The sequence below is a fragment of the Zootoca vivipara genome, chromosome 11 (genome assembly GCF_963506605.1).
Source record: "Zootoca vivipara chromosome 11, rZooViv1.1, whole genome shotgun sequence".
In the NCBI taxonomy this organism is placed as follows: Eukaryota; Metazoa; Chordata; class Lepidosauria; order Squamata; family Lacertidae; genus Zootoca; species Zootoca vivipara.
The window spans coordinates 41596446-41658205 of NC_083286.1; the positions used below are offsets into that span (position 1 = coordinate 41596446).

General features: G+C 42.1%; 2 protein-coding genes across 16 annotated transcripts in view; both read right to left on the reverse strand.

The window, feature by feature from the left end:
• The window catches only part of IL31RA (interleukin 31 receptor A), a 23924-nt gene extending 11485 nt beyond the window's left edge, over positions 1 to 12439 (reverse strand). The window contains exons 1-9 of one of the 8 annotated variants that reach the window (XM_035100788.2): positions 11635 to 12439; positions 11399 to 11473; positions 8054 to 9615; positions 6899 to 7189; positions 6552 to 6669; positions 5518 to 5729; positions 3708 to 3865; positions 2144 to 2297; positions 1170 to 1249 (exon numbers count right to left, since the gene is read on the reverse strand). In XM_035100788.2, the coding sequence (XP_034956679.2) occupies positions 1170 to 1249; positions 2144 to 2297; positions 3708 to 3865; positions 5518 to 5729; positions 6552 to 6669; positions 6899 to 7189; positions 8054 to 8123 (1083 nt within the window). In that variant the 5' untranslated portion in view covers positions 8124 to 9615; positions 11399 to 11473; positions 11635 to 12439. Of the gene's footprint in view, positions 1 to 1169; positions 1250 to 2143; positions 2298 to 3707; positions 3866 to 5517; positions 5730 to 6551; positions 6670 to 6898; positions 7190 to 8053 lie in introns of all 8 variants that reach the window. The other 7 variants (XM_035100790.2, XM_060280296.1, XM_060280295.1 and 4 more) reach the window with 7 other exon arrangements.
• Positions 12440 to 32337: 19898 nt separating this feature from the next.
• Positions 32338 to 60601, reverse strand: DDX4 (DEAD-box helicase 4). Of its 8 annotated transcripts, none has more exons than XM_035100460.2 (22): positions 59969 to 60250; positions 59314 to 59465; positions 56009 to 56067; positions 54461 to 54508; positions 52367 to 52441; positions 51282 to 51332; positions 50470 to 50529; positions 50274 to 50339; positions 49423 to 49503; positions 49166 to 49198; positions 48879 to 48926; positions 47518 to 47562; positions 46533 to 46675; positions 44849 to 45001; positions 43737 to 43891; positions 42108 to 42237; positions 41036 to 41202; positions 40222 to 40367; positions 38443 to 38542; positions 35762 to 36032; positions 35564 to 35671; positions 32338 to 33218 (listed from the first exon to the last, which is right to left on the reverse strand). In XM_035100460.2, the coding sequence occupies exons 1-22, from the start codon at positions 60137 to 60139 to the stop codon at positions 33129 to 33131; spliced, it is 2352 nt and encodes a 783-aa protein (XP_034956351.2). In that variant the 5' UTR covers positions 60140 to 60250; the 3' UTR covers positions 32338 to 33128. The 8 variants fall into 8 exon arrangements, with proteins under 8 accessions (XP_034956351.2, XP_034956354.2, XP_060136282.1 ...); XM_035100463.2 differs by lacking the exon at positions 59969 to 60250 and adding an exon at positions 60267 to 60601 and having other exon boundaries at positions 32679 to 33218; XM_060280299.1 differs by having other exon boundaries at positions 32679 to 33218; positions 59961 to 59979.
• Between the last annotated feature and the right edge of the window lie 1159 nt (positions 60602 to 61760).

Below are 61760 nucleotides of genomic sequence, written 5' to 3' on the forward strand. Positions count from 1 at the left end.
CACCTTTCCCAACTTCAAAGCTAGGGACACTTGGAGCAGCGCAATGGCCTCACACAGATTTCCTGCTTTGTACAATCTTTCTGGGGCTTCAATCTGCAGAGTTGCAACACTGCTATAACATGTGTGCATGTTATACTACTACTACTGTAGGAAGTTGCAGAGTGTATAAGACCATCTGATTTTGAATCCTCACCACCATCCTGCCACTTGCTTCTGCTTTTGGCAATTTTTCTCCCAAACATTTATGCAACCATAAAAAACAGCCAGGATTCTTAAGACCTCTGTATGATATTGCAAGCTACACTGAAGAATCTCATGAACCAAAGCATGGACCATATTTTTCCAACACCTGGTTTAAAAATGTTTATACACACACATACATTTCCCATGCCAGTCTCTCCTGAATAGTATCCTGGTAAACTAATATGGACACCACCTTAGATAATCCACCTTTATTCATGAAAACAAATAATTCCTTCACAGAATTCAGCAAAACAGTTGTTGTTTTTCTCAGAGAGATGTTTACTGCTAAAAACAAAGCTTCACTGGGAAAGTCTATTCAGAAATCAGAGTAATCAAAATGGCAGAGGTGTTTGCCAGTGTAATGGTATGTATTTGCATGAGTTAGAGCAGGGTTCCCCAAACTAAGGCCCACTGGCTGAATGTGGCCCGCGAGGCTCTTTTATGTGGCCCCTGGCGACCCCCGCCGCTGCCCGCTCTTATCGGCGCGGCACAGCTGCCCACTTCCAGGTGGCTGGAGCATCAGAAACAGCTTGTGCGCATGCGCACGCGTCATTTCCGGCACACTTCCAGGTCAGAGGAGGCCCAAGCGCATGCACACAAGCTACTTCCAGTGCTCCTCCAACCCGGAAGTGCACCTGAAATAGCGTGTGCACACACGTATGGGCGCGCGCTCCCCCTCCCTCTGGCCCACCACGCGATCGGCATGGCGGACACCGGTCCAAAGCTGGGTAAGTTTGGGGACCCCTGAGTTAGAGTGATACAAAGTACGTAGTGACTCATCTCAAACATGAAAAATACCAATTAACATAGTATATAGGCTACTGAGTTGTATCAGAAATAATGTCAGTCGAACCTGACAGCACATTCACCATTCAAATACTAAACCAAAAAAACCCCAGAATCTCAAAGTGTCAAAACAAAGTTACCTTCCACAAAAGGTGCACAGTTCTTCTTCCAGTGGGCTGATGCAACTCAAGTACTCGCCACAAGTCTACTTTCAAGGGAGCTATCAAAATTAATACATCATAATTTAAAATATAGAAATGAAAGGCATTAACAGACAACTCCTATAGCCCACCAAGATAGCCACTTCTATGCTGCTAAAAAGCTAGTTAGTATCATATTCTCATCCTGCAGCAAGTGGATATTCAAGAATAGCACAAGAATAGAACACATAACAACTAGTTCTTTCTTGTTCTCCAAAACTGGGGAGGCTGTCTATGAACAACTCCCCTAGCAACTGTGTGCTGGAACATCATGACAAGCTGGCAACACTAAACTCATACACTTTCCCTCTAGACCAGTGGTTCCCAACCTTTTTTTTTTTTTTTTGGCCATGTCCCATCTAAGCATCTCTAAAATCCTGGTGCCCCCCCCCCCCGGTGACATATAATGCTTATTATTCAAAAACTGAACTCCTATTCATGTGGAGGAAACCTAAAAGGCCATTCATTCCCCCCCCCCGTGGGGCGTGTGCCCCATGTTGGGAAGCACAGCTCTAACCATATTCAAGAGTAAATGACTGGAAACAGCAACGATATCCAATAGTAATACTGTATTATTATTATTATTATTATTATTATTAATTAATTAATTAATTATTCCCCGCCTATCTGACTGCGTTCCCCCACCCACCCTGGGCAGCTCCCAACAGAATACCAACAACAACAATGAATGATATAACCAATATAGCAGTGTGAGATAGCCCTGCCTGACAGATACCCCTTCACTGCCAATCCTATTTAACATATACTGTATAAACATAATAATAATAATAATAATAATAATAATAATAATAATAAACAAAATTCAAACTGAATTAATATAAACTGATTTTTTAAAAGATCTGTAAATTTAAAACTTAACAACAGCATCAAACCGTATCAGCATTTTTGCTTACCTTGTTCTTCAGTTGTTCCCATTTTTTCTGCACTCCACTCACTCCAAAACTTCGAGTCATTATGAGCGCACCGAATGTCAACAGTATAGTTTGTACAATCCCACAGATTAGTGAGATCAATTGTTGCTCTGTCTTCCTCCATGAAGTAATCTTTCTAGAAATTGGGCAGAATAACAGTTTTCCTTCAAAGAACACAGCAAAAATCATAGGTGGCAAAATATAAATAGCATGGTCTCCCTTGTTATCACTTGCATCCGTATTCTCACATTCCTCACCCCCCACTCCAGGTGTGGCTCAGATGGAAATTCTACTTGCCAAAAACTGGCATTCATTCTTTGCTAAAATAACTGCTTACCAAAACAAAGCAAGCACGTACGTGTGTGTGTGTGTGTGTGTGTGTGTGTGTGTGTGTGTGTGTGTGTGTGAATGACTGAATGACAAGTACATGGAGGATGGATAATGTGCAGTTGGAAAAGGTTCAGAAAAGGGCAACCAAATTGATTAAGCGGATGGGGAAACTCTCATTTGAGGAAAAGCTAAAGCATTTGGCACTTTATAGTTTAGAGAAAAAGGCAAGAAAGAAAAGACGTGATGAAAGTGCATAAAATAATGCTAGGAGGAGCAGACTGAGAAGATGAGGCCAACCAGGACCGTCTTAAGGGTACCCAGCGCCCTGGTGCAAAAAAACCCTTTTTGCCCCCCCTTCCCTTCGGCCTGCACGGCTCCCGGCTCTGAGTCACTCACCTCTGGTGGCTCCGAATGCTCTCCTCAGCGACGCTCAGCTCCAGGCGCACGGGCCGGCCCAGCTCACCCAGCTGCGCTTCCCTGCCCAGCGGAGGCCTGTTGTACACAGGACTGCGGAGGAGCTGCCAGGCGAGCTCGGGAGGCTGCTGCAAGGGGAGCGCGACTCCGCCGGCCTCGCCGAGCTCCAAGTCCGGCAGGCCCCGTTGCCAGCCCAGCACCCCGCCGCTGCCACCAGCAGGGCCACCGCCAAAGCCAGAGGCCCTCCCACTCGGGACACCCGCGACCGCCAGCCCCGCCGCATCTCTGCTGCGCCGCTTGAGCACGGGGCAGGACCCGAGGAGGAAGGGCCACCCCGCCACCGCCGGGCCTGGAGCAAGGAAGCGGCCTTCTTTGCAGGAGCAGCCGAGGTGCCTCAGAGGCCGCGCGGCTCCTGGCCTCGGAGGTTTGACAGCCTTCCCGCCAACCCTGGCGCTGCGTTTCATTGGTAGAGCTGCTGCCATGTGGCGTCACCTCTACCAATGAAACGCAGCGACGGGGTGAGGGATGACCCTGCAGAGCGAAGCAGGGTCCTAGTGCCCCTGCTCCGCTCGCTTACCTCCCTGCTCTCCCCTGAGCGGCGCGGCTGGCGGAGGGAAAAGGGAGGCCGCCGCGCAGCTCCCCCACTTGCTGGGGCGCCCCTCAGCGCCCCCTGAGCACCCAGGTGCCCTGGCACCCCGCGCCACCGGGGGTCTACCTAGAGCAGGCCCTGAGGCCAACATGGGCTACATGCCTGTAGTCATATGAGCTGGAAAAATTGCTACTCACTTACAATTCAACCTACCGTGCCATTTCCCATTATGGATTTGTGTCGAATTTGGCACCTTGTATTGTTCTCGGCACTTACAGGCATATACCGAGGTTTTTTCCAATGAACTCTTAGCATTTGCTTCATCCCTGGAACTGTTTCTATTTCAGTTATCTGAGGGGGATCAGTCTTCACTGGAATTGAGAAAAAAAGCTCTCATGCTTTCAATGCTAATGCTTTTACACTCAATCCTACCGGCAGCAGCAAGAGAAATTCTCTTGGAATGGAGAGTGGGGTAGGCTGCACATTTGAACCCCATTGCAGAATTTATATTTCATTTCTAAGCATAGCTATAAAAAGATAATTAAATTACTTCTGTTCAGTGGAGCGGGACTGATGAACCAGATCAATGTGATGCTACACCACTGCCATACTTGGAATTAAACCCAGCTAGGTTGGAGGTAGAGGCAGATTGTTGTTGTTGTTGTTGTTGTTGTTGTTGTTGTTGTTGTTGTTACAGTGGACCCCCTGGATACAGATTTAATTCATTCCGGGGGTACATGCACACCCCGAAAAATCCGTAACCAGAGGCGCTGCTTCTGCACATGCAGTGAAACCCAGAAAAATACTTCCGGGTTTGCTGCTTTCACAACCCGAAGATTATGTATCCAGAGAGGTACATAACCCGAGGGTCCGCTGTATTTCAATTTATAAACCACCTTTATCTTCCAAGGATCTCAGGTGATGTACATGGTTCTCCTCCTCCCCATTTCATCCTCACAACAACCCTTTGAGGTAGGTTAGACTAAGAGATGGTGACTAGCCCCAGGTCACTCAGTGAGCTTCATGGCTGAGTGGGGGTCCAAATCCTGCTCTCCCAGGTCCTAGTCCAACACACGAACCATTACGCTACACTGGCTTTCAGATGGTGATAGCAAGAGCTGGCAGGTAGGAGGGACAGGACCTTCTTAAAGGTGCAACTGTTATTATGGAACTTCCCTCTTCAAGATATACAACCCTTTGGTGTTATTTAGGCAGGCACTGTTTTCATTGAACATTTTAACGCATATTGCTTCCGAAGAGGTTCAACTGATTAGCTGTAATATATTGAAATAAATAAAATGAAGCAGGGGGGTTGGAAGTGTTTTTACCTTTGCTATTAAGGTTACAGTGTTCTCTATTTGTTGTGGTTTTAAGCAGTTTTGGATGTTGTAAACACTGAACTGTGGCTAATATAGGCAACACCTCATTTATGTGGGGTTTACGTTCTGGGCGTCTGCGTCCATCAGCAAAATGCACATGAATGGAGAGTCCTAGTGGCTTGAAAGGAGACTCTCCCCAGAGCGCAAAGAGGATGTCCTCTTCTGGCTTTGGGGAGGGTTTACTTGCAAGCCAGAAGGACTATCCAGAGTGCTCCCCACTTCTGGGTTCCTGGCACCATGTGTGTGTGAGGTCACAGAAAGATAGATCACACACAAATGGGGCACTGCTTGTACATCTAATACAAATATTGCCTCTCTAGGGTCCAAGAGCCCTTTTTCCATCTTCCCTAAGGCAGCAGGGTTCCAGTATCCTGTCAGAGGCCTGGCAACTCCTTCCCAAAGCCCAGGAAGCTTCTTCCCAGCTTAAGCAGGGAGGCACGATGTTCATGCGCATGACGTTACCCCACCCCAATCACTCTTGGAAGCTGGCGCCTCTGGCCCTAAATGTTATCCTACGAAAATGTTCACTGAACACAACTGGAATTTTTTTATCTCTGCAGTAGCAAAAAATGTATTGCAACCACAACTGGTTGCTCCGAGCACAAAAATAAGTTTCTCATATTTTAAATTGTTTATAAACTTACTAATTTTTGTAGAAATTATGCAAACAGGCTGAGATGTTGCTTCCCCCAAGCTATTTCTTGCCGTCACCTGGACACGATATTCCCGAGCAGAAAGTGGTTGATTGAATAATGTACATGAAGCACTTTTGGTTGAGCAGCTTGGTATCTCATCGCCTACTAATGTTGAAACTCCTTTCGTTGAGCAGTTTTCTTCCTCATTTGGTTCTAACATCCTGTTTGTGAAAAATGCAGGCGGTGGGAAGAAGAAAATTAGTAATTCTTTTTGGTGGAAGAAGTGGTTAAGATGCTAACATTTAGATTCAAATCCAGGACTGAAATAGGTTGAGCACAGTTTATAAAAGAACAGTAAAAGGTGAATTATGCTTTTAATAATGACAACCAAAAGTTGAGAACATTCAAGTGTCACAGATTTCAACAGAAGAAATTTAAAGCATGCATTTCTCCCTCCCATAGAAATTAATAGGATGAAAATGTGCTGCAGCCAACCTAGATGCAATACGAGATTCTTGATTAAGATCTTACATGGGAATTTTTAAATTTTTAAAAAAGATCTTTGTATGCATTGTTAACCACACACAGCTGCTTTGAAGATTTTTTTTAAAAAAGTTCTGGGACATTTTGCGTTCTGCTACACACCCCATGCCAGGCCAGCCATTTGTACTATGCCACACCACACTCAAGGCAACCACTTCATGACTGATGGATTTCAGAATTCCAGGTGTGCCCATGGACCCCAAAATCTTGGCAACCACATGTATCATTGAAAGATGAGCGGCTGAACGAACCCTGGAGGTTGTGGTTGAGGCCATGGAGCAGCGCTGCCCAAGCAGATATAGAGACAGAGTTGGCCTCTGAGTTTGCCACTGTGTTTGCATCTCGTTGGATGCCCTGTTTGTGATGAATAGCTATTTAAGATTACTGGGATAATCCAAAAGCAGTTGAACTAAACATTTGATTAAAGGGAGGAAATGCAATTCTAACCCACGTGCTACACCCCTTTGCATAACATCAGCAGCCAACCACTTAGCACTTACTGTTTAGTGAGAGTATAGACTGTTTCAGTGTTCCTTTCATATGTCCATGTGCAATTAAGAGCTGAGCCACTTTTGTAATAAAAGACACAGAAAATAATTTCAGGAGCCCTTGGAGGAACTGCAACCAAGAAAGGAAAAACAATAGATTTCTCAGGCATTTGAATGACCACTTCATTTGGTAAAAAGACTTTAAACTACTTGGCATCAGTAAAATCTTACAATTCACATATTTTAAAATATTACACCCACCAGGATCCCATTCTACATAAATATTGTCAAAGGTTTTTAAGTATTGTTAAACTGCTTAAATCACCCATTTTCAGTTCAAGACTTTTAAGCTTACTTACACCCTGATCTAACTTCAGAGTGAGCCAGGTGTTGCTTTTCAACCGGAGAATCAACAAAACATTTAACGTGAGCTCTTCCATAAGTGAAATTATGAATAACTACTCCAGAGACAGAATCATTGATAATTTGGTAGTTTTCTTCTGCAATCACAACATCATTCAGTGTCCAGATGATATGACTTGCATTTTTATAAGGAAAGAGTTTTTTTCCCAGTCTACAAAAAACTTTCAAGGTAGAACCACTTTCAATTAAAGGGGATGAAGGAAAGATGTGAGCCACAGCATCTCCATCTATTTTTAAAGAAAAATCACTTAGATCAGTTATACTAAAGCAAAACACAAAACAACACAGCAGTGACAGAAAAATGAACAAAGAAGGTACGTACTCATGTATATACAGTTCTACCTCATCCCTTTAACAGACTCAACTGTTCAATACTATCCCTCATGCTTGGGATACATATGTTTTAATTCCCCATGTAGTTTTTCATAGTAGGCCATATTGGACTTTTCGCCATCATACAAAGACTTAGGAGTCAATTTAGACTTCACACATTTGCCAATTTTCTTTCTGTCATTCAGGGCCAAACTAGACACAGCATAAACAAGTACTGTAATATCAGTGTGTGTTTGCTTTTTGAATCGCAGATATGGTATGGGACTGCAGCACACAAGGTAAGTGGGTTTTCCTCCCCCACTCCGCTATTAACAATTGACCATCACCACCTTAACTGGGATTTAGTCCAGTTAATTTAGAAGCTTTAAAATGTTTATACAATCAAACCTCGGCTCCCGAACGCCTCTGTTTTGGAACATTTTGGTTCCCGAACACCGAAAACCCAAAAGTAAATGCTCCGGTTTTCGAACGTTTTTCGGACGCCGGATGTCCGATGCGGCTTCCGCTGAGTGCAGGAAGCTCCTGCAACCAATCGAAAGCCGCACCTTGGTTGTTGAACATTTCGGAAGCCAAACAGGCTTCTGGAACAGATTATGTTCGACAACCAAGGTTTGACTGTATTATATGGATCACCCGCCTTCATTCAAGAAAGCAGCAGATTTCCTTACTGCCTGCCCATCCTAACTAAATGCTTAATTGAAAATTTTTTCTAAGCTAGTTTGCACTCCAACAATAAGTACAGAAAAAGTTCAACTTACCCACTAAACAGAAGCTGCAATGTATGGTTAAGATCCCAAGCATAGTATATAAGATTTTATTTAGAATCATTGTGCATAGGCAGGAAACACTGTAACAAAATTAAGATTTTTTTTTCTCCAACAAAGTCAGTATAGTTTATAATGAAAATAAAATTGTTTTACATATCTTCCCTCAGCTAAATTTCCAAAGGAACCAGAAATCATCATTTTACTATTACCTCACACATTTCAGAGTTGAAGCCTGAAAATAGGTTCCAGATCTGAACTTTTGACTCTTTGCTTTTGACAATGTTATTGCAATAGCACAAAGCTTTTGAAATGGACTACCAATTTTTTTAGGTCAAACAATTTAGAAAAACCTGCAAACCACAAAGCAGTATTGCCACCATTGGAGTTATGTTGCATTTTGGGCTCCCCCTGCCCACAGTGCTCATGGGTAGTTTTTCAACAGTAATGCATGTATATATAGCAATTATTTAAAAAAACTAACAAGCGCTCATCAGATGCTCTCCTGTCCCCAAGAATATGTGCTTATTCTTCTACACACTCCTGAAAATAGATCTAACTCATTTAGAACTCCTGAAATTAGATTTAACTCATTTAGAACTCCTGAAAATAGATCTATCTCATTATCAGCAGCACTGGTTCCCACAGTCCCTGGGATCTTAGCGGTTATAATGGTTGTCCCCTCACCTGTTGCTATTTAGCTGCCACATCCCACTGGCCCCTCCTACCTATGTTAGACAATGTTAGTAGGATCTACTATGAAACTTGTAGTTCTTGAGAAAGAATGCCACCCACATAGTGCGACACACTTCTTTCTGACTCTCAGACTACAAGCGACACAGTTCCAGTTTGCAGATAACATTATAGTTTAAAATAGGCACTGTGGGTTGGACTAGATAACCCTTGGGTCCCTTCCAACTTTACAATTCTAAGATTTAATAAAAAGCCCTTACAACATAATGCAGTTTAGTCCCATATGATTAAGCAATTATAAATAAATGAGTTTCCCCACCCTGAGAATAATGCACTCAGATAAACTGGTTTGTGCAGATCTTTTTTGGGTAAGATACTTTGGTCATAATAACAGGCTACATCCAGCTAAATCCTACTTAGGTCAGACCCTTTGAAATTAATGTTTGGATTTTTAATTCATTTCAGTGAGTCTACTCTGAGTAGGACTAGCATCCGAGGCAACCTGAGTGTGAAAGGGGGGGGGAGATATATGTAAATTTACATAGGAGGAGGAGGACAAATGAGGGCTGACAAGAAATGTAAAAAAGGTTGGGACAGCTGCATATTCCTGCATTGCAGAGGGTTGGACTAGATGATCCTCAACAGTGTCCCTTCCAACTCTACAATACTATAATTCTAGAAGTAGGAGCTATAACTCTCTCTCCCACAGTGGGTCTAGGCACTACTATTATAGACAGATCCTACCTGTTGAAGGCTTTGTTTTAAAGGGACCGGAAATCGTGTTCTACCTGAGCTATACATATATCACGTTTCTGTAGGGATGTTTAGCATTTGTTGAAGGATGGAAGCCACCTTGAGTAAACCTTTTGAGAAAGAATGTAGTGTATCAATGATAAAAAAAGAAACAAAAATTGGGTCAAGCTAGATATGACATTAATTGTGTGAACGTGATTAACTTAGAATCTTTATTTTGTTATGTTTCCCCTAGGATTTTGCCCTATAGGCTGGTCTTACGTTTCCCCAAACCTGTCTATGCGCCATTGATCTTACATTGTTTAAGATGCTGTACTTAAAAGGATGGAAAGTACTCTATTAATTGACATCTTCTTCTTCTAGTGTAATGTTAATAAACTGACAGTGCAATGTCAAGCATGTCTACTCAGAAGTAAGCCCCGCTGTGCTCAACGGGGCTTTACTCCCTTTACTCCCAAGTAAAGGTAAAGGTAAAGGGACCCCTGACCATTAGGTCCAGTCGTGACCGACTCTGGGGTTGCGCGCTCATCTCGCATTATTGGCCGAGGGAGCCGGCGTACAGCTTCCAGGTCATGTGGCCAGCATGACAAAGCCACTTCTGGCAAACCAGAGCAGCACATGGAAACGCCATTTACCTTCCCGCTGTAGCGGTTCCTATTTATCTACTTGCATTTTGACGTGCTTTCGAACTGCAACGGGAGCTCACCCCGTCACAGGGATTCGAACCGCCGACCTTCTGATCAGCAAGCCCTAGGCTCAGTGGTTTAACCACAGCGCCACCTGGGTCCCCTTACTCCCAAGTAAGCAGGTAATCAGGTGTAAAATTGCAGCCTCTCGTGCTGCCTCTCCTGCATTCTCCCTCTTCCTTCTCCTCACTTTCCTCAAAATGTGAAATCCTTGCGTCCAATAGAAAAAATATCTACTGACAGGGCTGAGCAAAGCTGAGTATATGGTGTACAGCCAAAGTAACATGGGAGCCAGGGTAGAAAAGGCGAGGCGAAAAACAGCAGTGTGTGTGCCAAAGCTTAGGCTTCCTGATAATTATGCAATGATCTCTTTTAATAATAAAGGATACCCTGAATCTGGTAACAAAACATCCCACCAAACATCAGTGCCGTCTCTGGTTGCAGAATCCTCGGTGATGGAAACATGCTATTGTGATGCATCCATGAGTTGGCAAGATACATGTTTGGTCCGGGGCTCGGGAGGGACGGAGGGACCATGAAACTAAGGAATGGGGGCTCCAGATTTGATGGGGAGCCATAGGCACGTGGGGGAACTTTGCCTGCACCCTGTTTCTCCTAAGAATCGCGCCTCCCCTTCCTTGCTGCTTAGCCAACCAGCCCCTCCCCAGCCTCAGTTTCCCCACCGGAGCCTGTCCCCATTCCTTTCACAGACATCAGGGCTGCGACTGGAGAGCTGGTGTTGCTGAGAAGCACCTCTCTCTCTTCCCCACCCACCCCACACACACTCGATAGGATATGATACAATACAATAGTCTTTATTGTCATTGTCCCATTCAGAACAACAAAATTGAAAATAAACATCAAACTTACAACAACCATCACCCTACTATCCAAAAATGCAGGTCATAGCTGCCAAGTTTTCGCTTTTCTCGCGAGGAAGCCTATTCAGCATAAGGGAAAATCCCTGTAAAAAACGGAAAACTTGGCAGCTATGATGCAGATCGACTTGCTACCCATCCCGCCTATACATAATTAACCCCTAAAAAAACTCTGATACCCCTCCTGATTTGCCCCCTAAAACTCTGATACCCTACAATTGAATACAGATCCACCCCTTTCGCTTTCTTTCTCCTTCTCCCAGCGTCTCTGTCTGTCTGTCTGTCTGTCTGTCTCTCTGTCTCTCTCTCTCTCTCTCGGACTTGCCTACATTAAAATGGATCGTGGTGGTGGAAGGTGTCCTTTAGTTGCTGTTGTTCAGGAGTCAGAAATGCTTCAGCTACTACTGCAATAAATAAAAACGGGGGTAAATTACAGTGCCCAAAATTCTAAGAGGAGGAGTATGTGCTTCAAATGTACTTTAAAGGCATTGCACATGGAGCTGAGAGGCATTTAAGGACGAACAACATGCACCGTGGCCCAGAATAAAGCCCTTTAAAGTCTTACCTGTCCAAAAGCCCTTAAAGAGAATTTACGTCCTTAGTTTGAGGGTCCAGGAACCCAGCGCTTGCAAGCGGCAGCCGACAGCAGCATTAAAGCCGCTTCGGAGTTACCAGGAATGCGAAGTTGCGAAGGACGAAGCGAAGCAAAACTCGACGTCGTTCTCTACCCGGCGGATCTTTCAAGGACTCGAATAAACGCCTCGATTGTAGCCATTGAAAACAACAATACAAAAAAACCGAAAGAAAAAACCCCCACTGAGTTTGGACATTGTGTGAAAAACAGCTTTTTAAAAATAGTAATAATTCTGGGAAGCGAGGAAGGAGGGCGGGGTGGGTAAGAAGCGTATACCGATGACGGGGGACGGGAGAATGAAAAGTAAAAATGTGGTGCTCGAAGCCAAATGACTGTCGAGTGAATAGCTGAGTAAGAAACTGCCTTTGCGCAAGAAAGACGAAGGAAAGGAAACCGGGGAAAGAAAGGGAAGCAAGACGAGTGGCTTTTCGGTTGAAACTGCCAGGAAGCAAAGCGGGGAGGGCGGGGAGGACCAAGCGAACCAGGGAAAGGAGGCCGCTTAGCGAGGCGGGGAGAAAGAAGCGTGGCGTGAGAGAAAACCTCGGGGTTCAGCCCACAACAGCCTCGCCGTTCCTGGGCCTCCTCCGTGCCTCCTCAAGGTAGAGTTGCCTCCCTCCCGGCCGACGAGGCCTCGCCTTCCCCGGCCCTCCGCCCATGGCGCCGCCCACCATGTCCCTGTCCCGCGCGGCTAAACTATTTGGGAGAACCCGTGAAGAAACCCGGCGGTTACGGGCAGGGCTGGGCCCGAGGCCAAGGTTATATTGCGACTAAAAGTGAAGCTACTTAAGGGAGAGAGGAAGGAACACCACATGCCCAGACCTATGTGGCATCATTTTAGTTACAAATGTCCCTCAGACCTTGTGGGGGGGGCGGACTATATTTTTTGGGGGGAAATGAACAAATTTCTATCCCCCACAAATAACCCAGAGATGCATTTTAAATAAAAGGACACATTCCAATCATGTAAAAACACGCTGATTCCTGGACCGTCCGCGGGCCAGATTTAGAAGGCGATTGGGCCGATCCGGCCCCGGGCCTTAGTTGCCTACCCATCATAGCTGCCAAGTTACCCTTTTTTAAAGGGATTTTCCATTATGCTGAATAGGCTTCCTCGCGAGAAAAGGGAAAACTTGGCAGCTATGCTACCCATGTTTTAATCAATTTCTCTGTTTATTGCTGTCTTTCCTTGGGGGCAGGGAAAAACAGAATGAACTCAAGGGCTTCTATATGTATCTTTTATTCATATGAACACTCATATCTTAGCTTGCAGAGTTTCCTGTATGAATCTTGGATGATAAAAATGTGTTTCCCCAAGATATCAAGTAAACTGCATAATTTCAGGGAAAGGTCCTAGACATGATTGTATGCAACCAAGCAGAATTCTAGAGTTCGCTTAAAAACAACTACACTATAGGAAAGACCAGGGGACGGGGTGGGAGTCATCTTTATCAATGGCTTGAGGGCATCCTGAGCAAGTTTGCAAATGACACCAAATTGGGAGGGGTGGCTAATACCCCAGAGCAGTGTTTCCCAACCTTAGGTCTTCAGCTGTTTTTGGACTACAACTCCCATCATTCCTAGCTGGCAAGACCAGTGGTAAGGGATGATGGGAATCGTAGTCCAAAAACAGCTGGAGACCCAAGGTTGGGAAACACTGCCCCAGAGGACAGGATCACACTTCAAAATGACCTTAACAGATTAGACAACTGGGACAAAGCAAACAAGATGAATTTTAACAGGGAGAAATGTAAAGTACTACACTTGGGCAAAAAAAATGAAAGGCGCAAATACAGAATGGGAGACAACTGGCTTGAGAGCAGTACATGTGAAAAGGATCTAGGAGTCCTGGTAGACCACAAACTTGACATGAGTCAACAGTGTGATGCAGCAGCTAAAAAAGCCAATGCAATTCTGGGCTGCATCAATAGGAGTGTAGCATCTAGATCAAGGTAAGTAATAGTACCTCTGTACTGGTCAGACCTCACCTGGAATACTGTGTCCAGTTCTGGGCACCACAGTTCAAAAAGTATATTGACAAGCTGGAACGTGTCCAGAGGAGGGCAACCAAGATGGTCAGAGGCCTGGAAACAATGCCTTATGAGGAACGGCTTAGGGAGCTGGGTATGTTTAGCCCGGAGAAGAGAAGGTTAAGGGGTGATATGATAGCCATGTTCAAATATATAAAAGGATGTCATATAGAAGAGGGTGAAAGGTTGTTTTCTGCTGCTCCAGAGAAGCGGACACGGAGCAATGGATTCAAGCTACAAGAAAGAAGATTCCACCTAAACATTAGGAAGAACTTCCTGACAGTAAGAGCTGTTCGACAGTGGAATTTGCTGCCAAGGAGTGTGGTGGAGTCTCCTTCTTTGGAGGTCTTTAAGAGGAGGCTTGACAGCCATCTGTCAGGAATGCTTTGATGGTGTTTCCTGCTTGGCAGGGGGTTGGACTGGATGACCCTTGTGGTCTCTTCACTCTATGATTCTATGAGTGTTTGGTGCTGCTCTCTGAAGGCACTTGAACAGCACCTGCTCCCCTCAACCCAGCCTTTGCTTTAGAGCCCCAACCATCCAACATGTACAGAGACAGAAAAGCCAAATAATTTTAAATTAAAGTGGGAAAATGTTTTCAGCCAAGAAATGCCAACAGCCACCCAGAGATGGAGGTGGTTAAGCGTACCACAAAATACTGTGAGCATTATTCTTAAGAAAAACTGTTATTTAAGTGGTATTTTACTTTTATTCAACTGCTACAAGCTGGTGGGTATACCTGTACCAGTTCTGTTTGGGATATATGCCAAACAGTTGGAATTATCATTGCTAGCAAAATGAGATCATTTAATGGTAAAGGGTTAACCAGGATCGAACTTCAGTTTTCTGTGCAGCATTTGGAAGCATACATGATTAGGGCAATGAAAGGGTAGTTGAAAGTACTTCAGGAAAGTATATATGGAGTCTTGGATAAATGGTGTGATGAGCCAGATATGCATTTCTACTAAATAGATTTCCATTTAAAAATGAGCACTTATATCCATTTACATTGATTTTGGTCTGTTCCATTATCCTAATTACAAAGCAGGGAACAAAATATAATATCCCTTTGTCCAAGCTTTAAAATTATATTCTAAATAAGAGCAAATATTTGAAGTCATTCCACTCACTGCTTCTGCATGGGCATAATGCAACACGGATATATGAATAAATGAGATTAATAAAGAATTTGCTAAAAATGCAGGTTAAAGTATCTCGTGCCATGGTCTCAATTTCATTTTTTTTAAAAAATAATTTTTATTAATTTTAGAAAAAGGAAACACATACAAAGTATACAACATAAGCTCTGTCCCTTCATTTTCCCTCCACCCACAAGCCCACCTCTGCCACCAGTGAGACCCATGGGTATTGGGGAACAAAGGGGTCCGTTTTAAGCTGGGTTTGACCTCCCCCCTCCTTCCTCCCCCCTCATCCCCCCCCTGCCACTGAGAGGACAGGGGTGGAGGATCTCTGGGGATTGGCTTATCCCCCAGCTATCTCTTCACTATGCTAGAAAAAAGAAAAACAAGGAAAAAAAGGAGAAAAAAAAAGCAAAAATATAAAAAGGGGGAAAAAAGGAAAATGAAAAATATTAGTGGCTTCCACGACTCTCCTCCTCCTGGATTTCCCAACCTCTTTACATAGTTATGGCGGGTTTTCTAATCCAATTCAAAATCTTATTCTTATAATATTAACACAATCCTCCTCCTTCTTCATGCTGTCCCCCTCTGAGCCCCCCCCCCTGCCACTGGGGTAGCCCGAGGAGTCCAGCAGTCAAAAGGTTCCATTTTTGTGTCTGGGTTTCCCTCCACCCTTCCCTCTCCCCTCAAGGCACCCCCTGCCACTGGGTACCAAGAGTAAGAAGGGGGAGACAGGCAGTTTTCCACCCAAACACCTCCTGCTCACCAAAATTATTCAAAAACAAACTCTAAGCATATTTCCTCAGCCATTCTTTTTACTCCCTCCAGAAAACTCTTAACCTTAAACTATAAAAATCTCTCCTTCCCCCCCCCCCAATGTCCCTCCTCCCAATTGGATCAGCATATCCTTTAGCAGGCCAAGATTCCGACACCGTTGTTCATAAACCAAAAAAAGTACCTTAAACTAAAAATTTTACCCCACACCAATTCTTTCCCACATCCACTTCCAGACCCCTGCTCCTCCCTCTTTCTGCCTTTCCCTCCCTTCACTAACACCATTCAACATTTCAGTCTCTCCAGGATTTTCACTTCCATCAATCTTCTCTTCACTTTGCTTTTCCTTGTCGGCCTCATCTCTTTGTTCTGATCTTTGTTTTTCATCATCCAACACATATTTTTTATGGTCTGAATCAGCCTCCAAATTGTCCTCAAATTGTTGCTTCTCACACACAATCTCATAATCAAAATTGTCCTCTAAATCTTGCTCTTGCACCTCATTCTCCTTTTCTGTTGGATTGAAGCATTGCCTTTCCTTGTAGATGTCTTCCCATGTTTGTAGATAGCCCAGCACAGCCTCCTGGAAAGCTCGAGAGAATTTTGTTTTCATAGTTCACTTGACCACAGGCAGACCAGAGATAAGGGCAGAAGGGTACTGGAAAATTCCTCTCTACCACGTTGTCGGCTCCATCTTGGCTGTTCTTATCCTTTGTCTTTAACCTCATCAGATTTCAAATTTACAGTCCACTTAAATCCTTTTAAAACCTTTTGAACCAATTTTTCCAATTCACAGGAATAAAATTGTCTTTCTTAGTCCTTTAACAATTTGACAGCTTTTGACAGCTGTCAAAGCGTCCTCCCCCTTGTTGCTGCTGAACCTCAAGGGGCAACGACACGCATGTCCGGACATGCGTAGAAGCGACTTCCGGTGCTGCATTACCCATGTATGGGCACCGGAAATCAGGCAGCGCCAGGACCCAAAATGGAGCCTCCCTGGCAGGTAGGAAATCTGGGGGATTTACGGGATTTTTTCCAATCCGGGCTGCCAGCGGGAAACGGTTTAAAATACGGTTTCCCGCGAAAAACGGGAGACTTGCCAGCTATGCTCCTACCTTTTTCCCTCAGCAGTGGCGCAGCAAGGTTGGGGCTTCCCTCTTTTTTCTCCTTCCTCTTTCTCTCTCTTCCTTCTCCTCCTTCTCTCCTCCTTCTCCCTGCGTCGGCTCCAAGTTTTCCTGGTCCCGGAGCACCACTGGGCAGTCGGCTAGCTTGATTTGGGTCACTGGGGGGGTCACCCAGTTGACGCACCGGGCGTCCCCGGTTCTCCCTAGGTAGTGGCAGCGGCGGCAGCAGACTCAACAGCCTGGAGCCAGCCTGTTAGTGCAATTGGCTCTGGCTGGCTTCAGGAGCTGCTCGCTGCCGTGGCGCCCGCCATTTTACCTCGTCGGAAGTCCCCATATGATGTGTCTTGTGCCATTGAACCAATCACACAACATTCATTTCCTACTAATAAATCTACAACACTTAAAATGTAAATCCCGGGACATTAAATGAAATCCCGGGACATTTCGGGGACGGATTTTTGTCTGGGGACAAATTTGTAAACCCGGGTACTGTCCCTGGGAAATGGTGACGTCTGGTAACCATACTATAAATGTCATGTCCAGTTTGAGCCTGTGCAAGATATATTCCCATTTAGAGTTTGCCTCCCTGCTATAGAGCAGGAAAAAAATCGCAATACTTCCTGTTACTGTTTCTTTATCATTCTACAACAGAACACCACAATCAACAGAGAGAAACTTCAGTAGGAGATAAGTTGTTTTTCCATTTAGGATGAATAAAGCATGCATGCTGTGAATCAGAGTTTCTTGTCCACCATGCTTCTTAACATTTCCATGAAACCAGTGGGGAATATCATTTGGGAATTTAAAGTGCGGTGCCATTAGAATGCTGATCACACCCAGTTCTCTCTCTTTTTGACCACCAAGCTCAGCAAAACAAAAAACCACAATGATAATACAAAATGAAACCGCTAAGCGACAAAATTGAAAATAGAGTCTTAAGGCTGCAAATGTTTCAGTAGTCTTATTTAATGGTGGTTTGACAGATGTGATGTACCTCATTTTGGCCACTGAAAGCAGGGGTTCAAAGCTGAAATAAGACTGTATTGGGCAAGTTCACACCTAGTAAACTGATGGAGCCAATTAAAAAGTTTCGCCAGCAGCCTCTTGAATCTCTGTTGGCCTGGATGTGTTTGAGGGATGAGGGTGCTGATGGCTTGAGTCTTTCTCCCAAGGAGGTGGAGAAAATCTTTGTCTTCACCCAAAAGGAAAGCCCAACCTGATGATAACAGAATAAATTATATAAGGAGGGAGCTGCAGCCCAATATAGGAAAAGAGGTAGTAAGGGAACACCTAGCTACTTTAAATGAATTTAAATCTCCAGGGCCTCATGAGCTGCATCCAAGGGTTCTAACAGATGTAATTTTAGAACCTTTGTCTATGATCTTTGAATAATCCTGGAGAACAGATGAGGTCCCTACAGACTGGAGGCGGGGAAATGTCCCCGTTTCAAAAGCTGGATTTTGTTATGGGGGCAGGCTTTTGTTGGGAGGGCAGAAACAAAATTTGTATTGGTTTTTTATTGATTTTGATTGAATTGTGGGGGGCAGCTGCCCCCTGCCCTCCCCCCGGCTACACCCATGCCCAGGTAACTACCGACTTGTGAGCTTGACATTGATATGAGGGAAGGTCCTAGAACAGATAATTCAACAGTTGGTCTGTGAGCATTTAGAAAAGGATAATGTGATTACTAAGACCTAAGTCTTAGATTACTAAAGCTTTAGTCTTAGATTACTAAGACCTAAGATCTCAAAAAATAAGTCATGCCAGACCAATCTGATTTCTTTGTTTTATGGAATTACAAACTTGAAGGATCAGGAAAATGCTGTGAACATAGTGTATCTTGATTTCAGTAAGGCTTTTGACAAAGTCCCCCACAATATTCTCATGAGGAAGCTGGTAAAATGTGGGTTAGACACGGTAACTGTTATGTGGACTTGTAACTTGTTGACCGACTGAACCCAAAGAGTACTCATTAAGGGTTCTTTGTCATCCTGGAAAAAAAGTGACAAGTGAGGTGCCACAGGGTTCTGTCCTGGGCCCATTGCTCAACATCTTTATAAACAACCTGGATGAAGGAATTGAGGGGATGCTCATCAAATTTTCAGATGACACCAAACTGGGAGGGGTAGCTAATGCCACAGAGTATGACCTTTATAGATTGGAGAATTGGGCACAAGGTAAAAATATGAATTTCAATAAGGACAAATGTAAGGCTCTGCCCTCTGGCAGGAAGAACCAGATGCACAAATATAGGATGGAGGACACCTGGCTTACTAACAGTACATGTGAAAAGGATCTAGGGGTCTTGGTGGACCACAGGCTTAACATGAGTCAACATTGTAATACAGCAGCAAAAAAAAGCTCACACTATTCTAGGCTGCATAAACAGAAGTTTAGTGTCCAGATCAAGAGAAGTTATAGTCCCATTATATTCTGCCTTGGCCAAACCACACCTGGAATACTGTGTCCAGTTCTGGGCACCACAATTTAAGAAGGATGTTGACAAACTAGAACGTGTGCAGACGAGGACAACCAAGATGATCAAGGGTCTGGAAACTAAGTCTTATGAGGAGCACTTGAAGGAGCTGAGTAAGTTTAGCCTGGAAAAGAGGAGACTGAGAGGATATATGATAGCTATCTTCAAATATCATAAGGGCCATCACATGGAAAAGGGAGCATGCTTGTTTTCTCCTGCTCTGGAGGGTAGGACTCGAACCAGTGGCTTCAAGTTACAAGAAAGAAGATTCCAACTAAACGTTCATAAAAACTTTCTAACAGTAAGAGCTGTTCGGCAGTGCAGACTCCCATGAGAGCTGGTGGACTATCCTTCCTTGGAGGTTTTTAACAGAGGTTGGATGGCCATCTGTCATGGATGCTTTAGTTGAGATTACTGAATTTCAGGGACTTGGATTATATGACCCCCAGGGTCCCTTCCAACTCTAAGATTCTATGATTCTATGAATATAAGTAGTGTAGCAGCACACCCAGCTTTATGGCAGAGGCTTCATGGAGCTCGAGGAATGCAAGGGAATCATTCATTGCTTGGGTGGTGGTTGATAGCAGCTTACCTGATGTTTGGGGGAAGATAGCTGAGTTGGAGATTGACAGCAAAGTTTGAGTGGTGTCAGATAAGGGGGGGTAGTGGGAATGCCCCCCAGGAGGTTTCATGAAAGTGAATGTGGTGTGTGACTTGCTTAGTGCTAGAACTAAGGGAGAGGATGTAGCTAAGGAAGCTAATGTGCTCTGGTTAAAATTGTGGAAAAACTTACTCTGAGAGAAGCAGTATGTTACAAAGACCCTGTGCCTTCTGCTCCCTTCCCCACTGAAGAGAGGGGTGATGTCTCAGCTTTTTCACTAAGATGCTATATCCAGCATTAAGGCAAGGGCAGTAAAAGCAGTTTTGCGGGAAGTGTGAAGTGGACTCCTTCAGAGCTGCTTGCCTACATTTGTGTTGTAGCAACCAGCAGTATCAGTTGCCAGAGGAGCAAGGTGAAATTTCCCCAAGTGTAAATGAATTAGCTACTGTCTTTTTAAATATTAAATGTTGCCCATGAGTCCCATGACCAATTTGCTTTTTATTGGCAGGGGACACAAGGGATGTACTAAACTCAATGTTATTGATTTTTTTCTTACTGTATTCAATCAAATTAATGTCATATTAATTTCTGGTGCTTTATCTTTTTTGGAGTAGTGCGTTCAAGAATTGTTAAACTATCTGCAGGTGCCAAGGGGTTGGGCAGTAAATCCTGCCCAAGTTCAATGACAGGCAACAGAAGTTGAGTTTCTAGGCGTGATATGGCCAGGCAGAAATTACACAGCGCTTTGAAGGAACCAATACCTGCAGGATAGCAGCCAAGTGTTGTGTATCATGCATTGAAGCCACATGAATGCATGAATGGATTATTGGAATAGTAAATCCAAATTCTGAGTCGCCCAAATCCCATAGGACCCCTATGCTGGAAGATGCATTCCAGCTGCCAAACAACAGGCAGACTGGAAAGGGATTCCCTTGGAAGAGCAAAAGGCAGGATAATGGGTGCTTCTCCAGTTTTTCAAGTGTGAAAAGTGCACCCTGCTGCATGGTGGCCTACACAAGCCTTAAAAGTTTCTATAGGGGTGGACTGATGTGCCTGGAGTGAAGGAGTGATAGGCACAGCTCCTACTCCTACTAACACTTATGGAAAAATAGCCCCAAGAGGGTAGTGGCACCACTTATGGATGATTTTCGTCACAATTTTGTTAGGATTGCTTCTTTGCATATTTTTGTACTGCTGTTGTGGATTGTGCTTACAATCAAGTAGCAGACTCGCTGCACAACTCCCCTCCTTCTAGACCCCAAGGGACTTGCAGAACACCGGGCGTGTTAAGGTTATCTTGAAGGGGTGGATTTTGTTGAACCAAAGATGAACTGTTCCAGAAGCTTTGCTAACACCATCTTGGTAGTCAAGAAACCCCCACAATGAATTGGTAGTTGCAGGAATGAGCTCATATGTTTATATTCACTTGCTTTGACATAAGCTAGTTGGCTTGCTTTGATGTAATCTTTCTCTGTGGGCTTGGGGTGCTGGGTTCTGAGCCCAGAAAGGGGAACTATCTGTAAGACCTGGGTATTTGTCCTAGACAAAGTGACATATGCTGCTTTGTGTATAAAGACACTTGCTTGGTTGTAGAAAAGCCATCTCTTTGGTACGGTGTTCGTCCCACATATGCAAAGGCTAGGAAACCTGTCAGACTGCTTTGCTGTAAGTCTACCCTTTTCTTTAATAAAGCATTAGAACTGATCGTTCCAATGTTTTTGACATCCTTCTTTGGTATCCCTACACAAAACCACTCCCACGAACCCCCGTTTGGGCCTGTGGTTCAGAACAACATCCACCAGTAATATTGCAAGACTGAATGATATAGCTAGTAGTTAAATGTATAGCAATGTGAGTTAGCCTTCCTGAGAAATAGTACCATTTTTCTCTTCTCAGTACGAGTCACAAGAGATGTGAATGAACATCTGTGCCATTCCCAAATCCCAGTTATTATTTCATAATTCCACTCAGTTTACCTGGACCTTAGTTGAAGGACTAATAGTTATGCACAATATATTACTAGATGGTGTCTGCCCAGCCTCATAGAAGAGAATGCCACAGCCTCCCTGAAGGAAGTTTCATAGAAGATAAAAAGTTGGGTCACTTCTCCAGAACGGCCACCTAGGTCTTCCATTCAGTGATATGGATCTGTTCCCATCCTAAATGAATATGGTTTTCACTCACTACACTTAAATAGGGTAGGCACCGGATTGTGAAATGTAAGACATACACTGTAAACATTTATTGTGGATCCCCTAGAGATGGAATGAGTCTTGGTTATATAATTTAGAAAAACAAACTGGATTAACATGAACTGTTTTTGGGTTTTTTAGATCTGCCAATTAAAAACTTAACAGAAGCATCAAACTGTATCAGCATTCTTGCTCGCCTTTTTCTTTTGTTGTTCCCATTTTTTTGGTACTCCACTCACTCCAAAACTTCGAGTCATTATGAGCGCACCGAACGGCAACAGTATAGGTTGTACAATCCCAAAGATTAGTGAGATCAATTGTTGCTCTGTCTTCTTCCATGAAGTAATCTTTCTGGAAATTGGGCAGAATAACAGTTTTCCTTCAAAGAACACAGCAAAAATCATAGGTGGCAAAATATAAATAGCATGGTCTCCCTTGTTAATACTTGCATCCATATTTTTACATTCCTCACCCCCCACCCCACGTGTGGCTCAGATGGAAAATTCTGCTTGCCCCAAACTAGCATGCATTCTTGGCCCCTTCACTAAAATAACTGCTTACCAAAAGACAGCGCACGCGCGCGCACACACACGCACACACACAAAATTATGACAAGTACATGGAGGATGGATAATCTGGAATTGGAAAAGGTTCAGAAAAGGGCAACCAAATTGATTAAGTGGATGGAGAAACTCTCCTTTGAGGAAAATTAAAGCATTTGGCACTTTATAGTTTAGAGAAAAGGCAAGTAAGAAGAGACGTGATGAAAGTGTAGAAAATAATGCACAGCATGGAGAAAGTGGACAGGGAAAAGTTTTTCACCCTCTCTCATAACATTAGACTTAAATGCTCCAGCCAAAAGTTGGAAGATTCAAGACAGACAAAAGTAAGTAAGTAAACTATGGAACTGGCTGCTACAGGCAGTATGTCTCAGAATATCTGTTGCTGGGCATCACAAGTGGGGAGAGTATTGTGGCATTCAAGTTCTGTTTTGGGAGTTCCCATAGGCGTCTGGTTGACAGAAGGAGGATAATGGGCTGGATGGGCCCCTTTGACCTCATCCAGCAGAGCCCCTCTCATGTTCTTAGCTATTCTTACCCTTCTCACAAAAACTCACTTATCTGCCTTTCACCTGGGACTCCAAGAAGGACAGAATAACGAAATGTGACAAAGGACCTGGAGATGTGGCTGTCATGCCCTTTGAAGCTGTGAGACACCAGACAAAATAGGGGCACTATTGACAGGTTGGTAATACAGTCAGAATGTCACCCAGATAAGGATGAGCATTTACATTCCACTACCTCAATAATCTACTATGTAGTTGATACTAGGAGGATCAGACTGAGAAGATGAGGCCAACATGGACAACATCAGTAACCCCTGTGTGGTGGCCTTCCATGCTGTTTTTGAGATGAGTGTGGGAAGCGTTCCAACTGTGTGTGCAGAATGAGGCAAACAATTTTATGATTTAAAAGGGATAGGAGTGTGCACTATGAACCTTTTTAGAAAAAGGGAGGGCAAGGTGCTGTTATAAAAATATTCCTACTTTAACAAATTTAACAAGACATGCCGCATAGAATATATAAAAAGATTCATTAGAGGTCTTGCCCACTGCCTGTAGTTACCGGTATATGAGCTGGAAAAATTGCTGCTCACTTACAATTCAACTTACCATGCCTTTTTCCTTTAGGGATTTGTATCGAATTTGGCACCTTGTATTGTTCTCGGCACTTACAGGCATACGAGATTTAACCCAATGAACTCTTAGCTTTGGCGGCATCCCTGGAACTGCTTCTATTTTAGTTATCCGAGGAGGAGCAGTCTTCACTGGAATTGAGAAAGAAAGCTCTCATGCTTTCAATTCTAACGATTTTATACTCAATCCTACCGGCGGCAGCAATAGAGATTCTCCTGGAATGGAGAGTGGGGTAGGCTGAACATTTGAACCCCCATTGCAGAATTTATATTTAATTTCTAAGCACAGCTATAAAAATATACTTAAATTACTTCTTTTCGGTGGAGGGGGACTGATGAACCAGAGCAATGTGATGCAACACTACTGTTTTCATTGAACGTTTTTATGCATATTGCTTGCGGAGAAGTTCAACAGGCAGTCTTATAGCTGGTTAGCTGTAATATATTGAAATGAATAAAATGAAGCAGGGGGATTGGAAGTGTTTTTACATTTGCTATTAAGATTATGGTGTTCAATATTTGTTGTGGTTTTAAGCAATTTTAAATGTTGTGAGCACTGAACTGTGGCTAATACAGGCAACACCTCATTTATGTGGGGTTTACGGTCTGGGCTCTGCATCCGTCAGCGAAATGCACATAAATGGAGAGTCCTAGTGGCTTGCAAGGAGACTCTCTTTTGGCTCTGGGGAGGGTTTACTTGCAAGCCAGAAGGACTATCCAGAGTGCTCCCCACTTCTGGGTTCCTGGCACCATGTGTGTGTGCGGTCACATAAAGATAGATCACACAAATGGGGTGCTGCTTGTACATCTAATACAATTTTTGCCTCTCTAGGGTCTGAGGCAAAGGTCTTCTACATCATTCTCTGGCAGGGTGCTGTTGGTGTACTAGAGAGACTGGGCTGGTTCCCTAAATATTCCTGGTAACTTAAGATTATTAAAGCCTGCTGCCTCCTTCTCAAAGCCTAGGAAGCTTCTGCTCTGCTTAGGGAGGGAGGTGCAATGCTCCAACGGGGTCCAAGAGCCCTTCTACCATCTTCCCTAAGCCCGCTCAGATTTGGTAAGGAAGCACCAGGGCTCCAGTATCCTGTCAGAGGCCTGGCAACTCCTTCCCAAAGCCCAGGAAGCTTCTTCCCAGCTTAGGGAGGGAGGCACGATGTTCATGCGCATGACATTCTTGTTGTTGTTGTTTAGTCGTTTAGTCATGTCCGACTCTTCATGACCCCATGGACCATAGCACGCCAGGCACTGACGTTATCCCACCCCACTCTTGGAAGCTGGCACCTCTGGCCCTAAATGTTATCCTACAAAAATGTTCACTGCACGCCACTGGAATTCTTTTATCTCTGCAGTAGCAAAAAATGTATTGCAACCACAACTGGTTGCTCCAAGCACAAAAATAAGTTTCTCATATTTTAAATTGTTTATAAACTTACAATTTTTTGTGGAAATTATGCAAACAGGCTCAGATGTTGCTTCCCCCAAGCTATTTCTTGCCGTCACCTGGACACGATATTCCCGAGCAGAAATTGGTTGATCGAATAATGTACATGAAGCACTTTTGGTTGAGCAGCTTAGTATCTCATCGCCTACTAATGTTGAAGCTGCTTTCATTGAGCAGTTTTCTTCCTCATTTGGTTCTAACATCCTGTTTGTGAAAAATGCAGGCGGTGGGAAGAAGAAGAAAATTAGTAATTATTTTTGGTGGAAGAAGTGGTTAAGATGCTAACATTTAGATTCAAATCCAGAACTGAAATAGGTTGAGCACAATTTATAAAAGAACAGTAAAAGGTGAATTATGCTTTTAATAATGACAACCAAAAGTTGAGAACATTCAAGTGTCACAGATTTCAACAGAAGTTATTTAAAGCATGCGTTTCTCCCTCCCATATTAATTAACAGGATGAAAATGTGCTGCAGCCAACCTAGATGCAATACAAGATTCTTGATTAAGATCTTACATGTGTCTTTATTTTATTTATTTATTTTTAAAAATAACTTTGTATGCATTGGTAACCACACACATCTACTTTGAAGATTTTAAAAAATGTTCTGGGACAGTAAGTTAAAGTTTTTCCTCCCTTACCCCCTCTCCCACAGAGCTATTAGTTCTACAGGTGAAAAATCAGACATGGGTGGGAGTTAATTTAGATCAAAGAAAGGGCAAAGGAGAAAACGATAAACTTCCTCTCCCAGGACAATAATTCCAGTGGCCATCTAAGGCTGCTAACCTGAGGAGGAGTGTTGAACAACAACAACAACAACCCTACAGAAGATCTACATCACAGATGCCCCATGTATGTCTGAAATCTCATTAGGTCTGGGTCACCACCATAAAAGTGTCCAGCTGTTTACCAGCCAGAAAACCCAAGGTCCCCACCAATCACCCTGGTAAGGACATGTAGGTACCTTGTGTTTAGCAGCTGAAGCTGAGTATTGCCTCTTACTGCACCTTCCTGAACACCTATCCCCAATTAAAAACAAAAAAATATTCTTTGCATTGCCAGTCTTGAAACGCTATGGATAGTAAGAAAGTTCTAGGCTGGATATAGTCAAGGGTTTTTATATAAGCAGTACAGGTGGCAAAGGGAGAAGCACAATTCGTTTTCCTATAGATATTAGTTAAGGCTGTACCACCATTGTCATTTGTCAAGCACATATGGCCATTTTCAGAAGCATTATTTTTTTAAAAAACAACAACAACAACCTCAGAACAAAAGCTGACTTTGAGATACACATGGAACAAATATTATTTCTTTTCCACTCTGAAAAAATGTTATCGCAGTGAATAGATATTGAAAAGAAGACGGCATACAGTGAATGCACATGGATGAAGACTCATTGAAATTAATAGACATAAATGGATAGATATATGACATAAAAGGATAGATATATGACACATATGAGTGCAAAGAGGGGGCAGAAAGTAAAACTTTATGGTACAGGCCACCCCAAGCCCTGCCGAGCTTGTGAATTGGATTCCAGGATTCTTAGTCCTCAGCCATGGTCTGTGCTCCTTTGGAAAATTGAAGATGTAGCAGAGACTGTCATAGATTTAAGAAATATGATTTATTCACATATTTACACCAGAGTTTGGAAGCAAGGAGTCCAGATCTTACAGCATGGTCATCTCAAGAAGGGTTTGTTTCCCTCAGCAGTGCAGCACTTGAGGCCAAGGCATCTCTCCCAGCCTGCTTTCAGCCAACCTGGATGGATCTCAGTCTTGGTTTTTTTCCTCACCCTTCTTCCCAGCACACCTTGCTCTTTTCCTGTCACCTCTCTCACACACAGTTACGCTGGCAACCTTTGTCTGCCAGGGCCCAAGGATTCCTCTTACATGAGCAGTCAACACTTTGCAATGTTAACAGTTTTGCTCTTCACTAGCCTGATTTGAATAACCCAGCATAGGAATTCTTTGTCTGACACAGTTCTGCAGCTTGTATTTTCATTCATATCCCAAATAATCAAAATTATACCATTTATAGGGTTTAGGGCAGTCCCCGCCCAAACTTCCAGCTATAAAATGGATAAAATGCATTTTGTGTTCTGCCACAGAACCCATGGAAGCCGTTTTGTACTGTTCCACAGCCTACCCACAGCAACTATTTCATGACTGGTGCCCTTTATATAGTATTAGGAGCCAAACTCTTAGCACTTACTGTTTAGTGAGAGTATAGTCTATTTCAGGGTCCCTTTCATATGTCCAGACACAAGTAAGAGTTGAGCTACTTTTGTAATAAAATAAGCAGACAATAATTTCAGGAGGTTGTGGAGGAACTGCAACCAAGAAAGGCAAAACAATAGATTTCTCAGGCATTTGAATGACCAGCTTCAATTGGTAAAAAGACTTTAAACTACTTGGCATCAGTAAAATCTTACAATTCACACCTTTTAAAATATTACACCCACCAGGATCCCCTTCTACGTAAATATTGTCAAAGGTTTTCAAGTATTGTTCAACTGCTTAAATCACCCATTTTCAGTTCAAGACTTCTAAGCTTTCTTATACCCTGATCTAACTTTATAAGGAAAAAGTTTTTTGCCCAGTCTACAAAAAACTTTCAAGGTAGAACCATTTTCAATTAAAGGGGATGAAGGAAAGATGTGATCCACAGCATCTCCATCTATTTTTTTTAAAAAAATCACTTAGATCAGTTATACTAACAGCAAAACACAAAACAACACAGTAGTGATGGAAAAATGAACAGAGAAGGGTTCTACCTCGTCTCTTTAACAGATTCATGTGTTCTCTACCACCCCTCAGACGACATACACAAGATTCTTTAAAAAATCATTTTTATTAAAGGTTTTCTTGGTTTACAAAAGTACTGTATATTCCTGTGTATAAGACTACTTTTTAACCCAGGAAAATCTTCTCAAAAGTCAGGGGCTGTCTTATACGCCGGGTCGTATTTCTTATATGGCGAGTATATCCCAAACTCTATATTTTAACTGGAAAAGTTGGGAGTCGTCTTATATGCCCAGTCATCTTATATGCTGGAATATACGGTAACAGTACGTGCCTTGTCTCTTTTTTTCAGGTTGCAGTCTTTTATACAGATCAGTTACATTTGTTATGAGACATTAGTGTTGAGTACAGTAAAAGGTCGGGGATGAAGTGGGGGGGGTAGGGGTGATGGTAAAATTTATATTATTTTATTATAGTGTATGTGTGGGGTTTTGTGTCAGTGTCAACTGGATAACATATTTTAATTCCCCATGTAGTTTTTCATAATATGGCATCTTGGACTTTTTGACATTGTACGACGACTTTGGAGCCAGTTTAGACTTCATACATTTGCCAGCTTTCTTTGTGCCACTCAGGGCCAAACTAGACTCAGCACTAAACAAATCAGTGAGAATCACATCAGTGTGTGTTTGCTTTTCAAAAAGCAGATATGGTTTTGGACTGCAGCACACAAGGAACGTGGGTTTAACATTTTCACCCCCAACTGTGGTATCAACAGCTGGCTAAAACCACCTACCGGTATTTAGCCCTAGGAGGAAGTTCTCTTATTTGGGATTTAGTCCAGTTAAATGAGATGCTTTAAACTGTTTATACAGTATATAGATCGACCGCCTTCATTCAAGTCAGCTGGAGGAAGCTGATACTATTGATTTCAATAAAAAAAAATTTGTAGGTTTAGGATTGCAATCTAATAAAAGGTGCAGAAAAGGTTCAACTTACCTAGGGAACAGAATCCACAAGGCATGGTTAAGATCCAAAGTGAGGCTTGGAAGATTTTATTTAGAATCATTGTGCATGGGCAGAAAATGCTGTAACAAAATTAAGATTGTTTTCTCCATCCAGGTCAGTAGTGCTCCTGTATTATATAGTACAGGCACCACCACCACCCCACACACTTACACGTTTTGCACTCGCGCATGACCACGAAAGAAAGAAAGAAAGAAAGAAAGAAAGAAAGAAAGAAAGAAAGAAAGAAAGAAAGAAAGAAAGAAAGAAAGAAAGAAAGAAATAGAAGATAGATAGATGATGATAGATAGATAGATAGATAGATAGATAGATAGATAGATAGATAGATAGATAGATAGAGATGATAGATAGAGATGATAGACAGACTCATACAGACTCATACAGGAAATGGCAGGAGAGAGCTGGAGAGTCCTTGTGGCTTACGAGAAGACCCTCCCCAGAGCCCAAAGAACCAGTATGGGCGGGGGAGGAAGCTGTGAAAAGACCTAAGGTGCAATGGGGTTTTTGTTTAGGCTACCAGCCAGCAGCCTCTTTGGTCTAGATTGGAGAGATGGTGGGATAGAGAGCCTGGAGAACAGGGGGAAATAGGCATTTAGGGTCTTTTTAAAGAAGTCCCCCCCCCACTTTCTGTGATTTCACTTATGCACATGGGCCCCTGGAATGTAACCCTCACATAAATGGTGGGTGGGATGTGCATGGATACGCTGTAATGAAATTAAGATTTTTCTTCTCCAACCAGGTCAGAAATGCTCCTGTATTATATACAGTAGTAGCGTATATATTTCTATCTGGTGAGCAAACAGTATAGTTTATAATGAAAATAAAATTGTTTGACATATCTCCCCACAGCTAAATTTCCAAAGGAACCAGAAACCATCATTCTACTATTACTTAACACATTTCAGAGTTGACTCCTGAAAATAGATTTCAGAGCTGAATTTTTTTGCAAGTCCTATTGCTGTAACACAGAACTTGTGAAACGGACTTCCTATTTATTGGGGTCAAACGATGTAGAAAAAACCTGCAAACCACAAAGCAGTATTGCTACCATTGCCACTCCCCGCAATCCAAGGGCTCATAGCCAGTTTTTCAACAGTAATGCATGTATGTACAGTATAGTCTAGTCCCTGGGATCTTAGTGGTTATAATGGATGTCTCCTCACCTATTATTATTTAGCTGCCACATCCCATTGGCCGCTCCTGCCTAGACGACGTTACTCCAAGCTTTGAGCATTACAACCACGAGGTGGTGAAAGGCAGCCTTTATTTGCTGTTGTTTAAAAAATCAGGAGTCGGGAATCCTTCACCTACTGCAAAGCTTCTACAGACTTACCAGTAGAACCTGACCTACTATCTGCCTACTCCTGGTAGAAGCCAAATTCCAGTGCGGACTGGAACTGTTGATATCAACAGCACAAAGCAAACTAAAAAACCCGTTGAGTTTGGGCACTGTGAAAACAGCCTTTTAAAAAAGAAAGAAATCAGGGGAAGTGCAGGAGGCAGGGTGGGAAGAAGTGTACAATGACGGGGAATGAAAAAGCAAATGTGGCGCTTGAAGCCAAAGGACTCTTGATAGCATAAGTTGTGTAAGAAGCTGCCCTTGTGCAATAAAAGATGCAGGAAAGGAAGAAAGGGAAGCGAGAGGAGCATCTTTTTGGTTGCAACAACTGCCTAGAAGCAAGGCGGGGAAGTGTCAATCGAGCCAGGGAAAGGAGTGTGTGAAGAGGGGAAACCTTGGGGCTCAATCCACTCGCTGCTCCTGGGGCTCCCCTACCTCCTCAAGCTACAGCGGCCTGCCAAATGGTCTCTGCCAGAGGCCGAGGCCGAGCTTTATATGTCTTCCCCGCCCACCATGTTCCTTCTCTCCCTCTACCGTAGGCAGGCCTCATCGGCCTCCAAACTGGGAGAATAGTTACGGAGACTTCCAGTTCTAACCCATGCGGATCCCAGCCGAAATGATTGAGAAGCATTAAAAATGTACTCAATGAACTGAGGTTCTGGCTCCCTGCCCCACCCCACCCCCATAATGTCCTCTTTTCGGGGAGATGAAAAGATGGGCTAGAATGCAGTGTGATTAAAAGTGTAGCTACTTCAGGAAATGAGGAGAGTGAGGAACATCACAACATGCTTACATGTGGAATTGTTTTTAGTTATAAAGAGTTGTGGAAGGCAACGAAGACTGAACTCGTAACTACAGAGGACATGCCGATTAATTCTCGGTGGACTTGTAAATGATGTTGCCTTCCTGTTATGGGAGTTTATAAAAACATTAATTGCAGTGTCTTTTGTTTTTGGTGAATGTGCCTCTATTGTATTATATGTATATTTTTAAATATGCTGTGAAGATTTCCCCCCTAATAAATCATCGTCGTCTAAAGAGGTGAATGATGCGACTGAGGCGTAATTTATGGCTTTTTTGCCAGTATGTTCTTTCAGAGAGAGGAATTCATCCATAACAAAATTGCTATGTTGCTTCTTGTGAAGAGAGTCCTGAAAGTCCTTCTTGTGAAAGTCCCCTGAGGGCTAGCCTTACTATTAGGCCGAGCAAGGCAACCACAGGACACATGAAAGGACCTCAAATTGTTATTGTATTTTTACTGTGAGGGGAAAGACAGTTGTCTTTTGCACCAGCCTGGAATAATAAGTGTGAAGAGCCATATCCGCCTATTTTTTTAAGAGCAGAAAGCAGTTCATTTCTTTATAAAGAGATGCTTTTCAGATTCAGGGCACTGCTCAACCAAGAACTTAATATATTGTTGTGTGAGAAATTTAGTTATATTCAAGGATGCCAACTTCAATAAAATATTGTTGGGGGGGGAACCCCACATAATCAATCACAAGACATGGCACATGAACCCCATCTGAATGGCAATGCCGATCAACTTTTGGCTGACGGCCCCCTCGCTTATTTCAGCTGGGGTAAAGGGACCTCGGTCCCTAGGCTCCTATGGTTACTTTGTTGGTTTTCTCAGATTTTAGTATCTTCTGAATAGGTTCTGAAGGGCTATTTTATGTACTTCTTACAACTTTCATAATGGCCCTCACAATAGTATTGGGGTGCCTAAAATGACCAATGGATATGAAGTATATACAGGCTTGCACAAGCACCTTACATGAGGTTCATTCCTCTGAGATTTGCTCAGGAAAACTTCAGTGTTGACTGTGCTAATTGTATGGGTGCTTTGCTGCAATTCAATCACGGCCACAGAGTGTTAGCTGCTGAAAGTGTCACCAATGCACTTTCAGGCTGTACTTGCGTATTTTTGATAAAATACAATTACTGAAAATGTCAAAATCTTTGCTAAATTGTCAAGCTCACCTGTATGTTCTTACATCCAAGTGTGACAAAACCATGTATTTCACATGTATTGTGAAACTTTTGTCCTGGGCACCAGTTCAATCTGCTAAGGAAACAGGGTGATGTGTATCTGCAATGTCATCAAAAGGAAACTCCTGCACTGTAGCAGGCTGCAGTTGTGTACAGTACTAGATGAAAGATTTAATTCCAATGTACTTTCAATGTAAGAGGGGGAAAAGAACACTGTGCAGCAGGGGAGAACAGAAAATACAGGGTGCATTGCCAACATTCACACCAATGCACAAAAGTCCACTTTGATCATGAATATTGTTTGCAGTCAATTTGTAACCATCATAAAAGCCATGATGGTACTATTTTTGATTTGAGGGAATTAGGGAAAAGCAGGAAGTGTTAAACTTTCTCCTTCCCTTAATGTCAAAAAGCACAGGGCAGTGTGATTATTGCATGTCAAAAAGCACAGGGCAGTGTGATTATTATGTAGTGTGTTCTATAACGCACAAAACATGATCCTAAGTTTTTATTAAGTCTTTTTACAATAATTTACAACAGTTCCTTGTGGCAAACTAGTGTTATTTCACACAACCATTGAACAGACCAGCAAAAGAAGTAATTCAAAAACAAATTAAACTTCTGTATGTTTATCCCAATCACCTTTCCTGAACAACAGGGGGCAGAACATTAACAATTTCTCAAACATTTTAAAGTTACAATCCTAAGCACATTTACTTGGAAGCAAGTCGCACTGAAATCACAGGGATTTAATCAAATAAATGTGTTTAGAAACCAGCCAGTTTCACACATAACCATCTTGTTTGGAAGATTTAGCATGGTAAATTAAGAATGTTGTTCCATGACAGATGGTAGCCTCAATCCCATGACTCATCCGGTGCACTTATATTTGATGCTGCAAATCCTCCACCTCCTCCGCTGTGGTGATTCTCTTTGCCATGGTAAACCTACATTAAATCAAAGTTGAGCAGATTTCAAAACTATATATTGCAATGAGAAGGTATACAACATGATTGCTTTTCTTCTTTTTATACCTTAGAAAGTACCTGCCAGATTCTGGCTGCCCAGAGATCAGAAAACCTATAGCCATCAGTACTGAACCCCAAATATTCTGAAATAAACAAGCTCTATAGTTCACTTCCACATTTGTGGTTTGTGCCCCTGAACAACCAGGTGTGCAGCCTGGGAGTCATTTTGGACTTGCAGCTGTCCATGGAGGCGCGAGTTAATTCTGTGTCCAGGGCGGCTGTCTACCAGCTCCATCTGGTACGCAGGCTGAGACCCTACCTGCCTGTGGACTGTCTCGCCAGAGTGGTGCATGCTCTAGTTATCTCCTGCTTGGACTACTGCAATGTGCTCTACGTGGGGCTACCTTTGAGGGTAATCCAGAAACTGCAATTAATCCAGAATGCGGCAGCTAGACTGGTAACTGGGAGTGGCTGCCGGGACCATGTAACAGAGAGATCTGCATTGGCTCCCAGTATGTTTCTGAGCACAATTCAAAGTGTTGGTGCTTACATTTAAAGCCCTGAATGGCCTCGGTCCTGTATACCTGAAGGAGTGTCTCCATCCCCATCGTTCAACCCAGACACTGAGGTCCAGTGCCGAGGGCCTTCTGGCGGTTCTCTCATTGCAAGAAGTGAAGTTACCAGGGCCGGCTCTAGGTAGACCCCCGGTGGCACGGCGAGCCAGGGTGCCGCGCGGAAACCATGCTGTGCCCTGCAAGGGCGCCGGAGCAATCTCCACCCCTCAGCGCCAGGGCAGCCGACCGACTCGAGACTGCCCTGGAAGTTACAGGGAACCAGACAGAAGGCCTTCTTGGTAGTGGCGCCTGCCCTGTGGAACGCCCTCCCATCAGATGTCAAGGAAATAAGCAGCTATCCTATTTTTAAAAGACATCTGAAGGCAGCTGTTTAGGTAAGTTTTTAATATTTAATGCCATATTGTTTTTAACACTCGATTGGGAGCTGCCCAGAGTGGCTGGGGAAACTCAAGCCAGATGGGCGGGGTATAAATAAATAAATAAATAAATAAAAGTTCTCAATTTATCTGTTTAATTTGTATTCAGAGATATACTACATTACAAACTGGTCTTGTGCACAATAGCCCTAAGAAAATGACAAACTATGCCAAAACTCAACTTATAGCAATACCATTGATACTTTCATTTGGTAAGTTGTCAGATACAAATTTACTTACTATACATGCAAATACATGTTACCTTCTTGATAACTGCAGCATGTTTATGTCTATAGAGAACCTGAACCTATGGATTGTTGCCATTACACAGAGTGCTCATATCACCAAGAGAGTCCTGTAACAATATGAAGGCTTTCTATGCTCCACTCAAGATATTATATTACTGCTGAGAGATTGAAAACTGGCAACACAGAGGCTTTTTGGAGTAAATGCCACAGAGAAATCTCCAACACAAAAACTAGTTTTTAACACCACATTAAAGGGAGTTAATTCCCGTTCCCACTGCTAGTTTTAGCATCTCTAGGCAAGTGATAAACTTGTTTAAACTTACATTAATAAACCAGAGCCTTAAGAAAATAGCATCTGTATACAGAAAACCCCTGAGCCCCTGCCCCACTCTGGCAAATATGATGAGCTCCCACCCACCTATGATCTAGAACCTGAAGTAACAGATTGCTTCTAACCTCACAGGAAACAGCAGAAAAGCACTGTTTGCTTGCTTCTGCTGCATATGCCTGTTCCCCGGGAAGAGGTGTCTGCAGAGAAAGCAAGCAGATGTCTTTTCTCCCTGCATCCCCAGGGTGGGAGAATCGCTTAAGGAAGGCTGATCCTTGGAAAATGGGTTATTTCCCCCCTCCCCCTGGAAACACATGCTGAGCAGGGGTTAAATTTGGCTCAGGTTTGCTGAATGCAGCTCTCAGGGTGAATAAAAAAGCAAGTTTTTGAAAGGATCAGCTTTCCTGTTTTCCCTTTTTTCTAGGAAGCACCACTTACTTGTGCAGCAGCTGAAACAACCTTTAACAGAGGGGCCCTTCAGAGAGCAGTTTGGCAAACTCTTCTCTGATGCGCCTCCCACTCATCTTTAACAGAGGTGGTGCTGCAGAGAGTGGCTGGGTAAACTGCTCTTTGAAGCACTCCCCCCGTTTATTAAAGCTTCCTGGAGTGAGATGTTAAAATGGGGAGAGGGGGCTGAGGTGCTTCAGAGAGCAGCTTGTTTAAAAGTGTTCAATACCCTAAAAACTTTCAAGATTACCCATTATCCAAAATAAAGTTTTCGGCTCAATCATTATCAGTGGTTCTGCTTAAGATTTACCTTTCGAGAGTCAACAGATGCAAACATGTTTCCTCTTGGACTGCTAAAACCAATTCCACCAGAAGTACAAGCAATCTCTTCTAGCCACACTGGCACTTCTTGCTGAGCCTTCAAAGAAATGTGATAGTGTGTCATTGGTTTTGTGACTTTCAGTTTAGTAGTAACAATAAAAGCAAATTTCCAGAACAAATAACTTACATCTGCAAGCACTTTGACTAGAGGCTGTGCAATAGGACTGTCTGAAGTAGGATCAAAGAAAGAAGTTGCTTTGCCAATATTACCACAACGCCCAGTTCGTCCAATCCTATGAACATATTCATCAATTGTGGAAGGAAGATCCAAATTTATGACATGTTGAACATTTTCAATATCCAGACCTCTTGCTGCCACTGATGTAGCAACAAGAACAGGGCATTTTCCAGAACGAAAATAATAAAGAGCTTCTTCTCGCTCTCTCTGTTCCCGATCACTGTAAATAGAAAAATAATTACATCTCTGAGTGAAGTTCAGCGATTCTAATACACAAGCAAACAACACCAGCAAGATTCTTCTTCAAATGCATATTTACCAAGTTAAATATGTCACTAAAAGCTAATATGCAATGATAAATGGCAGGAGGGGCCAACTTTGCAGATATTTAGGGTAATTCAAAGTTAATTAAACAAAAGCATATCTCATATTTCAAAAAACAATGTTTTATTGACTTTGTATCAAAATACACAAATAAAAGTTAAAACCATTTAGAAGATCATAATCACTTCAATTCAGAGTCCAGCCAAGATTTATACTCCCAAGATTTATACTTTATTTATAGGCCTTTGGGTACAAGAGCTCCAGACTCTTCACTAGCTTCAAACTGGGTGGGGAGCTGTGGCACTCCTTTCTGTCAAGCTGTCAACAACTGGAAATATTCAGGGCAGCAAGAACCTCACTACTTTTTTAGAATTTTTGAGAAGCTGAAAACATTATTTTTTTTGGGGGGGGAGAGTACCTACCCTTTTCCAAGCTCAAAAGTGTATGAATCTCCACTAGGTTTGAAAGTGGCAAATGTGTATGAATCTCCACTAGGTTTGAAAGTGGCAAATGTGTATTAATATGCATGTAACGTGCTGGTAATTTTGCTTCATGTACCAAGCTGGGAGCAAAGAGTACATTGAAAAAAAGCAGCTGAAGTCCAGTATCATGCCATACTTTTGAGTTTCTGCTCAGATACAGCACAAACCACTGCTGCTTGTCCACTTGTGGCAATGTTGCCTTACAAGAAAAACAGGCATGCACAACTGTTTAACAAGTCTTTTGCTACCAACCTTTATGCATGGGAAGTAGCCATACATCCAAAATAAAACAGGTAGTAAATTCAGGAAGAAAGAAATGAAACCAACTGAGAACGTAGGTTTGGATTAGTATAAAGACCATAGAGTTAAAAGTCCAGATCCAACTGCAATCTAAAATGTTGAAAGCAATAGAGAGAGAAACAGGAAAACAAACAGTTGTAAAGAAGATACCTTGTGTAAGTTGCTTGTGTCATGTGCTCTAGCCTACGTACTGTTGAAAAGATTTCCTGTGTGTCTTTGGGCTGGTTTGGTACATAATACCTATAGAAGTTTAGCCAAAACTCTTGGCAAATAGTCAGGGTTTGTTCTTGGTTTTGCTTTTGTAACCTGTGTCTACTCTATATTCATTTTTTGCGGGTGGGGGGAAACAAAACCTCCTCAGAGCAAGTCTTTCACATAAGAGAAAAGGAGAATTGTGCCAACAGTGTGACATCCACTCCAACAATATTTGATTAAGTGAGGCATTCTATCCATGACCCAATGACTTATGATATGGTGCTATATGGATAAGCCTTAACTAGCTTCCCTCCCCTTCTACAACCAGGAGGTAGCATACTGATGAAATAAGTTTCACTTTAAAGAAACTCATCTCAGTGTTATGTTCAAACCAGAGATGACTGTTCCAAAACTCATGGCATGAAGCTTGTTTTAAACAAGCATCTCTGATGGGAGCATAATTCTAAGCTAAATTACTTACCGGTAAAAAGTAAAAATATCAGAAGCCCTTCTCCTTACTGTATGGGAGGAAACGGGAGTGTGCACGTTAAGACTTTTTTGCTCAGGGTTTTGAAATGAGCACAATCCAATAAACCGTGGTATGGTACAAGGTGCAAATGCAGTTTTCAAGTCATCTAGATACACAGAAAATTCTGCATTGCACCCTACTATGGAATGGTGCACCTACCAAGTTATGCAAGCCCAGAGGTTTGAAACAATGCCTGCATATTTTTCTGTGTTTGAAAAAGACCACTTTAGAATTGACAAAGAAATGATATGTCAGGATACTTTTTTGTTGTATGGAATAGCACACTAGTTGTACTGATAAATATATCCCCATATGTTTACCCTGAAGCTGAAAAAGAACACTATTCCAAATAAGCTGAAGCCACTAGTCTCATACCTTACAAAGCCCTTCCTGAACATAAAAAAGCTACCTCAAGTGCATTAAAGACATGCTGCTACTTCATTAAGACAGCATACTTCTGAAACCAATACTTTTATATAGTGTCTTGAGGCTATAATGAACTGGCATCTCCTTACTAAAGAATGGTAGGATAGATTGAAAATAAGGGCAAAGTAATATACACTTCAGGCAATAAAAAGGGCAAATTGAAGGTTAGGATAATTATTAAGAACAGACATACCATATAATGGGGCAAGTAAAGAACCATTTTGCCCCGATGGAAGGAAAGAACTTTTCTCTCTTTAAAATAATAATAATAATAATAATAATAATAATCAATGCAGTTAGCTATTTGAATGTCACCAGCTTATAGGGTGCTTTAAAAGTAATTGAATCATGATTGACTATGAATATATACTTACCCATGAATACTTGTTGTTGCTATGTTTTCTTGGCAAAGGAAGGTTGCAATAAAGTCTGCTTTTTTCTTAGTTTCCACAAACACCATGGTTCGCTTATCACCTTTATAAAGACAGACATAATGTTAAGATATATCTATTCAAATAAAATAGTAAATCAATAGCTTTCAAGTGCCAGTAGTAATTCTGATGCCCATATTAGTAAGATTGTTAAAAATCTAATTTCTTTGTTTTTCAGTATTTTACGTTAAGCTCCCAGACATTTACTCATCCCAGCTTTTCTCAAGTAACCCTCCTTAAAATATCATCTTTAGCTTTAGATTGAGAGGACTGCTTTATTTTCAGCTTTTTGGACAATGTTTAGTAATTTTAGGCATTTTATGAGTAATAGTACTTCACCATATAACTTTCTACCATTTGGCACAGAGTACAGCTACATGCTTGGAATGAATGAAGCCAGTAGTTTCTAGTAATCCCCACCATACTATATTAAGGAAAGTCCAGCTGGATCTGGTTAAGGGTCCACCTAGTCCAGCATCTCACAGAGGCCAATCAGATTACTCTGGGAAGCCGAGAAGCAATCTATGAAGGCACATACACTCTCACTCTCTCCTGTTCTGGCTCCCCAGCAACTGGTACTGAGAAGCATGCTGCCTCTGAAATCTTCAGACAGTAACAACTAGTCATGGTAAGATGCAAAAGCAAGACTTGTAGCCTACACAAATAGGTTTTAATGGACACACAGCAACCATCTTAAACGTTAACCAGTATAAAGTCAAATAAAAGCATAGAAAAAATACAAAATTCCAAATTGCACTTCCAATTATTTCTGTAATAGCTAGACAAACAGACAATGGATAGTAGAATGACTGGCAGTGTTTCAGGAAAGGACAATATTTTTTTATGAGATCAGGGTGTTGCAAAACCCTAAAACCCAAGGCCAATCTGAAAAGTAAAACACCTCTCTCATTAACTTCCTAAATATAGCAATCTGGATTAAGCAACATTATACTTTTTTTTTTACTACGGTACAATCCATAAATAAGGTTTATAGTTCATGGTTCTGCTCTCATAAAGTTGTATCCAACATTAGACACATTCCAAATAGGCCCACTGAAGTTAGAATATACCCACTGAAGGTCGTGGGCCTAAGTAAACTTGGTTGGCAACAATTAATAGTTTTCCATACACAACATTTCAGATTCCTAAATATTTTAGGGAGAAGGATACAATTTGCACAAATCTATTCCAAATAAAAATAAGAGTTATTTTACTGATGAATAGGACAATTTATACTTTTAGCCCTGATTTCACCCTGGTCCAAAAGTTTGGTTTGACCAACCAGCAGGCTATCTTGTATCTCTCTAATGATCTCATCTACACATTCCACATAGTACTTTTTTAAAAAAAATCCACTATACTGTATTGCCCAGTTCCATAACTTTTTGGTTTCAAGGGGCCTAAGAGCTGATGACTAAAATGTAACAAAAATCTGTATTGATTGGTTACATTTCATTATCTTTCTAAGAGACCAGTTACAAGGTATAGTGGTACCTTAGTTTAAAAATTTACCGTAATTCGTTCTGGAGGTCCGTTCTTAACCTGAGGTACCACTTTAGCTAATGGGGCCTCCCGCTGCTGCCGCACTGCCGCCATGTGATTTCTGTTCTCATCCTGAAGCAAAGTTCTTAATCCAAGGTACTATTTCTGGGTTAGTGGAGTCTGTAACCTGAAGTGTCTGTAACCTGAAGCATCTGTAACCCGAGGTACCACTGTAGTTACCTGTGCCGTTGAGAATCTCAACAAGCTTCTCTCTCTTGTCATACTGATTCACTTTAAGTATTGTCTGCTGAACATCACTGCAGGCTCCACCTACTTGTCCAACAACAACAAATAAGTACTCTGCCTTCAAGAATTCTCCAGCTAGCCTTTAAAATGAACAAATAAATCAAGTTAACTTGGAAGTAAGAGTTAAGTTTAGGAGAATCAGAGAAAGCTTGGATAGTAAGGTGTTGTTCTAGTGCAGGCATCCCCAAACTGTGGCCCTCCAGATGTTTTGGCCTACAACTCCCATGATCCCTAGCTAAGAGGACCAGTGATCAGGGATGATGGGAACAGTAGTCCAAAACATCTGGAGGGCCGAAGTTTGGGGGTGCCTGTTCTAGTGTATATGTAAGAAAGCAAAAGTTAGCTTTCAGCCAGCTAGTTCTACAAAACACATTTCTATGTTCATATTATACGCAGTCCACCATGAAAATGCATTTTCCAATACTGTGTTCTGAAACATAACCAACTTGCACAATTGACAGTGACTCTTCATATGAGTAACAGTCAAATAAATGTCTCTTGTATTAAATGCGCAGGTGTTGACCTTTTGGAAAAACTCATGTTGAAATGTTCTCACTCTTATTAGTGATTTAAAATTTAGGATTCATGTTTTTAAAATGAACATACCCACTGGTGGAGGAAGAGGAGTGCAGGGAGAGCGCACCGCCCCCAGCAGCGCGATCCCAGTAGGGTGCCATCGCGGCTGCCCCCCCCCCGCATGCTCTCCACCCCCCAGTGCCAGAGCATGAAGCTCTGCCACTGAACATACCTCTGGATTTCTTCGGGAAAAGTGGCACTAAACATTAGTGTTTGGCGTTTTTCCTTTGGTGGCATGCCTGGAGATGAAATTAATTTCTTCATATCTGGGCCAAATCCCATATCCAGCATACGATCAGCTTCATCTAACACCAAATATTGTAGCTTGCTCAGCCCAATCTAAAGAAAATTAAAGTTAACCCCAAAATGAAGAAAACTGACTCCACAAACTTAACATGGTAGTTTTTTTAAAAAAAAATGGTATCTGCAACACTGTCCATCCTATTCCCTTCGCTATAACGCTCAGCATAATTAAACTCCACATGAAAGTATACATTAACTTCTACAACATGGTTGCCACCTAGCGGCAGCAGTAGATTCCAGATGTCAGGCTGCTACATTTAGACAGGAACTGATTCACTTCACACACAGTACAGCTACATCAGTGTTACCCACAGAAAACTCCACTACTTACTCCACTAGAGTTCTATGACAGCAGATGCTTCTGCAAGAGCATATTGACTCGAGATTACAGCTAACACATGCACATTTCAGCAGCAACCTTGGTAAGCATTGTATTTTATCACAGGGAACCAAGTTGCAAACAGCAACTGTACACTGTACATCTGAAGGCAGCCCTGTTTAGAGAAGTTTTTAATCTGTGACATTTTATTGTATTTTAATCTTTGCTGGAAGCCGCCCAGAGTGGCTGGGGAGACCCAGCCGGATGGGCGGGGTACAATTATTATTATTACCAACATAGATAATTTAGTAATGTAATACAGTAAGAGCACAGCACTTGTTCTTCTGCCTAGGTCAGTGCTAGGCCAACCTTAACAAAATACTTTATATTTGTTTTGTGCCTATCTGTCTGACCGCTTGAAGTAAATCAGTGCCATAAAGGCAATTAAAATGTATTTCCATAACACTTAGTTGATGGGTCTCCAATTTTAAATTTTCCGTGTTTTGTTCTAAATATTACTATAAACCACTTGGTTTTTTTAATTATATAGTGGATTATCAATATTTGTTATAATGAGAAAACACTTCAATTTATGAAAAAAACATTAGCACACAGATCTCACCTTTTCTCTGCCTATGAAATCCAAAAGCCTTCCAGGGGTAGCACACAATATATTACAACCTTGCATTATCTGACGAAGTGAATAACCTGTTTGTGTTCCTCCATAAGTCACAACTGGTCTTATACAAGTTCTAGACACAAGAAAAAATATTGCATTTCTCATTTAGTGATAATAGTGAACACATTTCAATGTCTCAATGCCCACTTATTGACATAACACCATGGCCTTAACAATTAATATAAAATAAAAAGAAGATAATGCAGCTTTGTTATCTCCTGTACTACAAATTTAATCTATTTATCGAATATAAAATCCCCTGAACAACTACATGCCCGTTGTGCATTTTAACAGTGCTTGAATTCCACATGATGAGGAAAACTCACAGAAAATGCAGGGAGACTGTACTGCAGGAGTGTTTGATGGATTGAACCCAAAGTTACATGATCACATTTTAAACACGCCCTGAATTTGCAAAAAGCATTTTGCTAATCTGATATTGGAATCAAGCAGGCTATTTACTCTTTTAAAAAACACAGCTATCAATATTTGAACAAAGACTGTTGAATAATTTATGAAAAAAACAAATATAATAAAAAACAAATATAAGAAAATACAACACAATGTCTGCTCCATCAAGACTGAATTCCAGAAGAACATTAAGATATATTGCATGGTAAAGATAACTCTGTCACTCTAATAAGATGTTAACCATTTTAAGTATTGCTTATAGAACAGAGGTTTGACTATATAGGAATAGAATCTGGGATATCTAAATATATCCAATATTAATTCATACTGGAGTCAGTATACGAGTTCCTGAATGGTTATTACTTTTACACATCAGTATGATGTAGCTGCTGTGGGGTCACCTGTGGTTTGTTTGCGAGAAACAAACCACAAGCTCTGGTGTGCACATCAATGCTAAGCCAATGCTCTGCTTTGGTTTTCTCTTATGAAATACCAGAGGAGGGTTCCACGAATAAGCAGTATGTATCAGCATATATCTGCAATAAAACAGACCATGACTTTCCTACAGATCATGTCTCAATGCTTTCAATACTACTTTTTATTTCTGATGGGAAGTTTCAGGTGTTTACATTGCCTTCCATAGACCAATGCAAACAGGCCTAGTAAGTGCATTCTTATAGGGTCAGATCCATATTTAACATGCAGCTTGTGGAGGCCATTTGCTATGATGTTTAATTTTCAAGAACACATTCAGAGTCATGCAAAGCTGGTAATAGGCCCAGGCCAAATTGGAAATGTAGGTCCCATTTAACCAAAGGCCCCCCTTTGCCTCTACCGGGGTACTTGGGAGTAGGCCTCCTCAAAATCATGGGCCTATGCCAACTGGCCCACCTAACTCCCCCTCTGTTTTTGCCCTCACATGTTTATCATCAATTTCCCCTTTTTCAGTACAGTATACATATTTATGAAGAAAGCATTTTGCTCATGTCAGAGTAATAAGAGTCAGAAAACATTTGGCAACTTGCTTTACCACACAGCTTCACATTTCACCACACCAACTTGGCGGGGCTTCCTTAATTACACAAACAGCACTTTTACAAATTCACTTACTTACTGAACACACACTACTATCTTTGAGATTTAGCTTGTTCAAACACTTACCCATGTGCAAATTTTCTTGATTCCAGAAAGATCTGGTTTATCAGTTCTCTAGTTGGAGCTACAATTATACATTCTGGTTGTTGCTGTTGTTCAAATTGACTGGCAGTAACTCCATCACGCATCATATGAGCCAAAATTGGTATAAGAAAAGCTGCCTAAAGGGTAAATATATTATAGTTAACAAGTTTCTCACCCCCCAAAAAAGGAAAACCCCAGGATATGTTCTCTAATCTCAGTGTAAAGAGGCCTACAGAAAGGGAAAATAGCAGAACATGTTCATAAATAACTAGGTGACTATGGTCCAGCATCTTTCTTTTCCTATCAATCAATAAATAAATACATTTCTGGGAGGCAAATTTAGGATAATTCTTCCTTGAATCTTTATTCCAAGTCCTATAATCAAAGCACAATACATCAATATACCAAAAATGAGGCTGTTTATTCACTTTAGATTCACCTTTGCAATTCAAGAAATCTTCAATAAAAAATACTTTTTTAAAAAAAAGATGGAACTAAAGTAAATACCTAAAGGCAGCAGCAAAGGAGCTGTATTAAAATGTTGCAAGGCACCACAATGGAATACTGTCCATTATGTGTTTTTAATGCTATCTGTAACATGCTTAAAGTAGGAAAAACCCAATTTAGCCTGATAAAGTGTTTATTAAGTGAAAACAACTCTTTTCACAATGAATATAGTTTCTAGTATTTCTAGAAAGTGACACTTATTTTCTTATGTTTGTACGAAGCCAACTTTTTTTCTAATAGGTTTTCATAATATAAATTAAGATGAGTTATAGGCACTTCAAAAATACATTTTTAAAAGACAAAACCATAATGGGATTTTGGTTGGTACCCAAACATACTCAACATTCATAGAGAATGTATTTTTGTTGACCCACCATTTAAGACTCTCACAGTTCATTAATGGATCCCTACCAGTGATTCAGAAATCACCGCTTCAAGTCCATCTTGGGAATGGTTTGAAGTGCCAAGACAGACTCACCCACTGGGCCAAGTCAATAACATTAAATGCTATAAATCCAAGTGTCAGATTATTATTACGGCCTCAAATCCTCCACCTCAAATAGCAGAATCCATCATTTTATACTTACTGTTTTCCCAGATCCTGTCTGGGCACATGCCATTAAATCACGTCCTGCCATTATAATAGGAATGCTGTATTTCTGCACTGGAGTAAGTTTAAGATACCCAGTTCTAGCAATGTTCTTCATTAATGTTGGACATAGATTAGCTTCTTCAAAGGTCTAAGAACAGAATGGACATGTTAAAAACAAATAAAATTGAGAAAGCTAAGCAGATCAATACTAGCATCAAAAAAGCACAAAAAGAACATAAAGTAGCATTTTCTTGTTATCCCTAGCAACAAATGAGTAGAATTTAAGTGAATCAGTAGGTCCTTAAGTACTGTCCTTGAAATACAGAAATGTTTTTTTAAATAAAAAGGCAGTTCAAAAGTTTTGCACTGTCTCTGGAATAGCAAGGCAGAGGCTAAAAAACATCTTTTCTAGGAGAAAGAGTACCATAACCCAGGACTTACCACTAGCTCTCCTTATGTGTTCTTATTTTTTTTAACGCAACCTGCAACCTCAAAACTGAGCAGGTGGCCAGACTTAATGATACCTCTAAACCAAGGACCTTTGGATGAATCCATTCTCTTTATTAAAATAGCAAAGCATTTGTAAACTGTAACTATTCACTGCAGTTTGCAAGACAGGGGGCTTCCTGCAGATAGCATCTCACCAGGAGGTCCATTCTATATTATGTAGGAAGCAGACCTTTAGCACGGCAGCTTAAACTCTTTGGAACTTCCGGTTACACACAACAGCTGCAGTCTCAATGCCTACTGAAGACACCCCCCCCTTTTCAACAAGCCTTTTCAGTGAAAAAGTCTATCCCAGTCTGTATCAGCTTTGAAATGGTTTATATATGTCTTATTGTTTATGTTTTTATTGTTCAGATGTTTTGAACTATTTCATAGGATTTAATTCATAAATAAAAGCATGTTATTGAGGGCTTCCCTAAGCATTTTTGTATCTACATAGTCCAGAGAGCAATATAAATGTAGCTAATCAATTACAGGAACTAATTTTAACACTTTAAGTCTTACAGATTCTTTTTGTATAACTATTTTTGAAGTTTATAGGATGAAGTGGGGCTGGGCAGAGTAGGGCATGGATCCACTTTTTAAAAATAAAACAAAATCAGTTATGTCACTATATTTCTGAAATCAGTAAAGGAGAAAACAGGTTGCTGGTACATGAAATTTCTCTTCAAATCTGCAGAGTCTGGCAAAAAGAGCACTGTACACACAATGGTTTCTTTATATGGCATCCCTGGGCATTTAAAAATGACATGACAGAAAACTGTAAACGCAGCACAGGACACACTAGTAGTTACCACTTCTTTCTTTTAACCTTGTAACATAAAATCAACTGCTAGTACAGCTGAAACCAATCAATAGCACTCAGTGTGAAAGGTGCCTTACAATGGACTTTCTTCACATTAATATGAGGTGAAAGGATTACAGTTCTAAAGAGTTCAAGAAGAAAATCTTGACCTGCTAACTTCTTTAAGATCAAGAAAAAACAAAAATCAAGTTGAATTAAGTAGTTCTTTTAGAAGTCAAAGCAGCAAGTGAGCCTATGACTATAGTCCAATATTTAAGTAAGTAGATCGGTATCAAACAACCCAAAACTTGGTAACTTTGCACAACTGTTCAGTCTCTTGAGACTAACGAAGTTACTTGTTAGAAATATTTAAAGCAGTAGCACTAACCAGTATCGCTGGTGGGGGGTCATGTCCTGAAACTTCCACAAGAATGTTATCATATTTGTCAAAGTTTATCCCTGTCTGGTAATGTGCAAAGATGGCTTCTTCTTCTTCTGGTGGTGGTGGTGGTACGTATGTCACCTTTGGACCTACAAATAGAAGAGTACAAGTTAAATTTAATCCTTAAGAAGCAAGTGTGCTAGCTATACAAAATTTATCCATTTCGTTATGTTTTGGGCAACATTCACCAATGTCTGCTTGCTTGGTACACTGGAAATCTGCTTGCAGAATGCAATTTCCAGTTTCAATACTCCCCCTTCAACCCCCACAATCTGCTCTAGAGGATCTCCCAAACTCTGGAACAGATTTTGGGGGCACATTATGAGCTGCAGGGAGATAGATGAAGAATAAGCCCCACTGTGCCAGTACATGTCTACAAGCATTTATTTGGATGCCACCATCTGAGCACAGAATTTCTAGTAACATAAATTATGGGTACAACACAACCATATCTTCATTTTCACAACCATCACAATCATTTCGTGACAATGCTTTTCAGATTGTTTTACATCTCCAATTATATGCACTATTTTAAATGTATGCATGACAAGAAAACAGTATTGAATACTGGCCGTAATAGTAAAACTAATCAAGAGTGGGAATAATTGGTGATTTGAGAATGGACCCACACAATTAAATAATTAAATATATTACCTATCATTTTTGAAAGTACTATGATATTTAAAACCTTTTTCTGTGAAAAAGCAAAAAAAGAAATAGCCACCTGAAAGTGTGACATCTGGATGTAATCACAGCCATTTAATTTTGATTCCCCAAAGGAAGGTAGAAATGCCCTAGATATTTTGGTCATAATATGCCATTAGGTATTTTAAAAGTTAAAAGCGGGAGCTGTCTTTATGTTCATGAACATCAGTAATCTATCAATTTTCTTAATATCTCTTGCCACTTAATTTGCTCTAATTTAACATACCAGCACCATCACCTGCTTCTGAATCACCATCCGATTTCCTCATACCTTAAGTGAAATGAATGTTTGGAAGAAAACACTATCAGTAGAGGAAGGAAACAGTCAGATATTTTTAAAAGTTGCTGATATCTAAATAATTTTTTATTATTGCAATGTGCATACTGCTTTTCATTCAGAGAATACAGAACAATTTACACAACAATTAAAAAATACAACACAATTAACATTCCAGAAAGCCATTATCACTAAATTCAAAACTGAAGAACTAGTATTAGCAGCTAGGAAAATACCACAGTGAAGAGTCTTTAATTGTTAGTGAAAGCATGTAACAGTTTGTTGCCACCTCTCCACAGGGAATAGGTAGTTGCTGCTACAGGGAATTCCTGCTAATATAAACCAGGTCATAGTACAGCCAACAGGCCATTTCCATAGACCTTACTGACCAGGCTGGAAAAGTAATTTCTTGATTAACCTAGTCCTGAGCTGAACCTGTTAAAAGGAAATTCCACACAATACATTACACTAGTCCAATCATCCAGTTACCAATCCATGGATCAAGCTATTTCTGTTCAGTAACTGGGCACAGTGATCAAAACCAGTAGGTGCTCCTAGTTACTGAGGTCATCTGGGCCTCTAGTGACAATGATGGCTCAAGGACCAGCCCTAGAATGCTGGCCCCTCCCTTCCTTCCCATCCAAAACAAACAAGTTCCTCACTTGCTCACAGGGTCTCCATCTTATCAGGATTCCCTTTGAGTTTATTGGCCCTCATCCAGGTACCAGCATGGCTCCTCTAAACTCAGATGTGCTAGAGAAGTAGAACATTAGCAGCATACTGGTGCCTCAAATCTCCTCAGATTCACTTTCAATGACTTTAAACAGATGTTAAATAGTATTGGAGACAATGTAGTATCTTGTTGCCCCCACTCCCATTATTACTTTCTGGAACCCAACATGCAGGAAGGAGTGGAACCACTAATACAATACAGTGACTCCAACACCCCATTATCACAGAGTCAGTCATGGACAATACCATGGCTGAAGGTATCAAAAGCTGCAGAGAAAATCAAAAGTAGAGGATCCAGTAGCTAAGGAATCAGGAACCTAATATGAGAGCCAGAAGAGGGAATGGCCTGCACACATGTATACCCTCTACACTTACAGTGACCTCCTTCAAGCACCATATCTTTCTTTGCCCATGGTCACTGTAACAGGAGCATCATACCCATTCTCCCCCTGCTCTCCTTTCCCAGGTATATCCCAATCCAGACTCCCAGCCTGTGAACACCCAATCGCACACACAAACAATGCTATACTTCACACACCCAAAAATATATCCAAAACTCAATCGCACCAGACACATACCTCTTCCAAAACCTCCAATTACTTCTTCGTTGCTTCCTTTGTAGCCACCTGTTTAAAATGTTGAAAGGAATTGCTAAAGATAAAGCAGTTTTAACAATACAATTTAAAAGGATTGGGCAATTATATTGCAGATCCTTGAGCTAGGAATTCCAAGTGAGCAGATATGGGACTTGGCCGGATTGAGACAGATTATCAGGGACCAAGGTGAGTAATGAACAAAACAGTTATGCTTAGAGACAAAAAAATGTCAAAATAGGAATGTATTTATGTGAACAGTGGATTCTTACCTCTGCCTCCTCTGCCTCTATTTTCAGAGTCACCTGAAAAACAAATGCATAATTGGAAGAATGTGGTTACAAATGAAGCGCAATGTAAAACCAATCACCAGTCAATTTAGTTGGTTTCTAGATTGTGCATGTCTATAATCTACCATTTTAGTCACATCAACTGCCAACAATTCCATGCAATTTTGAAATCAATACGACCAGAGAAACAAAGGGAATAAAGCCAACTATATATATCAAATTTCACTTTTAATTCTTACGAGTTGAAGCACCAAACCCTCCTCTTTTAGAACCAAATCCACCAAAAGTCTGTCTTCTATCTTGCTTCTCATTTTCATCATCTGTTATAATTGAACCCAAACATAAGGATTTATTCTGTTTAACAGGTTGAAAAGGTTTTCATGCAATGGTAGAATATTTTAAATGTTAAAAGCAACTTTTCAAAAATAGCACTCTCCAGCCCACATGAACTACTAGTATTTAAAAAACAACTATTAGTATTAAAAATACATCTTACCAAGTAAAACAATTATAATACAGACTGATATTAAATTAATAAAAACTTAAATCATACCTACTTGGCTCAAATACTGAAAAAGTGTATTTTTGAAAGTGTGGAGTTCATAGTTCACCTTACATTAATTACTAAGGATAGACCAATTTGAAATAAACTTGTACTGTGGTTCTTTTCTTTTATTCTTATAAAATGCATGGGTTTAAGTTATTAAGAAACACTGCCACATTTTCTTCACACCACCCTTATGTATGCGAGTTCTCTCCCAGATGTGCACTGAGATATTTCCCCCTATCTCTTATGCTCATTTCGCCATGTAATCCTTATCCTGTTCTGGTGCAACATTACAATTTAAAAAGTTTATATACATCTGGGATAAAAACAAATCTTGGTCTTAATCTGTTTGTAACTAATGACTCTTAAAGACAGTGAGTACATGTAAAGGTTTTTTTCCCTCCCCAATAAGAATATTTCTGTAAGGTATTTTTTTAAAAAAAAAAATCTTAACCATAAAACCCATCTGACATTTTCTCATTTTTAGATTGAATAATTACATTTTACTTGGTTACCAACACAATTAAAAACTATAGAGCTTACTTCCAAATCGCCCAAATCCTCCTCTGCCAGATCCTCTTCCACCCCTATTGCCACCAGCACTCATTCCTTGAGAACAAAAATACAACAGTACTTGATCAATAACTTTCTGATCTTCAAAGAACTTATGTTCCAAAACCAGCAAGGAAGAAAAAAGCAAGCATGGGAATTCTAAGCTTTGTTGTTTTTAGGGCTTTACCTCCTCTCCTAGGAACTCCTCTGTTTGACTGGCTTTCTTGATCACCATCATCAACGACTTCTATGACACACAAAAAAAAATAAGCAATAAAAAATTCTGAAGATACTTAAGGTTCTTTTAAGGATGTAAGCAAAGCTTACATTTATCTTTCAATTTATTAAAAAAAACAGGTGTTTGTTATTATTAGATTTGTACACCACCCTTCATCAGACAATCACAACTTATTTCTCTATACCAAACATGTGCAAATATTATTGTACTATTGGTGGGGTTATTATTTCCTCACAAAAGTGAAAGAAAGCACGCTGAGGTCCAGAGCTGTGTAAGGCTTTATGGTCAAAACTAGCACTTCGGACTGAGCCTGGAAACTGATAGCTAAGCAGTCATGTCAGAATTGCTGCTTTATGTTCAGACCGTCCCACAACAAACAAAATTCTGGCCAAATTCTGCATTTTCCAAACCATCTTCAAGGGCAGCCCCATGTATAATACATTGCAGTAATCCAACCTAGGTTACCAGAGCTTAGAAAACAGAAGTTAGGCTGTCCCTGTCCAGACAGCCATCTAGAAAAGTATCATGGTCAATATTATCAACAGTTACTGAAAACTCAAGAATTAACAGGGCACACTCCTCCTGTCCCTCTCCCAACAGAGGTAATCATATTAGGCAACCCAGGCAGTTTCCATGGTAAAACAGGGGCTATGCAGTATGTTATAACTGTCTTGCTTTGTATTTAGTCTAGAAAATATATTTTAATGAGATTTTAAAGTAAATCAACAGATAGATGAGTCTGAGGAGGTTTGCAACTGTACCTCTCTCAAAGCTTGGAAACTTCCTTTCTTCAAATCTATTTCCAGATGTAGCTGTAGAAAGCAAGAGAAAGGTAAGCATTCTACAATTCCATTCACTTACATTTCAAAGCAGACATGAATATTTTAAGTAGCCCTGAGGAATATTAGCATTTATTCCCAGAATTTCTATCCCTCACTAGTGCCTGTCCTTCCCTCTTCTTAGCCAATTGTATCCACTGGCCACCTAGCATTAATACATAATTAATATGGCAGAGAAACAGGTAAAGTCAAATGACTATATTGCATGCCAAAAGTAAACTGCTTATTTTCTACTTTTTGATACATTTTTAGCACAACCCAATGCACATCTACTTAGAAGTAAGCCCTACTGGATTCAGTGGGGCAACTCCCAGGTAAATGTCCATAGGGCTATAGCCTCAAACTGATATTTCACTCCCCCTCCCCTGCAAAAAAGACCCTACAATACAAGGCAATGGTTCCCAAAATGTGGTCCACAGACCACTAGAGGTCTACAAGTTTCATCCTGGTAATCTGCAGCATGTCTGCATTAAATATTTAGGTTGATTTTAATTGTATCTTTATTTTTATTGCATTACAAAAAATAAAAGCAGCAATTAAATTAAATGCAATTAAGTTGACACAATGTATTAAAATTGCTACAACTGGCAGAAAAATCATTAAGTGGTTCAACAAGACCCTAAGCAATTTTCCAGTGGTCCATGGAGGGAAAGGTTTTGGAACCACAGGTAAAAGATATACAGACACATGTTTCAGTTGAACCAGAATTAATGCTCGAAGCATCCTCATATTAAGCATTACACTGCTTTCACTTATCATGATTTACATTTACCAGTAAGAATATCTTTTTATCAAATTACACTATCAGTTCTCTCACGAAATGCCTTCATTTTTATCAAATAACTTTATGCACACTAGAGCTTTTTCAAAGTCACTGAAGTAATTAGAACTATTTGACCAAGTTAGTTCAACATTTAAAGGTGTGGTTAGGATTAAGATAAAATTGCAGATGCCAGCAACTACCAGCACCTGCATGTGATAAACACAAGTTTGACCAAACAAACTACCTCGGTTTCCAAAACTCCTTCCACTTCCAAATCCACCTATTGGTTTGTCTTCTCCATTTGGTTTTCCACCAACACCTGGCAAATGTTAAAAGATTTGTTTACCACAGGCAATTACTTTCTTTACTTTGTTTAGATATACAGTGGTACCTCGGTTTAAGAACAGCCCTGTTTACGAACTATTCGGTTTACAAACTCCGCAAAACCAGAAGTAGTGTCCTGGTTTGCAAACTTTACCTTGGTCTAAGAACAGAAGCCGAGCGGTGGAAGGGCACCGATGGCAGGAGGCCTCATTAGGGAAAGCGTGCCTCGGTTTAAGAACGGTTTTGGTTTAAGAAGTGACTTCCGGAACGGATTAAGTTCATAAACCAAGGTACCACTGTACTCAAGACTGTTCAGTATGAACTAGCTTGCATAAGATGGTAAGCCATTGTGCAGGCTCCCAGAGGGCCCTGCAGTCACTTTGCTCTTCAGTTGTCCTTTTCACTGTCAAGCTGTGTTGAACTGAACTAAGACAAGGTTTACAGCTTGTGGTTAGCAAGAAGAGAACTATGAACTCTAGCTTTAGCTCAGCACGGTGCAGCAGTAAGGACTGGTAAAGAGCAAAACTGCTACAAGCTCCTATGAGAGTCCAGACATTTGTGTGGCCTCAGCAAAGTCAGAGTTTGGCCTACTGTGTGTTGCAAGCCTGTTCTATGGCTCAGTTCAGACACTGATGCAAAACAATTACCGGTACTCACATCACTGCAATGCTTCCTTATTACAACACATTGCTAAACTTTGATCTAGTACTAACAGCAGAGATTAGCACCCAACTTGTGTGCCTGTCTACCCTTGCACTGACCAAATACCCAGTACTTCCATCCTTTGCTAAGTGGGAAACTTGCTTGCACTTCTGACCATTATTTAATGTTATTTCTGAATGCAGCCAATTGCCTGCATTTAGTTGGGTCTTATATTGACTTAATACAGCCATTTTTCTCTTCCCTTTACATAACCCAGGATTTTTTTTTGCAACTAACACTACAATCCTAATGTTTGCCTACTCAGAAAGCCTACTGAATGCAATGGGGCTTACTCACAGGTATATGGGGCTAGGATTGCAGCCCAGGTATCCCTTCAAACTATGATGAATGGCTTCCAAACAAGCCAAACTATGAAGCCAGAGCCTAAAACTGGCATTATAAGGAATAGTGAGCTTCCAAATTAACTACGTAATGACTTATTGGCTAATCCGTGCAGTTGTTCAAAGGTATATGTGTGCACACCTGGCTCACAACACAATGAAAGAATTCACTAAGTATCTCTTATGCTCTTTCCCATACAAAGTGGTGTATGTAAATGCTCTAGGCCAGGAGTTGAGACACTCTGACCCGCATACCAAAGGGATCTCATCTTCCCATCTGGCCAGCAGTCATTCTCGCTACAGCCAAAATTAGGCTTCATAAAACTCACCTAGTACAGCTGATCAGAGGCTTTTTTCCTAAACTAAACACTGCATGGGTAGCCATTTCAGGGGAAATGTCACAGTTGACATGGTGATGGATGAAAAGGTTAACCTTCTTTCACCCTGTACTGTGACTTCTGTCTCCCAAAAATCGGCACCCCTGTTAAATTTGTACAGTATTGGCTCCAATAAGAACACCTTTTCCTAGCCTAATTGTATAGAAAAGTGAGATCAATGTGCAACACTGGATGTGTGGGTGCATGCATGCTATGTGTGTTTGCATGTATAACACAATGTAGGGTGGCCCACCCATGTTAATTTAGACCATGCCACCACTGGCATATGGCCCCCAGAAAGTTGGTCATTGGGGAATGCAGCCTCAGACTGAAAAAGGCTCCCCACCCCTCCAACAGGCAAAGAGAATTTTTAATTTTAAAGTGTTCAGGGAAGTATCACAGCATTACTCATGGCCACAACTGTTTTCCAAAACCACCACACATGCGGTGAAGACATAGACCAACATTAAGTTACATTACTGTGCCCTATGAAAAACAAAATGTGTGCATGCACAACATTAAGAGACATATTTAGAGAGCCCAATACAATTTATATTTCCTGGAACACAAATGGGAATATACAGAGATATATACCTCCAAACGTACGACCCCAAGGAGCTGCATTTTCAGTGGAACCACGCCCTAAAAATAAGTTATTACGTTGGATATTTTGAAGATGTTCATAAAGTACATATTCAAAAGTATGGTTAAATATTAACAGATCTGCTGAAAACTCAAATACTTATGAAAAGGGAAGTATAAAACTATTGACAAGCTGGCAGTGGTTCAATGCACAAACTTTCAAAGGACAAAATATAATAAATTATACTGATATAACTTTCTGGCTTCGCATATTAAGTATTGTAAAGCATAAATACCCAACAAAACATCTATTTACCTTTATCCACTATTCTTTATCCAATACCTTTATCAAATATTCTTAGGGTTTAATTTAACTATTATTCTTTTATTGTGCTGAGTATTTAAATATTAAATATTTAAATATTTAAATATTCATGCAATTAAACATCTTAGGAACTAAATTCACATTGGTTGCAATAAACACAAGTAATTATCCATAAACTGCCACAATGGGGGCATTCTCAACTAAAAGTATAAATATCTGACTATTCATTCAGGGGGGAAATCCTAGATGAATGGACTTTTTAGGACCAACAAAAAATCAAAGCAATGTGCAGATTACTTCACAAAGCCTGTTCGTTCTCCAGGTGCAACCTAACTCAGTATGCAGCACACTTCTACACGTTTCCTTAGAAGTGTTCAATGAAGCTTTGGACTGTAGCTCAAGTCCACAAACTATCTCTACATTTTTTAAAAGTGCCGATTCATGTAACATCGTGCAAATAGGGGCTGGTACTAAATAAATAACAATAACTCTTCTTACAGAACATGGAGGGAGAAAACGGAGTTTCATAAGTCTGATCTTTTTAAGAAGCAAACATAATTTCTTCAAAACTTAAGTTTCATCTCTAGATCAGGCATAGGCAAACTCCGGCCCTCCAGATGTTTGGGACTACAATTCCTGTCATCTCTAGCTAACAGGACCAGTGGTCAGGGATGTTGGGAATTGTAGTCCCAAACATCTGGAGGGCCGGAGTTTGCCTATGCCTGGTCTAGATGGTAGCACTGATTGTAGGTTGCTGGCTACAGTGTTCCAGACTAATCAGACAGTAGTTTTTAATTACTATTTTTCTTCTTAATAGAAGCATTTAAAGTAATATAGGTAGCAGACTTGGTACTGTAGAAGAGGAATTTATTTTCCTTTTTTCAAAGCAGGAAAATTGCCTCCAATATATTTCTTGCTGCTAATATATTTCCTCTTAAAAAAGTAAAAAATTCTTTTCTTCACCATTACTGTTTTATTCAATTGCAAATTTATGCAGACCAATTAAAAAGGATCAACAACTTATATTTAGCCTAATTCACTCTACAACCCAGCTGTAGAGCTTTCAAACCCCTCAGGTGAACTTAATTTCAACAATACCATAATTAAACTCATAATTAAACTCATGTCAACCCAATTTAACAGGCTTCAACTGTTAGGAACACATGACTACAAAGTTATTGGTACCAGCTTTTTTTCTAGATAGAATATTCCTTTTTAAAGTCCTTATCACATACCTGGGGGGGTTGCATTCTGATTGAAATTGCATGAGGTTTCATTTGCTCCTGTAGACAAGCTGCCCTACAATAAAATAATAATTTTATTATTTGTACCTCGCCCATTTGACTGGGTTGCATGAGGAATTAAGACCATGCTGGAACTACTATACCAACCATTCCCCCATCCCAAGAATAGTTACTAGAGCCTTGCTTTTAACCACTCAACTGGTCACCAGAGGATTTCACAGTCACAGTTTAAACTTTTTCGCAGAAGGATGGAGTGTCCAAGCCTTACTCTAGCAACCCACAATGTGTCTATGCTTGGCATGGAGGACACTTTCCCTACTCCCTGTTTAATATAGCAGCCAAGGAAAACTTCTGTAGAAAGAGATGGAGTATATGATGCCTCCAGCAGTCTATTGTGTTTTTATATTTAAATATTTCTTTAATCAACTGATATCCCACCCTTCCTCCTAATGGAGCCCGAAGTGGTAAGACTCCTCATATGCATCCAGCAGGCAAACCTTCTGCATGAATAGCAGAAAAACAAGGCATGCTAGTAAAGATGGGACAGAGCCATCTGTGCATTTGACACCAACCTAAGCATCTATGCTAGAAGCATGCAAGGCACAGCAGCCCCCTGCACATCCAGCCCAAGTACAAGCAGACTGACTTGCAGCAAAGACACAAATCATTCCTGCACTGCACATGTAGAAAAATTAAGCCTCTTCCTGCATGCTCAGCATATAAACATAGAACTGCTCACATGGATAGTATAGTACTGGATCAACTAATCCATGAAAAAATATCCCCTTCTATTCCATGAATGTTCAAGCCACCATCCACATAACAGATGCTTGGGGCAGAGGGAGAAAGAAGAGGAAGGAAATAATTCAAGTGACAGCGAAGTTCAGAGACAAAATAACAAGGCAATAGCTCAATCCTCTGCATGCTTGCTAGTAACCAAATCAAAATCAAATAAAAGTGTCTCATTCTTAAGTTAACTTTGTATAGAAGTGCATCCTAAAGCTGCATCCAAAGAGCAGCTTCCGACATTGCTCAAAACAGCAAAGTGAAAGTACCTCAGAATTAGGCTTTGTCTACACGTGTAGCATAAAGTAGGACTGAAGTACAAAAGTAGAATAGCCTGTGCCACTTCAAAGCAAACCCTTTTCTGCTAATAAGAAGGAAGATGACTAGGCCAGAATATCTCTTCTTAATGTACACTACAGTTTACTTCCAGGGGAGATCAATTCATATTTTCAACATGAAAAACTATTAATAGCTTCACTGTACAGTGGCATTTCACCCTACAACCCCCTTTTGTTGCATGAATAGACCATGCCTTACAAGACAATGCCGTTCTATACTTATATCAAACCTCCCTATATTTAATACGGCTCACTCTAAGGTAAGCATGCACTGGGTTGCATGACTAGCATAGGCCAGGTTGTAACACAATTAACCATTTGGACTGCAAGCACCCACACCAGTACTAGTGGCCTATCTGGACTTCAAACCACTAGCATAGGAGCTACTATAATCCCCCAAAAGGAGATAAAATTTAAGCACCAGGATTCAGAGCAGCAAAATTCTGACTACAGCACCTTCTTTCTAAATCACTGTTAAGTTGTAACAACTTCCTAAAAAACATTTTGAAGTGTTTTTTGCAAACCACTTTAAAGTCAAGCAGTTTGTCAGTGTTATCAAAACAAAACCAATAAATAGAAACACGGTACTCTCTAGTGGCTCTTAAAAAGTCTGGAGCTCAATTAGCAGAGTTGCCATGAGTCCAGAATTTCCCAGAAACAGCCAGCAATCGGCTCTTGGAAGCAGCGTCCGGGCGGAATTCGCTGAAATGTCTAGGGAAATATGGCTGTATGGTAACCAATGTAGTCAGTGTCGTTTTTGGCCATTTTTCTTTAAAATATTTCAAAAACTTCAAAAAATTAAATTAAAAGCTCAAACTTTCCTGTCTGGATTTTCACTTTTTGAAATATGGCAACCCAATGGAATCTCCCCTCCCATTTTTTGACCAACCCACTCACACCCAAAGAGACACATTCACAGGACTACAACGCAACGGGTATGGTGCCCAGAGACGAGGAGGAACTGCATCCTTCTCGGTGCTAGTCCACCTTGGTGCTAGTCACTCATCCTACCGTGTTTCCCCTTTTTTAAGACGTAGTCAGAAAGTAAGCCATGGCAGCATTTTTTAGCATTAGTGAGATCTAAGACACCCCCCGAAAATAAGACATACCTCCATGCGAGACCGCCGAGCGCCCCAGCCAGCCAGAGGGGCCTGGAACCGGCTGCTGTTGCTGCAGAGAACGCATGGAGCGCCCTGCAGCGCCTGGCCTCTTCTTTTCTTTTCTTTTTTTTGGGCTGCCCGAGGCCTGCCGCCCCGCCACCGGAACCGGCGGTTGCAGAGCGGAGCGCTCCGAAGCAGCGAGCGCTCGGAGCGCCCTGCAGCGCCTGGCTTCTTCTTTTGCGGGGGGGAGGAGCTGCCCGAGGCCTGCCGCCCCGCCGCCGTAACCGGCGGCTGCAGAGCGGAGCGCTCCGAAGCGCCGAGCGCTCGGAGCGCCCTGCAGCGCCTGGCCTCTTCTCTTTTTGTTTGGCTGCCCGAGGCCGGCGGCTGCAGAGCGGAGCGCTCGGAGCGCCCTGCAGCGCCTGGCCTCTTCTTTTGGGGGGAGAGCTGCCCGAGGCCTGCACCCCGCCACCGGAAGCGGCGACTGCAGGGCGGAGCGCTCCGAAGCGCCGAGCGCTCAGAGCGCCCTGCAGCGCCTGGCCCCTTCTTTTGGGGGGAGAGCTGCCCGAGGCCTGCCCCCCGCCGCCGGAAGCGGCAGCTGCAGAGCGGAGCGCTCCGAAGCGCTGAGCGCTCGGAGCGCCCTGCAGCGCCTGGCCCCTTCTTTTGGGGGGAGAGCTGCCTGAGGCCTGCCCCCCGCCGCCGGAAGCGGCGGCTGCAGAGCGGAGTGCTCCGAAGCGCCGAGCGCTCGGAGCGCCCTGCAGCGCCTGGCCTCTTCTTTTGGGGGGAGAGCTGCCCGAGGCCTGCCCCCCGCCGCCGGAACCGGCGGTCTGCAGCGCCGAGCGCCCAGCAATGCTGGGCGGAGCGCCGAGCCAGCAGCCTGCCGCCTCGGTGCCGCGCAGAGTGCCCAGCAGCACCACGAACCAGTGGCCTGGCCCCTCCGAGGAGGCCTTAAGGTACCGTACAAGACATCCCCTGAAAATAAGACACCGTGCTCTTTTTTGAGTAAAAAAAGTTATAAGACGGTGTCTTAAAAAAGGGGAAACACGGTAGTTAGTGGACTCCCAGAGCCACTCACCAGCTTTTCGAAGCTGGGCTGAAAGTGGGGCAAAGTACTCCGGCCACCTCCGCCGCCGCTAGTGCTGCTCCTGTTGTCATCTGTGATCTCCTCGTCCCAGTCTTCCTCCTCCATAGCGGCACCCTCAAGATATAACCTACTCCGAATCGGCCCTGTGATTTGGGAGAGGGGGGGGTGGAACAAACCAAGAACACGTAAAACAAGAGCAGCGGAGAAAGCGGACTCTCTTGAGCCCCAACGCCACGTTCGCATCACCTCAAACTGAACTACATGGGCGTAGCCAAGGGGGGCAGGGAGAGGCAGGTGCCCCCCAAATACTTCTCCCCCCCCCCGCTAACAAAGTCTTGCTACGCCCATATCCACCCCGTGCAAAGCCTGCCCCCCCCGGGTTCTTCTCCCCACACCTGTCCCAGGCCAACGCCCCTTTCCTCTGCCTTCTCCCTCCGGCTTCAAGCAGCCCGCCACGAGGCGGGGCCCGGGCGACGGACCTGTTCCCGCCCAAAGCGCGGCTCACCGACTACCGCTACCCGTCTCCTCCCCGTCGGAACGGGATAAGGGAGGCCAGACCGTTAACCCCGCCCAGCGAGCGCCGGCCGCGCGACGGCTCTTTTAACGCCTCCCCTGACGCGAACGGAACGCCTCGTCACCTACTAACCAGGCAGCACGTGCCGCAGCTGCCGCCGCCGCGGCTCTCGCTGCTATTGCTGCTGGACCTCCTCAGCCCCTCCCCCCCCTCCGTATGCGCGCGCGCACTCGAACTCGCCGCGCTGCTCCAGCCCCTACCGGGGCTCCGGTCACGTGCCGCTTTCGCCTTCGCTGCCTTCATCACCTCCCCGCGCCACCCCACCAATAGCAGGGCCGCTGGGGCTCAGGAGAGCTGCTCAAGGCGCGGGAGGGGAGGTTAGGGCAGTAGCGTAAAAAAAAGGAGCTCCCAGCCTGCGCTTCTGACGTACCGAACCTCACCCCGTTCCTTTTTTTTTTTCCTGCGAGAGTTGCGGTTTGTCGCCGCCGCCGCCGCGCGCATTCAAGGGAGAAAAAGACGAAGACTTTGCCCTCAGGGCGTTTCCTAGCAAACTTTGTGAAGGGTTTTGTTTTTTGTTTGCTTGCTTGCCTAGGAATGCAATCGACGCAAAGCGATCAAACACACGTATGCTTTATTTGGAAATCAAGCCCCGTCGAGTTAAGCGGGGCTTGGTGCATCCGCTCTTAGTTAAGTGTCCATAGCACCGCAAAGCCTTTGTCCTTTGCCAGCTTTCATGCTACTGCTGGTGGTTTTGGTTTCGTTTCTTTTATTCCTGGAAAAACGAAAGTCTCGCTGTGTCTGAAGTTTCGTTACTTCCTTCTGCCTCCCCACAAAACAGTTCCACTGGCTTCCGGTTCATGCTAAGAAAACTTGGGAGTTCGTTCCGCCCCATCGCAGGAAGGGTGTGCGTGGTCGTCCGAGGCAACAGGAGGGGGCGGACACCTTGGTGCTAGCTAATTATTTCCAGGACTGAAAAGTTCTAACTTTCTTGCCTTCAGTTCTACTTTACGTTAAAAGACAAAACCCAAATCTGCTGCCACAATAGGGCTTGTTTGTTTTTATTTTTGCCAAGTGGTATCAGTCGACGTCTCCTCAGAAGAAAGTCTCTCTTGAGTTGGTCTCATGTGAAGCACGGGGGGGGGGGGGAGAAGATAATCAACAAGATAAGACCTGCTGAGAAGTGAAGGGGGAGACATGTTGTGCTATTGGAGACAAGCTGGGCTCAGCTACCGTACATCCGGGATTCCCAAATCTGCCCCAACGTTGTGAAAGGTGCACTTGTTATAGGAATTCTAAGGTCTTATGTATATAAGGTAAAGGTAAAGGGACCCCTGACCATTAGGTCCAGTCGTGACCGACTCTGGGGTTGCGCGCTCATCTCGCATTATTGGCCGAGGGAGCCGGCGTATAGCTTCCAGGTCATGTGGCCAGCATGACAAAGCCGCTTCTGGCAAACCAGAGCAGCACACAGAAACGCCGTTTACCTTCCCGCTGTTTATCTACTTGCACTTTGACATGCTTTCGAACTGCTAGGTTGGCAGGAGCTGGGACCAAGCAACGGGAGCTCACCCCGTCACAGGGATTCAAACCGCCGACCTTCTGATCAGCAAGCCCTAGGCTCAGTGGTTTAACCACAGCGCCACCTGGGTTCATAAATGTACAAGGCAAACACATCCGTGTATATAAACCACGTGTCTGAAATAGTACAGGAGAACAATCCTGAAGCCATTTCGACTCTCCCAAATTGACCTCAAATATTTCTCTGCAAGGAGGAAGGAAATGGGAAAAGCTTTCCAATTGTATTTGGATTGTAGGGGCTTACACCTCCCTGTAAATACAGTCTGGCAAGTACTGTATCTGTTAAGCTGAGCACACTAAATATTTACCATCTCAAAGGAATGGCCAGGCTACCCAGAAAAGGCAA

What these genes read in the sequence shown, in the direction of transcription:
- DDX4 (XM_035100460.2), bottom strand. Translation starts at nt 60,139, where the DNA reads ATGAAGGCAGCGAAGGCGAAAGCGGCACGTGACCGGAGCCCCGGTAGG. An exon ending in TCAGAATGCAACCCCCCCAG is followed by an intron (nt 54,509 to 56,008) that starts GTATGTGATAAG and finishes ACTTATTTTTAG; the next exon opens with GGCGTGGTTCCACTGAAAAT. An exon ending in ATTTCATAGGCAGAGAAAAG is followed by an intron (nt 41,203 to 42,107) that starts GTGAGATCTGTG and finishes AATTTTCTTTAG; the next exon opens with ATTGGGCTGAGCAAGCTACA.